This window comes from Convolutriloba macropyga, chromosome 14 (assembly GCF_964194025.1).
Source record: "Convolutriloba macropyga chromosome 14, txConMacr16.3, whole genome shotgun sequence".
Classification (NCBI taxonomy): domain Eukaryota; kingdom Metazoa; phylum Xenacoelomorpha; order Acoela; family Convolutidae; genus Convolutriloba; species Convolutriloba macropyga.
In genome coordinates, this window is record NC_134481.1 from 2,771,484 (window position 1) to 2,843,572 (window position 72,089).

General features: G+C 38.6%; 1 protein-coding gene across 1 annotated transcript; it reads left to right on the forward strand.

Annotated features, from left to right (window-relative positions):
* Positions 1-11,294: 11,294 nt before the first annotated feature.
* LOC142353377 (uncharacterized) lies at positions 11,295-56,409 on the forward strand. Its single transcript, XM_075405609.1, has 7 exons — positions 11,295-11,666; positions 31,915-32,161; positions 50,282-50,329; positions 54,151-54,207; positions 55,691-55,762; positions 56,012-56,083; positions 56,339-56,409. The coding sequence occupies exons 1-7, from the start codon at positions 11,541-11,543 to the stop codon at positions 56,407-56,409; spliced, it is 693 nt and encodes a 230-aa protein (XP_075261724.1). The 5' UTR covers positions 11,295-11,540.
* The last annotated feature ends 15,680 nt before the right edge of the window (positions 56,410-72,089 follow it).

A 72,089-nucleotide genomic window follows, 5' to 3' on the forward strand; every position in this document is an offset into this window, starting at 1 on the left:
GTTCTTATGTTGTTTTTGGCGTTTCTGGAATTCGGTTTGAGTGAAAGACCCGGAATGGCCGTCACGGACGGGAGTAACGGGTTACGGGAGTTTTGCTGTTTTTAGGCTTTAATGCATGGAAAAGCGAACTTGCCTCCAGAATATGCACCATTGTTTTTTCCAATCCCAGTCTGATGGGGCCCAGTCCACTGATGGGGCGCAGTCCACGCCCCATCAGTTAAGCTAATGCTAGCCTTCCTCAACCGTAGTTAGGTACTGAGAAAGGCAGCCATTCGCCAGTCGAAACAGACTTGTCAAACATCGAAAGAAGACAGAAAAGTGCAACACAGTGGATTCTAAACAACACAATTCCCTATAAAGAAAGACCCAAAGTACTCAACTTATTGCCACTCTCAATGTACTTCGAACTCCACAGTCTCCAACTGTTCTGCGCCATCACTGACCACAAGTATGACATAAAAACATCAGACTACATATCACGTAATACCAAAGAACGAACGAGACAAGGCTCCAATCCCAAAACCAGACTCAAAAGGACAGACGATAACTTCTGGACACGAAACGGAACACCACAACATTCTGAGTAAACATATCGACTTAACAACGAAAGAAAACAGAAAAGCACGAATAACACAGCAATTTTTGAAATTCGAAAAGTTCAACGAAGCCAATCTATGTACCTGGAGGATACTCTGCCAATGCACGAACTGTAACCAACGATCCAAACTTACTCACTAATGACAAAGGGTGAAAACGCATGGTATATCCCTAAAGACTCCGCTACTACTACTACTACTACTACTACTACTAGTCGTTTGAGAGCAATTGGCCCGGCGTTAATAATCGATTGTTTGTTTCTTTTGCCAAAATGATCTGCCGTGGTTCCAAACCGTGGTTCTAAACGGCCGACTGATATTGATAGTTCTTGCAGTGCCATAGTGCAGGAGTCGAGACTAGATTCACAACAAATTAGCTTATAAGGAAATTCAATTCTTTTGACGCAGCTCTAAAAGAGTTATAGTGCCTTGTCTTGAAAATTATATACGATGCAGTGATATTTATGTTTAGATTTCTCATGGCGCAGCTCTAAGCTCTAAAAGAGCTCTAGTGCCTTGTCTTTAAAATTATACACGATGCAGTGATGTCTCATAGTGGGGGATCACTACTCATCCATTGGATTGTCCTACGCGGCTTAAAAGCAAACCCCCTTTATATCGATTTTTAAATGATCTACCCGAGCGAAGTGAGAACACTGTTGTATCACAGCGCTAGAGAGGTTGACAACAGCCTCAAATAGTTGAGAACTTTTCTTTGTCTTATAGGTGTTTGCTTTTTTTAGATATTAGTTGATTTAGTTCAATTAGAGCAATATTTAAGTAGCTGCGCAATGCGGTTTTAACGGATAATAATAACTCTGGCCTGATTTGAACGGTTTCGGATGAGCGTTATCCATATTTACCTACTATTGATGTCTAAGTTTATGCAGCAATTAAACTCTAGATAAATCATAGATATCTCATACCTAGTTAAGCTGAATAAAATAATCAATCTCTCAATTATAAACAGCCGCCATCAGCCTCTCAACGGCTATTATTTAGGCGCTCTCCTTTTGATGGTGCAAAGATTTGGATTGTATTGGTGTGCTCTCTTTTTTACAATCCAAGAAATGGATTGTCTTGGTGCTATGTCTTTTTTGTAAGATGTTTTGGATCTTTTCCGTTTGTGCCCCCCCCCCCCCCCAGCTTAGTGGGCACATATTATTTGCACCCCCCAGATGCACGTGCATTTATTTATACATAATGATTTACTATGTAATGGCACGTGCTCTGTAACTGGGGGGCGCATAACGTACTGGGGGGGGGGCACAAACGGAAAAGATCCGATGTTTTTACACATTTTTCCATGACTTTGATCTTTTAAAACGGAATAAAGAATTGACGCCTTGTGAAGACAGTGAGCCCTAAGTTCCAGTAGAGGCCCATAGTTATTTTTAGTAGTCTTTTAAGTGGTGTAGCTGCAGAGAAGGCCTTTATTCAAGTTTTAAAGGTAATTTTAGGAGTTTTTTAAACTTACTTTTTCAAAGTTGACAAAATCCTTTTGCAAGAAATAACTGCTTTTTATAACTACTTTATGAGCTATATAATTTGATGCTACAATTACAAACACAATATAATTTTTTTCAAGATTTTTGAAAATTTTCATCACGTTTTGAGTTTTCCCAGCTCCTCAAGTATTTGATAATAAGTTACTGCAAATATTCCATTGGCAATGGAATACTTTTCAACATTTCAGTATCACTATTTCTAGCAATTTTTTTGATAAAAGTTGATTTTTCAAATTTTCTGAAAATTATCAGATTCCGCGTTTATCGATCTTTAATGAAACTTTTTAGGTCTTGCAGAGGGGTTATTGGTGGACAGATTTGAGGGACAAGCAAAGTGATTTTGAACAGATTAATTTTCCAAAATTTGGAAACTTACAATAATTCTTGCAATTTTCATTTTTAAATTATTTGTCATACTCCTCGTGTTTTTCTATCTTTATTGTGGAATAAACGCGCTTTAAGGCTTGTGCGTCGGTGAATGAGTATGTTTAAGTGGGTTAAATTTCGCCTCCAGGTCAAAAGCTTCAGAGTTTTAGCAATGATTATATTGTTGAATATGTTTGGTTAGTTTGTTAGTCTTTATGCCTGTCATTGTTCAATTGATATGCTGGTCAGATACAGTAGTTCTTAATTTTTTTCAATTCTTTGGATTGTATTTCAGGACTTTTCCTGCTGTTTTAAAGATGTGTTCACGCATTTTTCTGATGACTTTTAGCTTTCGAAACTGGTAAGGCTGGGCGAGCTTTAAATTGCAATTGAGGCGCTCAGCTGACGTTAGAATTTTTAAGGTACTCAATGTACTGAAATTGATGTGAACGTCTAAATTGAAGTTGAAAAGGTCACTTTTGAAGTTTTTTAACCAAAAAATTGTGCTGGTTTTCCTGTTTTTGTCCGTTTTTTGAGACTTCTGTTAAACAGGACTGCAATCGACTTTTGTTAAAGCTCCTAGTAGTCTTGTGCCAGCTAGAAATGCTTTTAACTTATTTTTAGGTATATATTTTAGCAATACAAACTTAATTACAAAAAAGTAGCAATTTTTGCAAATGTTTTCAAAATTGTCATTTTTTGAGTTTTTATCTCTGGTAGCCAATGAATCGTTTTAAGGTGTAAAGAGTGGTTAAATGAATAGTTGCTAGTGACAGCAAAATAGCCTTGTATGATATTGATATAAGCCGTTCTAGCAAACTTCCATTAAATTTTTAGTCAGTCTTTTAAGGGCTTCTAGATGTAGCAGCGGATAGTTTTTAGTGACAACCAAATATTTTTGAAGAAATTATTATCAATTTTATGCAAACAGAGTGTGGGTAGACTCTGTTTGCATAAAATTGGTTTTGAGGACATTGGCTCAAAAACTTGAGGATTTTTTTTTAATTTCAGCAAAATTACAATATAAAAGTTTGTTTTTTAGTCAACTGAATCTCTGGGTGGTTCTCCTGTACTCTGGTGTTCCGTAGATCTATACCTCGTGCCGTATTGGTTCTTTGGAAATATTTATTGATCTCTCCAGCGCGCTTATACCCGGTTTGTACATTTCGTGGTTTGTTTGAGTACATTTACAAACGAATATTGGTACCTGCCTCACCCAGTACTTTCATACTTGACCATTTATGCAAGTTTATCATAGAGAAACTTTAAAAAAGGTAAATCTTCAAGCACTTTGTACATACCACAGGTTTTTACTTGTACGACAATTAACTGGTCATCTGATTGTGGATACGCATAAACAAATTGGGGGTCACTGTCCTTGATGGAAATAAGAATCAAATTTGAGCTTGAAACTAATGAATAAGGAACTGAATGAAATGGTTAAAAAGAATTTTTTGCCATCTAATTAGGTGTTATTGTTGTTGTTGTTGTAGCTGTCACACAGAGCTGCAATGCGCGGGTAGTTTCGTCGGGATATCGGGGCTTAGTGCCGTTTTTAACTGGTTCTTAAGTTGCATTTTAATAATAATAATAATTAAAGATATATTAGTAGTGTGACTGCCTATCCGCAACTTGTTTGTGGTGCAGCGACCTTTCTGCATTTACAACATTGCGGGTAACTTTTCTGCATCTAATTTAGTGTTATTCGTGCGCTTTAGAGGCAAAGTTTATCAAGAGAATACGTGATAGTGTAGGAAATCATGAAAAATCACGAACAGCTTGAAATAGGTTACTGAAAGATCAAAAAGAAGAGCAATCTCTTGATATGGCAATCGAAAACTAGGCGCCAAATTGACATTAAAATTGTAGGTTTAGGCAAATTTTTGTGCAGTTTTTTTCCCGAATCAGGTTTTGATACCATAAGCAGCATTATCACCTGTTGCACTGTTGTTGGCAACGGTTTCACCTTGCAGGTTCACGAAACAATGCTGCTCAGATTTTGAAGAAGAGCAAATGATTTTGTGTCTTATTAGTGTATTTTACATTTCGGGAAAGGTAGTGTTGTTGAATACTCTCATAAGGCACAATGTCATTTGAACTTCTTCAAAATCTGATAAGCCTTGTTTTAGGACCCAGCGTGGTGAAACCGGTGCCAACAACAGTGCAACGGGTGATAATGCTGCTTATGGTATCAAACCTGATTTTTTAATGATAAATGGTACAATCAGTTCGCCCAGTCAAGAGATGCCAGAGAACACTGCGAGACTCGTTAAAGAAAATGCAAATCAAAATACTGAAATTCTACAACGCAAGATCAATGAGCGTGCGCCCTGCAGTTTAAACATCAGCTAGAATTGTTGTCGACGATTGGAGAGAGTGAGAGAGAAAGGCTTAATTCTCGAAAGAGTCCTCCAATTTTAGGGTACTCAAAAATTTCAAATTATTCTTTTGTACAGAAATAGTTATTAACAGATATTTATGAAAGTTCTGCTGGTGTTACATTGTTAACATATATAAAACTAGCAAGAATTATCAGGGGAAAACGATTCAAGCTTATGGATTAGATACCGACGAACGACAGATATGGACGGAGATTTTATAAGTTCTATGAGTCGATTTTGTTACAGGAAATTAGGTGGAATGAGGACACGCTGAAACCAAGTATTATAATCAGTTTTATGGAGTTTTAAAAGGTTGTCTGATGATGAACGAAAGTGAGCCATTTTGTGGGTTTCTTTAATACACTTCCAAACATTAGCATCATAATTTGGGAAGTGTGTAAAACATAGTGTCCAGTAGTTGCAGATGAAAACGTATGGATAAAAAACTGCTCCTCCGATTTAACTCGATATACGAAAATCTGTTGGCAGATATCCATCTAAAACAACGGGCTTGAAATCTGTTGATTTTCTTCATCAATGAAGTATCAGCGTGGCATAATTGACTTTAAAAGTATCAGCGTGGCATAAGATCTTTAAAAAATAGCAACGAAACAAACTATAGTTGACATTGCTGTCAATATTAAACAGAATAGAACTCTGAAGACGATGAATTGTTCGTCTGGAAGACACAGAACAGGTGAACACGAGAGACTTCGTTTTCAGGCTATTCAGTATCATCCAATTATCAAAATTCCAAAGCTGTAGCCGAGCTAGATCGTTATTGAAATTCAAGGACTCCAATAACATTTTCAGATCCTTTCTGAAATGAAACCATGAACGGACTTTCAAAGGTCGATTATAAATAACCGCGTTAACGTTATGATGAACATTTCCTGTTGCCTTCTTCGACTTTAAACGTGATACTTTACCTGATTTTTCTGTACTATGTCTTATTTGACATTCTCTTCTTTAATGAAAGCTTAGGAATGAAGCGCAGCTTTAGTACCGCTCGCCATATATCAATTTGCTTGTAGAATCTAAAATCAAAACTTTGGCCTGAAAGTTTTCACTCCTACCATGGCAACTGAAACAAAAATGATCCCTTTAGTTAGTTGTAGTTCTGCTCAATCAAATATTGTAGCTTTTCTTATACGGCGGGAAATTTTTTGTAGTTCTGCTCATTCAAAAATTGTAGCTTTTCTTATACAGTCGGAAATAATCTTATACAGCGGAATTTTTTAATGAATATTTAAATCAAAAGAGACGGTCAAATATTTTTCACAAGAAGAAATACTTTTTGGCAATTTAGATCGGAAACGCTGAAGTGCCCAATATTTATTGCTGCCGGAAAACTACTGTGAAGCAGTTTTTCTGTTGAATTGTCTTTTATATTTTCTCTTTAAATATTTCTGCTAAACGGCTGTTGTCCTTGGATTCTATAATAGTTTTCTTTTTTGAAGGCCATTCTTTCTTTTCAAAATTCTTCATTCCGAACAACAAATTTTTGAAATTGAAAAAAAAAGTACTTCTGTTCCGTTTGTGTTTTTCTGCATGGGAGGCTCGGGAGCTGCTGCGACACGTACTATAAAGCGACTGGCAACTAAAATATCTGAAATCTCATTCAGTTTTGCAGTCCCTCACGAATGGAATCGACTTCCTTTTCAAATAAAACTTTTACCAAACGAAAACGCCTTCAGAAAGAAGCTTAATACTTTTTTGTTCTAAGAAATCTATTGTACAGCACGTTTGAGTAAATAGTGTTTAAACCAATAACAATAATAATAACAATACTAATAATAATAAATAGAAGACACATACTTGGACGCAATAACTTACATTCGAACGAAGACAAGTTTTGGACTCATACGCAGCGCAGTTATGTGTATCAGAGGCTGCCGTGATGCTAAGCCTGTGAGATTTATAATACCTATAGTGTTGTTCTGCGGGATGGAAGGCTGGACTCCTAGTTAGCTTAGTATTATTTCAACCTTGATTTGCGTACTCGCAGAGTTGGGAGGACCTTATGCCTGCAACAATTTACCCAGTGTTTGAGAGGCGTGTTTTTATTATACTTTTTTCTTATAATCTCCGCACAAAAGGAAGATTACTATGTCTACCTTATGTACTACCCGAGTATTTGGTCGCCTTAACTCTTATATGGAGCTTTCTTTATCCGTAGCTCCAAGATGTTAAGATAGCGTAAAGTTGTTCATGCTTCAATAGGAGTGGTTTAAATAGAAGCAGTCGCTGTTATTTTAGTTCCTGTACTTGGGGTTTTTGTGGTGCACATCCGCTTTGGCCGGAGCCTTAGGTATTTAGTCATCAGACCTTTTGAGGAATGGATTCCAAGCCATGAAGACTAGAGCATCGGCACAGAGACCAGCTGGGGTCCAGCTCTTTTAGGAGTTGGGTCCCGTGAGCCTCAACTCTCCTTTAAACCATCTTTTTTAATTGCTCTCAAACAATTATATTAGTCCTGTCTTGTTTATGCAATTTTCCCTTGAACCATTTGACGTCCTCAAAGAAGGGATAAACAGGTAGCGCTCGGAGGGCATTAAGTTCTCTTACAGCCCTAAGCTTAACTGTACTCTAAGAATGTGATTCGCCAAAATTGTTTTGGAGAGAAAATTTCATGATGTGAAGAGCGTTTCCTAACCCTAAAAGCCCAAGCGGGCTACTACGAAAACCAACCGCTCGGCGGTCGTTTGAGAGCAATTCGAGCGACATTAGTCGGTAATTGTTTTTGTAGTTTTGTGCTTTTTGTAGTATATTTGTTACTTGTTCGTCCTCTAACTTAAATTTGCTTGTAATGGTTCCGTATTGCTTTTAGAAGTAGAACAAGTGAAATGATGCAAGTACAAAGATATCCACGGCATCATTTTACAATCGGTGGTCAAAGCGGAAATCTTCTACTAGAAATATATATGGGGGGCATAAAATCAACTTACATCTTTTTGTGACCGAAATTATTGAATTCTGCTTGAATTTCAACGATGCAGAAATATTTAAATAGGTTGGTAGGTGACGTTTGTACGTAATAATAGGTGATGAAAATATCAAGCAACTTGGTCCCTTCATATCAATGTAAAAATTGATTTTTATCATTTCTCGATTTGTCAGGTGATCTCTAGTGACCTCTTGCGAGAATCTATGTCTCAAAGATTTTGATTCAAATTTCAACTAAAATGTGCCATTAGTTTGTGATTGGTATTTTTCAATTATTAATTGAGCTCTAGTTTTTGTAGTTTGAGCTGCGACACCGAGAAGTAAATATTTTCTCTGTAATGAAGTCACTGAGAAAATCTGGCATTCGCCGAGAACCGCATAGCAAACCATGCTGCAAGTCAGAATTTTCAAGTGACTAGCAGTCGCGTGGCCTTGCGTCAAACACGCACTTGGAGAGTTTTCAAATGTAGAAATATATATACGAAAATCTGACATTCTAGAATCTGGGACTTAAAGCGATTTGACATTTTAAAACCTGCTTGTTATCATATGTTTTTTTTCTTTGTTTTACATCACTTCCCTGTAAACTGAAAGAAACTAGATTTCTATAAAAGTTTATCTCTAAGCAAAGGTTGAACTCTAATACTATGCATTGAAGAAGATAGGGTGTGCTGGGATTCAAAATTTTGATAATATTTGACCCGTGTCTTCACACGTAATACAAAAATCTTTTCAAATTGTTATTGATTGTTTTCAATAGTTGTGATGACGATAATTGAGCCGCATTGTTGTTGGCCTTCTCCTGGTTGCGGTCAAAATCAGTCTTTGTTCCTTAATCGGCTGAATTCCGTATGTGATGTTATTTTTAAACATATTAGAGAGTATTGTGAGCGTCGTGAATATTTTTTTGTCGTACGATACTTATCTCTTTCCGAAAATGAGGTCCTTCCAAGGGACACTGAACTAGTATGAGTTCTCCACGGGACACTATCACCAGCCTTTACCCAGACTCTATTCAAAAGGAGCCGACAAAAAGTTACAGAGCAATCCTCGTCCTCATTATTTTTTCATTCGGTGGAGCAAATGTTCCAGCCTTATAAACGTTTATTAACATAACCTCGAATAAAAAGCGAAAAACGGAAAATATTAATTCAGCATAACATAAGTCATGTAAAGTTGCACTGGTGGGAAACTAGCTTTTGATAGCCAGTATCGATCAATTCGGTTCATATATGACTGAAACTGGTCTTACGTTATCCTGACAATTAAGTACAATTAAGTACGTTTTATTATATCGATTCTATTATATCTAGACGATATTTGCCTAAATGGGGCGAATTTGGCTTATTTCCGCTCTCAAACTTTTTGTTGCTCAAGCTGCATGTATTCGAATACTGATTTTGCTTCGCCAAATTTGTCGTAGTCTGGGGTTCGAACCAGCGACCATGTGCAGGAGTCAAATGCGGTTAAATCTGCGCTATGTGGGCTTGCTTGCACTCTTTTACAATGTAAATTAATTCACGCTTACAATGCTCGCTTAATCTATAGAACACTCTTTGAGGAGTCAAGGTCAATTGAAGATATCTCGCTCTACTGGAGTTTTATTTGAGGATAGTTTCCGGTATATCCATCGAAATCAATTGAAGACAGCATAACTAATATTAGGAAAATCATTTTCTGTATATTTCGTGGTCTCATTGTTTCTTTTTTTAAAAAAAAATAAAGAGAGACTAACCGCCTACTAATTAAGTTTCAACGTTATCCAGAAATGCAGTCTTAAAGCTTGAAGTTTTTAATATGCACGTTATAGTTTTCCGATTAAACTCCAGCTCTCTGGCTATTCTTATTATTTAATCAGCTCTTATAGTGAAATGTATAAAAGAAAAAAATGGCATTTCGGTTGTTTTCTCGTACTGAAGAATGGATGCCAAGATTATTCGTTCAGTTAGATAGGTATAGTTTTTCTTAAAAAGGGTTATTTTGTTCTACCTATTTAGTTTTTTTACAACAATTAGTTTTTTATTGAATTATGAGCAATTGATTGCTAGAATGTGTAAGCGCAGTCTATGTAAATCTTTAGTTGCTCTCGAACAAAGTTTGGAGCAGTTATTGTAATCGTATGTGTTGTTCTAGTGCAAAACTATGGCTTGACTTTTTTAATGAACATCTTTTTGATCGCATAAGCAATATAAGTTTACTTTCTGTCTTCAAAAACGGGATAAACTGAGGAATTTTCGGGAATGACGTACCCGAGCAGTTCTTACGGAGCGTTATTAGGCGCCAAATATACGGTTCACTGAAGTTGCTGATTAAGCTGACCTTCAAGGCTTAAAGTTCAATTTTGCTACCGGCTACCCCCCTCCCCCCCCCCCCCCCCCCCAACACTCAAACTGCGCCTGAGCTTAAATGATGTACAAACGAACAAGCCAAACCCCTGTTTCTCTTTCAAGAGCAATTGCCCCTACGGTTGTCGGTTTCTCAAAGAGAACGTGGCAGATCTATCTATAGTTAGACCATTGGTGAACAGAAATCGTTAAATTATAGAAACAGAAATCGTTAAATTATAGAAGTACCTGAATTTGGTTGCTTTCTAGACGTTGATTTATCAGACTAGATAACTTTTCAGTTATCGGTAATTTACCAGTACTAATTTTATGAGTTTCTGTTTGTCTAAATTCCGTGGAGTTGTAGCGAGGTGCTAATCACATCAGTTGTCTAAGTTAGTGAATTTCATTTTTTTTTGTAGCATTACTTCTTTCAGATGATCAAAAGCTTTTTTGTCACTATTTTTTTGGTTTTATTCTTTCTTATCTGCTGGCGTTGCATGAAACTAATTAACTTCGGAATTTAGCAAAATTTGGATAATTTTCAGGTATATTGATAGCAATGGAATAATTTCCATTCAATTGTTTGAGTAGCGTTTTTCAGTTTAAAACCAAACCTGTAGTTTTTAGTCTGAAATGGTTTATTGTTTTTGATTTTAGCTTTATTAATTGATTGTTAACACTGAATAGAGGAAAAACAAAATGCGCTATGTTGAGATGAGCGCGGTGTCTGGATTCTGAGCTAGTAATAATAATTAAAATTTAAATCGAATTTTGTTGCTTTTTAAATATAGTTGCTTCTAAAGATAGCGAGAACTGATTATTGGTCTTAAAACCACAGTTAACGGTATCAACGATATTACTTGTTGCGATGCATACGGCTGCTACTTCGATATCGGAAACGCCGATCTTGTTTAGTTGCTTAGATGTCATGGGGGCTGTTCAAATTGAAGACGTTTCAATTCTAACTGAATTCGTGAATATCATCATTGATGTTGAAAAATGCTCATTTTGCATTAATATAAAGTGAACTTTAATTTCATTAGTGTTCCCGTATTATAGAATAAAAGGTATAATTATTCGCTCCTATAGTAAATAATTATGGTATCACAAATTAATGTTATCTAAACACGAAAGTGATAATATGACACTTTCGGTCCTAATAAACTAAAATAATTAACTGAAACTACTGATTAAAATTAGCTGTCTTTTTTTATTTATTTGAAACGTCTTATTTGAACACCTTTCGTTGTACGAGTAAATGTATAGAGTAACGGACTTGTATTTCATGATCTATCATCATAAACTTTTCCTTTCCCTCGCGTTTTCCTAATTTAATCAAAATGTTCTATCTATATGAGCTTTCGCTGTTAAGTGTATAATGAAAATGATCTGAAATATGTTGTTAGGTTTATGTGAATGGAGAATGTTCATTTCAGACGCAACTGTTGTGACCTTTTAGTAGAAATGTCAGGACGTGAAAATAGAAAGTTCTTCGGAGTCCCCGGCTCTTATCATATAGAAGTGGACTTTAGAGACTTTCAGGTCCAGTAACGCCCATTCATAAATAGCAAACATAAATATCAAATAAAATGAGATTGTTCCTTTGATGGTTGTTGTTTAGATCGCTTACGGTTTAATCAAATTTTTTCGTCATCTGAGGTTTTTTTAATACTGATTTTTTATTTAGTCACGTATCTCTAGGGTTTGAGACGGGCTGGATATTTGTCCTACACCTGTCTTAGAGCTTTTTTGCCCACATTTTTTGTGCAAAAGAAATTTTGCGTTAAAAGTTAAGTATCAAATTGCTTCGCACTATATAAGTTTTGATTACAATTTTTTGCAAACTAACAGAAATCAGAGTTTCTATTATTTTGGGTTCGGTGTTGAGCTGAATTCAGCGAAGGTTTTTCTTTAATTTAGCCTTTTTAGCCTTTAATTTTCACTTGATTAATTTTTGTTTTTCTTTTTAGCATTCAGAAACAATCTAAATCTTAAAACTAGACATTATATCGGCTGTTTTACGTGGCTTATACCTGTTCTTGGAAAACTTCTGATCATAATCAGTGACGTTGTACCCTCAGTTTATAACTTGTGGTTTAGGAGTTATTTCAGATGTGTATTACGGACGCTGAAAATTAATCGAATGAACGTGCGTCAATGGTGTCAAAGTATTGGTGTCATAAGCATCCAATAAAACAATTTAATAATTAATAATAATTTTGGTTCCTGCGTAATCGCAGCGGAACAGCATTAGGCGACTTCGACCTGTTCTCAGCTGCCCTTTTTATTACTCCCCGCATTTCAGACAGCAAAATTTCAAACAGCATTTTGTGTTTTTATGAGCAGAATTTCTCTTTTTTTGGTGACTATGGCCACTTTTTTGCGTCTGAAACTTTCACGTGGTACCATCATTGCAGCCAACATTGGTCAGGCTATGGTCAACCTGAAGCTATGGTTTAATAAGAGCTCATCCTCACACAGACAGCTTCACGGAGGTAGGGGGTTGAACTCTCAATCATTGGCGTGTAAATCACACAACTTACATCTCGGCTATCACGCCACAATAAAACAATTCTGTTGGGTAATATCAGTGTTCTGTAAGAAAAAAAATTTCTCAAGCTGAATTTAATGATTCCGTCTAACCGATTATCGGAGAGTTATTATTATACTGAGTTATCATTATCTGAAAAACACAAAATGCTGTTTGAAATTTTTCGGCGAACCTTATGTGCTTATCACGTTTTCCGAGCTTCGAAAATTTTGGATATGCCTGAACAAAAGATTTTTTTTTGAATATTTTAGCTTTCAATCATGTTGGTAGAACAGAACATAAATTGACTTGATCGTAGATTAACGTTTTGACTTGTTAGTATTACCGTAATTCAAAGCTCACTCAGCACAGAGAAATGTCAGAAATTATGTTTAGGGACAATATTTGGCTCTATTTATGCAATGAAAAAATTCATTGTTCGGGAAGCCGTATAATTTGTTCTTTTTATAAATTGTTAATTTCGGGTAATTGACTGGTAGTTAAACAGATGTAAAAACCGTATTTGTAATGAAATGACTAGAATCTTCGAATTTATTGCATCTGCGTTCATCAGTTTTTTCAATATGCGGAAGGCTACGATTCATGTTGTTCAAAAACTGTTCAATCGCGTCTTCAAATCCCTCCGTAATATGTCCCTTCTCATTGGGTGAGATTGAATTCAGGACTCCCTTTAATTTGGTGAGTAAAAATGTTAAGCCCCAGTTGCTTGCGACAACTATAATTATGGGGCACGGGCAATTTGCATTGCAGCTGAGCCGCGTTTGGTTACAACTCACCATGATTGAGCCAATTGGTCAGAAGCTAGTGAGCATCCTTGAAGCTGATATCGGCCGTCAGCTAACAGTACTATACCATGTTGCGAACAGTTTTGCCCAGGTAGCCCCATTTTTCGTTCTTCAGATGCTTAATAGCATAACCTGACTTCTAAGCCGCATCATTTATAATGCAAGGGAGAAGTTACGGTTATATCTAGGATTGCTGGACCACCAGATTTCTGTGATGGGAGGTAGATATCCCCAGGTCTATAATTTTTTTTGCTATAAAGTTTCTCTTTTAACTGTAGTTGTGCGGAAAGCCGTAATTTTTTGTTTTTGACAGGAACTGCGATTGTGGTAATTAAACAGCTCTGAGGCCGTATTTGTGAGTTTGAGAGATTGACAGGATTCCGCTGATTAATTCGGTTTTAATGGGTTCTACATGGGGCTAAATTGTTCTACATTGATTGAAGATAATTAACTATATGCACGAATTTCCATTTGAAACGTTTAGGTTGATTTTTTAAAATCAATTTTTTCCCAAACATGTTTTTCTGCCTTCAAATCAAGAATATATATTGAAATAATCAAAATTATACAATAATCTGGTTACTGATTAATGTTACTTATTAAGCTGTTCGTTCCTCTATATATAAAACTATGACCCGAATGATCCTAAATGTCCGCCTATTGGTATGTTTTCTTGCTGACATTGCAACAACTCGGTTAAAGTTTTTCTGCAAAGAATTTTCCCCTTCACTATTACATTAAAAGGTAACTTATTCCACTTTTGTATGCCAATGATCTTTTACTTTGCTTATACTTTTACGTTATTATTATCAGCTGTTTTTTCTGTTTTAACTGTAGGCGGTTTGCACATTTTCTGAAGTTTTCTGATGTTATCCTCTGGTTTAAGTCTGTTCGAAGTTTCAACAGACTAAACTTTGAAATAATCAGCTGGTAGGATATGTGATTTGAGAAGATCACAACACTGATCAAATTTACGTTTATAACACTTTAATGCCCCAGTTAATCAGTCGATTTATACGCTGTATGTTTTCTGCTGACAATGTTTGTAAAAAAAGTTCCACTGAATGACGAGAGAGGAGTAAAGATTTGAAAACATGCAGCCTTACTTCCAAGGGTATATGGTTTCATACTAGATATAGTGAGCGATTGGCAGCCGCCAGTTAACTTTAAACTACATTTAGATGTACTTCAAATGACATGTACTTCCAATGACATTTTGTGTCAAGGTTTACTCCTAAATAACAACTCTCAGCAGATTTTATTAAATATAACTTTAGTTCCACTTCATCCCTAGCAGAAAAATGAAGGTAGCTCTATTGAAATAGTGAGTGAAGTGTTATCTCAATCAGTTTAACTAAGCATAACTGAGAAAATTATCATGTTTTTCCAGGTATGCGGCGACGAATAGGCGGCTGAATTAACCATAGGATTCATTCAAGTTGTTATGACCAATGAAAGAACCAGGAAAGTTTTTCAAAAGAGTTCTCTCAGCTTACTTTTTTTACCAAATTTTTGGTGATATCATTGATATTAGCTTTTGGCGTGTTCTTCAAACAATAGTTTGTCTTTCTGGATATGCTCCGCCCAATTCTCTACTTAAGTTGCATTAATTTTGTTACTACCTCAAGAAATTAGGCATCCAAAAAATTTGAGAGCTTTGATGTTAGCAATTTTGGGACCACTTATTACCAACTGTGGCATCATGCAAACAAACATAAATTACTACAAGCCCCATATTTTTTATCGGCAGAAATCATTTTTATCAATCCAAATCTAATGAAGATTGATTCAGTTGTGTATTTTGTATGCAATCATAAAATGAACCTTTTTTGGTTATAGTGTAGCTTTTTACTACGTTATGCTATAACCCTTATAGCTGCCTGTTTTTTCTAAATAGTCAAAGATTGTTTATTTTTTCGATGCTCAAAAAAACTCGGGTAAGGGATTTTGCATAAAATTTGGTATTTTGTGATATTGAAGATGTTTTTATTACATAGAAAACGCAGTCTCTCACATGTATTAAAATGTGATAATCAATTAAAACGAGATCATTTCAACTTCTGGTGAAATTTTATCCTTAAGTTTATCTTGACTGTGAATATCGTTCCCGTTTAACCTTGCTGCGTCTTGGCTATCACTGTATATTAAAGTAATTTTTGTGATATCTTCATGTCAACATTTGCCAGCCATTTTTGCTGAAGACAATCACATCAGCCTTTTTTGATAAAACGTTCTGAGTTATCGAGCAGTTGGTATTACGGCATTTGAGTTTGAATCTGCAATTTTAAATAAAAGAAATTGAAAGCTTACTTGTCCCTCTAACTATTTCCACTGCAAATTTGCTTCTTATTGAAATGCGTTTATCGCATAATAATGCTTTCATTCCGGATTTTGTACATTGGTAGATCGTTTTCAATTTGAACCCAAACAAAAAAAAATGTCTCACTTCATTGTGTCTCTGGTTTCCTTGTGCATATTTTGTCAATTTTTAAACTGTCTTTTGTGGGCGGGATTTCTCCAAAGAGCGTGTAAATTTTCAAAAGTAAGCGTGCATCTACTTCAAATTCCTTCAATTTTGAGAATTCAATCTTTTTGAGCACAGAGCTCAAAATTTATGCTGAAACTTCATTCCAAAGATATATCTATGACTGTCACTCCGCCGTATGAAGGTTAGATAACAATTGCCGAGTTTTGCGAGAAATTATTTATCTCAACAGTTATTCCAACTTCACGCAAAGAATGCGAGATAATAATAATGCTTTTTGAAAAATATATGCGATATCGAAATAAGTGCATCTCGCATCTCGTTTCACTGTATTTGAGAAGTTTTTTCTCAAATTGTTATTTGAGAAGTTTGTCTGTATATGTCTATCAACCATCGAAAACTGAATTTGAAGTAATGCAATTCTTCAACGTAAATTATCAATTGCTGAAAAACGGACGTATACAATATCAATTTTTATTATTAAGATTTCCTTTGAAAATTTTTGTCTATTTTGGAACAAGTTTTAAACCGTAACGGCTAAGTGAAATTTCTAACCTAAGGTCAAGTGAAAGCGTGGCTATATTGACTCTCAGCAGATTTTATTAAATGTAACTTTAGTTCCACTTCATCCCTAGCAGAAAAATAAAGGTAGCTCTATTGAAATAGTGAGTGAAGTGTTATCTCAATCAGTTTAACTAAGCATAACTGAGAAAATTATCATGTTTTTCCAGGTATGCGGCGACGAATAGGCGGCTGAATTAACCATAGGATTCATTCAAGTTGTTATGACCAATGAAAGAACCAGGAAAGTTTTTCAAAAGAGTTCTCTCAGCTTACTTTTTTTACCAAATTTTTGGTGATATCATTGATATTAGCTTTTGGCGTGTTCTTCAAACAATAGTTTGTCTTTCTGGATATGCTCCGCCCAATTCTCTACTTAAGTTGCATTAATTTTGTTACTACCTCAAGAAATTAGGCATCCAAAAATTTTGAGAGCTTTGATGTTAGCAATTTTGGGACCACTTATTACCAACTGTGGCATCATGCAAACAAACATAAATTACTACAAGCCCCATATTTTTTATCGGCAGAAATCATTTTTATCAATCCAAATCTAATGAAGATTGATTCAGTTGTGTATTTTGTATGCAATCATAAAATGAACCTTTTTTGGTTATAGTGTAGCTTTTTACTACGTTATGCTATAACCCTTATAGCTGCCTGTTTTTTCTAAATAGTCAAAGATTGTTTATTTTTTCGATGCTCAAAAAAACTCGGGTAAATGATTTTGCATAAAATTTGGTTTTTTGTGATATTGAAGATGTTTTTATCACATAGAAAACGCATTCTCTCACATGTATTAAAATGTGATAATCAATTAAAACGAGATCATTTCAACTTCTGGTGAAATATTATCCTTAAGTTTATCTTGACTGTGAATATCGTTCCCTTTTAACCTTGCTACGTCTTGGCTACCACTGTATATTAAAGTAATTTTTGTGATATCTTGATGGCAACATTTGCCAGCCATTTTTGCTGAAGACAATCACGTCAGCCTTTTTTGATAAAACGTTCTGAGTTACCGAGCATTTAGCATTACAGCATTTGAGTTTGCATCTGCAATTTTGAATTAAAGAATTTGAGAGCTTAGGTGTCCTCTCTTATTGTGTCCACTGAAATTTTGCTTTCCGCATAATAATGCCTTTCATTCCGGATTTTGTACATTGGTAGATCGTTTTCAATTTGAACCCAAACAAAAAAAAATCTCTCACTTCATTTTGTCTCTGGTTTCCTTGTGCATATTTTGTCATTTTTTAATCTGTCTTTGGTCGGCGGAATTTCTCCAAAGAGCGTGTAAATTTTCAAAAGTAAGCGTGCATCTACTTCAAATTCCTTCAATTTTGAGAAATCAATCTTTTTGAGCCCAGAGCTCAAAATTTATGCTGAAACTTCATTCCAAAAATATATCTATGACTGTCACTCCGCCGTATGAAGGATAGATAACAATTGCCGAGTTTTGCGAGAAATTATTTATCTCAACAGTTATTCCAACTTCACGCAAAGAATGCGAGATAATATTATTGCTTTTTGAAAAGTATATGCGATATCGAAAAAAGTGCATCTCGCTTCACTGTATTTGAGAATTTGTCTATAAACCATCGAAAACTGAATTTGAAGTAATGCAATTCGTCAACGTAAATTATCAATTGCTGGAAAACTGACGTATAAAATATCAAATTTTATTATTAAGATTTCCTTTGAAAAATTTTGTCTTTTGGAACAAGTTTTAAACCGTAACGGCTAAGTGAAATTTCTAACCTAATGTCAAGTGAAAGCGTGGCTATATTCTTTTCTACTATACATCTATGGTGATTATGCCCTTGCCTCCCATGGAAAAGTTGATGAGGCAATCGGTAGAAATGACAGAAATCACGATATAAATGAGCAAATGGGTTCTGTAAATTTTTTGAGGCTGTTAATTTAACAAACTGGATGCCAGTGAAAAATGTGCAAATTTTTTTGCTCCATCACAAAATAAAGGTAATCATGTTTATTCAATTTGGAATTGACCGCTACTTCTCCGCTGCAGCCGAACAAGTTCGGTTTTGCATTCGTTTTACGCGTATTGTTCTCGATGCAGCAGTGGTAAAAATTGTCTTCACGAATTCAGTTTTTCTGAAGGAAGGGTAATTTTTGTTCATATTGCAGTCAGAGATATTGGAGGCGTTGACTAACTCTCAAGAAAACTCTGAAGAGGATGGCTGTCACTGTCGACAACTGATGCTTTCTGTCCCTATTATTGTCTACCGCTTTAAACAAATTTGGTCAATCAATATCTGCTGAAGCGGTCCAGGGAGCAGTTGCGCTGCTTCGAGCTAGATTTTTTGGGAGTTTTCTACGTCACTTTACCCAACCTGTGAGGAGTTTTTTTTCACACGCAGCGAGTGGAAATATTTTATTTACCGTACTCAATAAAAGTCTTGCCAATTGATAGACGAGTAGCGAAATTTAGTTAGCTCTCGATGCGATAACAAGAGTTATGACTTATCGGAGAAATGGCATGTTAACGCCCAATTAACATTACGAAATCTGCTTTTTCATTGGACTACGAGTTCGTAACTTTTGTCACCACTGTTACTATATAAACAGCGGCGGTAAAAGTTAGCGATAAACTTGTAGTTTAATCACGGCAACAGTGTAATAAAGTTATGCAACTCTTTTAATCGGTACGAGAATTGATAAAAAGTTTACTACTCGTTTTTTTTGTCAACTCGAAGTTATCCAACAACGGCTTCGCCTCGAACATCGATAAATTATCAATGGCTATTATTGTGTGGTAATGTTCAAGGGTGGCTCGATTGTCCTGGTCAATAACTTTCTCCTCAAATCTTTCCTTGCAGCAATGAAAACCTCCAGTTCACGGATTAGGTTTCCAAAGACTGACCAAATTTTTGTCATGTTTTGTTGTTGACTCAATTAAAATTTTAAGTCATCATAATAATGGAATGTTTTATCGACCGGAGAACTATAAGCGAAAGCTGCCTCAAATTTGCATGAAGTGATGTAACAATTTTTGAAAAGCCAATTACTAGCGCATGATCAACCAAGATTTCGTTATGTCTTGTAGTTGATGATATTATTATTATTGTAACGGCTGCTCTCCTTGTGTTTCACAAAGAAAGTTTTACACCGCCCAGTTCGTTCTGAGTGGTTGCAAAATCTGTCCGGATACTTCGTTTATGCAGTTCGCTTTTGTGACTGTATATCCGCTCTGCTGTACTTACCATTGCATTAACTATTCAGTTCGTACTTGTTGGCTAATCTTAGTTTTTTCAACTATCAATTTGAACTGGATTGCTACAGATCACACAATACGGGATCTCTTTATGTATACCAGTTCAATCCGATAGAAAAAACAAATCGATGACAAAGATATATGTCTAAGACCTGTTTGTGCAAAAATATTTAAATTTAAACCTAAGTTGGTTTTTGCTGTTTGTACTCACAAGTTGAGAATACCAGAAGTTGGGGTTGTAACAGTTGATTTTCAGCTCCAATAATTCGTTGATGCAAGACACAGTAACAGAATTTACTGCTCAAGAGTAATATTTTGAATACAAGACACAGTAACAATTTACTTCTCAGGAATATTTTTAGTTCAAGACACAGTAACACGTTATTTACTGCTCAAGACAATTTGTTTTTTGCAATATTTTGCTGAGCTATACTTCAAGCCGTTTTCTGCGGCTGCTACGTTGAGTTCTGTGTGCTGTTTTTGTTATTTCCCCCTTTTCTCTTTTTTCTCACGTGACAAACTGTAACTAGAACTAGAACTATAACAATAACTATTAAATGACTAGGACAACAGAAAGTGTTTTGTTTCTATTTTCCCTCCTATGCAATTTTGTTATTCCTTAAGCTCAGCTCCAACATAGCCGGCCCTGTTTTCCTTCGTGAAAACATCATCGTCACTTGGTAGTACTGGAGCGAGCTTCACTACGGGCCTCTTGTAGTATCCATCCTTTGTTCGGATTTTCGCTGATCGAATCACTCCGTCGAACCCTTCAAAGGTTTCGGTTATTCGACCCAGATTGTAATATCCACGTTTGTCACTGTCTTCCACTAACCACACAAGATCACCCTGCTGAAGACTTCTGTCCGTTGTGGTCTGCCATTTCTTACGACTATTCAACATTGGCAAGTACTCTTTACGGAATCTGTCCCAGATGAGGTCTGCGTAAGCTTGCGTTTGTCGGAAGAGCTTTCTATGATCAACAAATTGCTCTGAACCTGATAGATACGGTAAACAAAGGTTCTTGTTGCCAAGTAGGAAATGGTTTGGAGTAATAGCTTCTAAATCGGTAGCATCAGAACTGACCTGTGTCAGCGGTCTAGCATTCAGCGTCTGTTCAAGACACATCGTGGTTGACAGAACATCTTCCGTGACTGATCGATTGCCCAGCACGGCATACATTGCCTTCTTACAACTCCTAACCAGTCTTTCCCACACTCCTCCGAAGTGTGGTGCTGCAGGTGGGTTGAACTTCCATCTGATTCCTTGTTGAATCAGATGTTCAATTTGCCTCTTGTTCCATGCTGCTATATACTCTGCCAGTTCTTTTTCAGCTCCAACGAAGTTTGTCCCGTTATCGCTAATCATTTTGACCGGTTTGCCTCTTCGAGCAATGAATCGCATAGTTGCGTTCAGACAACAATCAGTGTCTAGTTTTGGTACAATCTCTATATGTACCGCTCGTACAGTAAGGCATGTGAATAGACAGCACCAACGCTTTTCTTTTCTTCGACCAATCTTTACTGTGAATGGTCCGAAATAGTCAACGCCCACATTCGAGAACACTCACATTGTTGATGCGACTAATCTTTCTTCAGGTAGATCTGCCATTACTGGTGCCTTTGTTTGGGCTCTTCCCTTTCGACATCTAATGCATTTGTTTTTGATCGATCTCAAAGCATTTCGTATGCCTAGGATCCAGAATTTCTGCTGAACTATGTTTCTGACATGTTCAGTACCTTCGTGATGACTATTTTTATGTTAATTTTGCAAGAATAATTCAATTACATGGTGCTTCCAATGTGACAGTATTGGATGCTTGGTTTCGAAGTTCAGATGACTTTTACATATTCTGCCTTGAGCACGAATAAGTCCTTGCTGGTCTATGAATGGTGAAAACTGGAGGATTTTGCTGTTTTTAGGAAATCTCTTTTCTGCCCTGAGAGATTTCATCTCTTCAGCAAACTGTTCTTGCTGCAGTAGTGTGAAGATGCTTGCTTGTGCATCCTCTCTTTCTTCAACACTAAGTGTTTTTGTTGCCGGTTTGTGTTTTTTGAATACACGCTGTATGTATGCCATTGTATTTACTAGTCGATTGTGATTGCTGAATCGTTCCCACTGAATCATCGGCTTCTTCTCTTCAACCTTTGCTGAGAAGACAATTTCGTCGTTTTGTTCATCTGAAGCAAATGTTAAATTCAACTGTTCAGGCCATTCGTTCTCTCGTTGCTTCAACCAGGCCGGCCCAGTGAGCCATTCACTTCTCTTGAGTTCGTCAACATTGATCGCTCGTGTGCCGATGTCAGCTGGATTGTCAATACCACTCACATGATTCCACTGTGAAACATTAGTTATATCCAAAATCTCAGCCACCCTGTTTGCAACAAACACTTGTTGCTTCCGGTGGGAGCTGTGAATCCATTGCAGAACAGTAGTGGAGTCGGTCCAAAAGTTAGAACTGTGAATCTTCGATTCGTGTTCCTTCACTATCTGCTCTTTAAGTCTCACCGCCATCACTGCTGCTTGTAGTTCCAAGCGTGGTATAGAAAGGTGTCGCATTGGTGCAACTCTGCACTTTCCGATTACAAATGCTAAGTCTGCTGAGTATTCTTTGGGCTTTGAACGTAGGTAAGCCACTGCGCACATTGTGTCCTCAGATGCGTCTGCAAACACATGAAGTTCCCATTTGTCCTTGGATGTGCTGAAGTATCTTCTATCAATGCTTGTTTCTGCCACTTCTGGAAGTTGCGCTTTCCACTTCAGAAACTCTTCTTCGTTAGGTTCTACTGAGTTGTCCCAATGTTGTCCATTTTTGGTCCAGATGCTCTTCAGGAGTCGTCTCATATGGACACTGAATGGTGCAAACAGTCCAAGAGGATCAAACACTGAAGAAACTAGAGATAAGATCTTCCTTTGGGTGATTGGGGTCTCAACTTCTTTGCTTGTTCCTCTACAAACCTGTAGACTATCATCGGTAATCGTCCACTGAAGCCCAAGCACTGATGACCCTTCCTGGCTGGGTTCTACTTCAACCTGCTTTGTTTTGCTGATTGATCTTAAGTCCTCTGGGATTGCGTTGGTTACCACGTCGCTGTTGGTTATCCACTTCTTCAGTTCAAATCCATGTTTTGAGAGAAGAGGTTGCAGTTGTTTGAAAACCTTGATTGCTTCTTCAGGTGTTTCGACTGACTTGATGAAATCGTCCATGTAGAAGTTGTTTTGGATGGTTTTTGCTGCAATTGGGAACTCGTCCTCGTTATCGATGGCTACTCGCATCAGAGCGTAGTTGGCACATGTTGGTGAACTCTTTGCTCCAAAAACATGACGTTGATACTCATAAATTTGCACAGTTTCGTTCATTGTTGGTCGCCACAAGAATCTCAAGCAGCTTTTATCCCGTTCAGGAACTTGCACTTGCAGAAACATTGATTCAATATCTGCGGTTAGGGCAATTGGTCCTTCTCGAAATCTGAATATTGTTCCGATCAATCTGTGTAGTAGATCGGGTCCGGCTAACAACTTATCATTTAGGCAGATATCCTTGTGTTTTGCTGCAGCGTTGCAAACACGGCGAACTTTACCCGGTTTGTTGGGGTTTAGTACTGGATGGTGTGGCAAATACCATTCCTTTCCGAAAGTGCCTTTGACTTCCGATTTACCAAGGATCTTCACAAATCCCTTTTCAACATCTGTATCAATTGACCGTTGATACAATTCTTTTAAATTTGGGTCTCGTTGGAATCTTCGTTCCAGTGAGTAGAGCTGACCAAGGGCCGAGCCGTAGTTGTTTGGAAGATTGGGTTCTGGTTCACTCCAGAGCATGCCCACTACGTACCGCTCGCCCGTAAACTTTGTTGTGCTCTCTAAAAACTTCTGAGCTTGCTGCTCTTTCTTTGATTGACTTACAACATTAATTTGGAAGCATAAGTTTCTATGTCCCACCATGATTGTATATTTTCGGCCACTTTCACATCTTCTGTGGAGGCGAAATGACAAACATTTTGACTTTTCTTGCCTGTCATGGGACCACTGACTACCCATCCTAATTCTGTTAAGACGGCGAAAGGCTAACTTCGTGTTCCAGTCTTATAGTCAAATGGACGTTGAATTTCGTAGGCATCTTGTCTAAGTATGATGCCTACTTCCATCAGGTTGAATCTTCTGTTAGTGAGAACATTCAGGTGTCTGAAGTTGTTCTTCAGTTCCCTGTAATCGTATATTGTGTTTCCCAACAAGATTGATGGGTGTGCAAACACTTCAACTGAATGCACCGTTGAATTTAGTCCCTTTATTGTGATAGGAACCTTCTCTGTCCTCAAATCTTGCGTCCCATGTATGCCAGCTATGTTCAAGGTAACGTCCGTGCCTTTGGCTTGTAGTTGATCCTTGACACTTTGATCGATGAATGATACTGTTGACCCACTATCGAGGAAAGCGTAGGTAAACAACCTGTTACTACCACTCTGAACCGATACAGGAACTATTTGAAGAAAACTAGTAACTTGGTTACTTTGGTAGATTGTTGCTGAGCTTACGTTAACTGCGTGACTACCCTCGTCCAGTTGGATTTCTGAGTGTAGCAGTCTGTTGTGCTTTTTGGTACATTCATTTATACCGCACGGGTGGACTTTACAATCTTTGATTGCATGCCCTTTCCCCAGACATCCATAACATAAACGTTCTTTTCTCACTGCTGCATAGCGATCGGTGACATTCATATTCTTAAATATTGGACAGTTCCATATTTTATGAGTGCCATCCGCTAGTGGGCAGTTGCTGTTTTGCATTTGCTTCGTTTCGTTCGCATTCGAACTCGCAGTAACGTTTGACGATTTTGAGAATCGTTTTTCCTTGTTAGCTTTTGGTCGATCATCTTCCTTCCGTTCGCTCTTGGTTGATGGCATTCCTTCATGGACAAAAGCCATTCAAGCTAACCATTTTTCAAGGAGAGTGAGATCGGGCCTATCTTCTTGACACTCGTCAACGAAAAAGAACCACTTTTCTTTCAAGTTTGGGGGTAGTTTTTCAATTGCCACTTGCAGTGTTGAACTTGATTGCAGGTCGCCCTCATAGTTGTATTGCTTCAGTACATTAACTAGGTTGCTGATTGTTATTGAGTAATTAATTATAGCCGTTGAGTCGTGCATTCGAATTGGTTGTTGTTTGCGCAACATGTTAAGCTGAGCGTCGACAATAAGGTAAGGTCGCCCAAACTTCCGTCCCAGGAGTTCCCACGCTTGAGCGTAGAATTCTCCCGAATAGCCCATTCCTGATATAGCTGACTTTGCTTTACCTGTCAACAAAGTTTTCAAGTGGCTCATTTTCTCTGAGTCGGGTATATCGCGATGGTGAACCGTCGCTTTGAACATATTCGACCACTCCGGCCACTCTAGGGGGTTTCCGTCGAAAGAACTCAACTTCAACTTAGGTAACTGACTACTACTGCTTGGTTTACTGCGCTTAAACTTGTCTTGTTCCCGGGCTGTGCTGGCAGGCTCTCCACTTGGTGACCGTGACTTAAGTACACCTTCGCGATTGAAGCTTACCCTGGGATAATTGTTATCGATCCTGGTTTTCGCACGCTCGAAACTATAATCATGAAAGTTGGAGAATTTATCCGAGTTATCGAGCCAACCGGAAACATCTTTATTCTTCGGGGTTTTCCAGTTGAATGGTGATCTTCTTCGGATACTAGGGGCTGTGCTATCATCAGAATCTGATGCTCTTGCGTCAAGAGCTTCTTTCTCGTATTCCAGTTTAAGTGCACCTTCTTCAAAAAGTTGCATCTCCATTTCAAGCTCTTTCCTTTTCAATTCGAATTCAGTTTTCTTTAACCTCATTTTTGATGTAAAGTCTTTCTCTAGAGCCGCAAGCTTTTCTGCCTTTTTAGCTCGTTTATCAGAGGAGGCCTTTGAATTGTTGTCTTTGTTTGGGTTTCCATTTTCAACAGTTCTTTGAGAAACTCCTACAACAGTCTGTGAATTCTTAGCGGCAGTTGGTTCTGCGTCGCTTGTCAATTGATCAGTTTGCATCGGCTGATCCGTCATGTTTGTTTCACCGTGAATGTATGGTAACCAGTCTGCGTTTAATGTTTGTAAGAAATTTATTCGCTGTTCTTCGTAATGTTCAAACAATTCGGGATCACAAAGAATATTTGCTCGCTTTCGGTAAAGAATGTAAAGAGAGTCGTCAAGTTTCAGCACCTGTTTATAGATAGTCTTGAGTTTGCTTGATCTATCGTTGTTACTGATTAGCTCCTGGCCCTCCTGAATTTTTGCTTCGATTTGTTTTTAGGAGTTGCTAATCTGTCTTTGCAAAATGTCTTGACTCTGTGACGGAGTCACTGCGTTTGTACTTTGGGACTGCAGCTTGAATCTCTACAGTACCTTGTGTTTATTTGCTTTAATTAAGCCTTGCTATTTATTTTCTAATGCACTTTGCCTAATTGGCATTTGCGTCTTTTAATTGCCTGTTGAGTTTTGTTCTCGTTCGTCGATGACTTCTTCACTTCGACTGTTGGTTTGGACAGCAGTTTATTCCACTGTCCGGGTCGGCGGACCAAATGTAACGGCTGCTCTCCTTGTGTTTCACAAAGAAAGTTTTACAGCGCCCAGTTCGTTCTGAGTGGGTACAAAATCTGTCCGGATAATTCGTTTATGCAGTTCGCTTTTGTAACTGTATATCCGCTCTGCTGTACTTACCGTTGCATTAACTATTCAGTTCGTACTTGTTGGCTAATCGTAGTTTTTTCAACTATCAATTTGAACTGGATTGCTACAGATGACACAATACGGGATCTCTTTATGTATACCAGTTCAATCCGATAGAAAAAACAAATCGAAGACAAAGATATATGTCTAAGACCTGTTTGTGCAAAAATATTTAAATTTAAACCTAAGTTGGTTTTTGCTGTTTGTACTCACAAGTTGAGAATACCAGATGTTGGGGTTGTAATAGTTGATTTTCAGCTCCAATAATTCGTTGATGCAAGACACAGTAACAGAATTTACTGCTCAAGAGTAATATTTTGAATACAAGACACAGTAACAATTTACTGCTCAGGAATATTTCTAGTTCAAGACACAGTAACACGTTATTTACTGCTCAAGACAATTTGTTTTTTGCAATATTTTGCTGAGTTATACTTCAAGCCGTTTTCTGCGGCTGCTACGTTGAGTTCTGTGTGCTGCTTTTGTTATTTCCCCCTTCTCTCTTTTTTCTCACGTGACAAACTGTAACTAGAACTATAACAATAACTATTAAATGACTAGGACAACAGAAAGTGTTTTGTTTCTATTTTTCTCCTACGCAATTTTGTTATTCCTTAAGCTCAGCTCCAACAATTATTGATAATGTTTAATAGCAGCCTCAGCTTCTCAGCCGGCTATTATAGCGCTCCTATTTTTACTTCGTCGAACAAAAATTTTTTTGCTTGACTTTAGTTCACAGCTTGTTCAACATTTTGCGTAAAATCTTTTTGACTAGGCTAGTTTCAATCTTCTCGCCTTCTGCTAAAAGTGTTTTTAGACAGCAGTTGCTCAGCAAAGCAGTTCAAAATGAACAGAGTCAGTATCAAAAAACGAAATCAGAAATAGAAACGGGATAAACCCATAAAGACCAATTTTAGATGTCCGTTACTCGAACTTTGTTCTTAGTTACCATCTTTAACGCTTATTGGTATTGATACTAGCCCCTGTGCCGTCTCACTAGGAAACAGGAGTATGTTCAGCTCCAAAATGACATCAAAATAATTGGCAATTTTTTTAACAAAAATCTTTTTTTTTCATTAGTTTTTTCTCTTCTTTCAATCCCAATCTTGGTTATGGGAAGCAACCGCGGCTATTTTCCTGCAATCTGCGGGGTATGTTTATTATTGAAAATGTCATAATGGAAGACATAAAATGTTTTGAGGTAACATATTAAATTAAATGAGAAGAGACCTGTGGAAAATTTGTTCATTATCCAATTTTGCCGGTCTTGAGGTTTTCCTGAAAATCGTTCATGGCAGCACTCTAAGCAAGAGTTGATTCCAATTTGGGTAATGTAACTGTTGTTCCAATATCAATCATTGGACTTGAATTCATGCAAATGATTAACCAAGATTTCTTTCTATTTTGCCAATCGCGATTTGTTCTAATTAACTAATTTAATTTTTTCCTCTTAAACGTTTTGCTAAAGACTCTGCTCAAACTCGAGCAATTAAGGTTTGGTACCTGGCGGCGGTTGGGTGCTTCGCCTCTCGGCAGGTGGTCAAACTTTGTAGGTGTTTGCCGCTCACAGTAGCTCGCGCGGCTGATTTGTCGCTGGCTGGTCCAAATTTACATCTGCTAATATGCTTTTTTGACAAACGGTGAAGATAATGAGAAAATGAAATTCGTTTTGTCATGTCATCAGCATTCACTTGGCTGTGCAGTTCCTGCTCGGATACAACTTTAAGGGAGTCGCACTATTGTGTCCTGTTTAACGCGATGACTGTCTTACCAGGGACAAGCCCCCAACGCCAGTCCCAATTTTGCTCTATATTGACAAAGTGAGTCAATAATTAAAAGTTCAAACGAAACTTAAAATTTTGAAAATCTAACCATAAAATAACTTTAAGCCCGATTTTTTAAAATTCTGGCGTCAAAATCACCTTAGAATTTTCCGGTTTTTTCGGACTTCCGGTTTTTGCGCAAATTTCAAAATTTTTTAATGTTTCATTTTTTTCGTGGTTTTGATTAGACTCGGGCAGTATTAACTACTTGGATGAACGACTGGACTTTACAGAACATCAATTGTTGAATCAGGTTAGCGGTAAATTATTTAGGGGGCCTTGTGCCCCCAACCGTCAAAAAAATTGGTCGATACCATTTTTTGGCGTGCTCCTACTTTGAAGCTTAAATTCGGGGCCCCCTAATTTTTTGAGATACATTTTTATGGGCAACTTCACTTTAGTCAAAAGTCAACTGTTTTGGAGAAAAATTCAGCAATCACAAGATCTGAAAAAGCATGGCTTTTCGAATCAATTTGAAGCGCGTAAAAGTTTTTGCAGCCTAGGTCGTTAGTTAAGAGAATCCTATCAGATAAGACACGTAACTGGCCATGTAATTGTGCTTGTTTAAGTAAACGCGACCACCGAGTGACTGGTACAAGAACCAAATAAACATGTGATTTTGTAGCTTCTGAGACGAATTCAGCCATAATTTTTCCTTATTTTTGCTTATATAGGTGCACTGTCATCATCCAGCGGTTTTTTAATAGGCGACGCTCTTTTGCGGCTCTGCTTGCACACTTTTGATTATCAACCCTGAGAAAAAGTAATTCGATTTACTTTGTGCTCAATTTTTGCAAACATTTTCTAGCGAGGAAGCAATTTGTTATTATCCTTCATTGGCCGTAAAATGATCAAGTATGGTACCAAAAATCCTTTATAGGGCTAAACTTTATTTACAAAAACCACGAAAAAGAGTGTCATAAAACAAGGGAAGTATATCTTGAGAGTTGAAGTTCGTTAATCTGTGTTTTATAGAAGTTTTTGTATGAGGCTTTAGTTGTATGTTCACGTAAACTATTAATTGATTCTAGCGCGTGTTTATTTGCTCTTTTCAATCAGGAAAGCAACGCTTTTCTATAGAAGTGATTTTGTCCATTGGTCAGCCATACTGAAACACCTCTGTCACAAAGCTTCTTCAGCGTGATAATCGATCATGAGCACCACGTAAAATCGATCCACTTTGTGAATACACTCAAATTTATTTCTGTCTTCTCGAAGCTTATCAACCCCCCCCCCTAATAGTAGCATCCTTATTAGGCCCCAGCTGGCTGCAACCGATGCCAATAAACAGCTCGCTGGTCGTTAGCAATTCGCCCAACGTTAATCGGTTATGTTTATTCCCTTGAGCTGTTCTTTCGCATTTGTTACTGTGATATGGTCGCTGTTCTGAGTAATTTTGATCCAAGTCAATGCGTTACGATGACGTCAATGTGCATGAATCCTGCACAAATTGATCAAATTTAACAATCAGCTGGCTACCGAATCTAACCGACAACTCCCGGTCGTTTAAGAGCACTTCGCCCGACGTTTGTTGGTTTTTTTCGCATTCGTTTCTGATATTGTTTTTCTTTATGTAAGTTGGATCTGCGTTCTTTTTTTTACGAAAATGTCAACTTAAATGAATCCTGTGGAAAATCCAGTGCTAAGAGGCATTTTTTTCGATTTTGATCACATTTAACTGTTGACTTACTTGAGCTCTATTTTATTGAAGCTGTCGTTAAAAATAATCAGGTTCTTGATTCAAAACTCGTTTAAAAAAATCATCTTAATCTGGCGTGTTTGCGCGCTGGTTGCATGTTTGGGAGTTTTATTTGTCCCTACACCAACAATCGAACCACTCTGAAAGCAGAGCACGAAGAGCCAAACTTTTGAGCTCTCTCCAATCCTATGGAGACAGGCTCGTTGATATCCTTTCACCGACGCTGTGGCTTATTTCAACTGCGGTAGAAATCCACACTTTGAGGTAGAAAGTTAGGCAGATGAGAAAATGAGAAAGTACGGAGATACATGTCAATGTTATACTTTTCTTTCCTTCAATATATGTTTGGAAGGCATGACAGTCAAGAAAAGCAAAAACTCTGCTGAACTAAGCCATTTCGTTATCCAAAAATTGACAGAAGTCATTAGGCGCGATAGTTAGCCAGTTTAAATCGGGGTATGTATTGGATTCTTTCAACGCATCTGATCTCTTTTAGGGGCAGTGGAAGCAATTGGAGGTATATCGATTTCCAAGATTGCTTTTTTTTCATAGGTAACAAAAAACTAATCCATTTGTAGCCACCGATTGTTTTGTGCGGCAACGTTTTTCTAAAGAAAAGTGATTTTTGTTGCCCATCGGCCAGTAATACTGAAGTTCTTCTGCCACGAAGCTACTTCAGCAAGATAATCGATCATGAGCACCACTTAAAATCCATCCCCTTTGTGAATACATTCGAATTTATTCCTGTCTTCTCGAAGACTTTCCGTAATGCTTCCCACCTACTGCTAGCATCCCTATGCCCCAGTTGGCTACTACCAATGCCAACCATCCGCTCGTTTGAAAATAACTTATCTGAATTTTGCCAAGATTGTTCCGAATTCATCTTGCATATCTGTTTACATAACTTAAATCTATACAAATTATCTTTTTTGCATAGACATTCGTTAAGGAGATTAATTTAACTTGTTTGTGCTCTGATTGCATGTTTGTGAGTCTTGTGTGGCCCTACACCAAAAAATATTACCGCTCTGAAAACAGAGCACAAAGAGCCGAATTTTTTATCTCTCTCCATTCCGGTGGAGACAGGCTAGTTCGAAATCCTTTCACCGACGCTGAGGCCTAATTCCCCTGCGGCAGAAATCCATAATTTGATGTAGAAAGATGTGCAGATGAGAAAAGGCGAAAGTACGGAGACATGTCAACGAAGTACTTTTCTTTCCCGTAAGCTTTGTTTTGAAGGCAAGAACATCAAGAAAGCAAAAACTTTCTGCTTAACTAAACCATTCCGTTATCCATCGAACAGCAGAAGCTATTTGGCGCAAAACTAAATCAGGTTAAAACGTGGCATGTGTTGGCTTCTTACGCAGCATCTGATTTCTGTATTAGGGGAAACAGATGGAAATGGAGGTCAATCAATGATGACTCTGGTCTGATGTGATTGGGCTAGAATTCAATCGTGTAACTAGGTTAATTTTTTAAATAAATTAGAATTTTAAACAATCAGAAGTAAGTGGAAAATCAGTTGTGTATGTTAACTCTATTAGGATCGATTTCAAGTATGTCAACTTTGAATTTTTTTTGTATTCAAGCATCTCGATGCCCTGTAAAATAAGAGTTATCACAGTTCTGATTATTTCAGTTCAGTTCCAGCGATGTTGAAATTATCAATTGCTAGTAAAAAATAAAGTTTTTTTGTTGAAGAATAAATGCTACTCTTTGTCAATTATTTTTTTTAGCACACTGCTTACTTTTTTAAAATAGTCCAACTATCTAAGGGTCTTTCGATCTCTTTGAAATGATTTATAATTAACAAAAAATTTGACATCATTTTTACTCTGCCTTTTCTGCTGTAATAAATAATTTTTTAAAAATGTTAAGTTAAAATAAAAGGGAGAATTGATAAACTAATGGGCGTTACTGACACAAATTTACCCTTGTCAAAAGGTCACCAAAGGTCCAAAGCCTCGACCATCAGCTGAAGAAATTTGTAAGAATCGTCCAATTTGTATCACATTTGTGCCTCGGCCGAAGCCTGTAGTGAAAAAGAGTGTAGCCACATCAGTACAGAGACCTCAGAAGGTAATGCAAAAGACACTGGGAACTAAGAGAACTCGTGAGAATATGGAAAAGGGAAGAGAGAGGGAAGTGCTCGCAGATGTCGGGAATGAAGCTGACTCAGAAAGCACCTCTGGTAAATTCTCATTTTCATTTTGGAATGTCTTTTTTTAAAAAAAAAACTCTTAGTAAAGGTGACCTGAGTTCTTGCTATTCTATCCTCCCGGGTCACCCATCATACGAGTTCCATACAAAGTCATACTAGATCAAAATACTCGGACTTCTCAATATTTTGATATGAATTATTATGTAATCCAGTGCCGTTCCGATCCCACTGGTTGTTTAATATCTGTTGGAAAACGGAATTCAAGTAGTGTTTCATTTTCACTTCATTTTTTATTAATAGAAAAAATAACTTTTTTCTCGTAGTTCACTGAAATGGCTGCTGGTATCTTTTCAGTATTATTTGATTTGATTAGATGAGTTACAGTATTTTTAGTTGAAGTTAATAATTCCTAACTTAATAATAGTTTTCTGTAATATCTTTCTGTTAAAAGAAAGTGCGAAGCATTATTATGGATAATAATATCACTAAATAAAACTGCACAAAAGATATAACAGAAAGTAACTTCTATTCTGTAAAAGATGAGTATACTAATTATGATTAAATGTTGATTCTAACATGGTTCATTTCTAAAGTAAAAATGGTACGACTCTGAGATATTGTGTCTAAGACTTAAGCGTATAATTTAGACATAAAATACCAACACCAAAAACATTTGAAACTATTAAGTTGAAATTATAGAAAAATGGTTTAATTTTGTATTGTATTCTTTTGCCCTGGTATTTTTATTTTTAGTTTTCAAAACAAATCGATAAGCTTTTAGCAGTTGTCAAGCTTTTACTTGTTTCTAGACGAATTATAATTTAAATATGCGACAAGTTAAAATAGGCTTGTTTAGAAAAAAACCATTATTATAAACCAAGAAAGGTTCTATTTTGTCGAAGAATAAATTGTTTGACGACCGAAGTTTGGTGATATCCACAGAGTTGATTGAAATTGTAAACGGATGTGCAACTATGCATTTATAAACATTTATTACATGCATATCAGGGTTTGTATATGTAATAGCCTTTTAAAAAATTAGTTGATTTGGTCACCACATTGATTTTTTGGTTTTGAGCCGAGACGTTTAATTGCTCTCGTAGAGAAGCAACTATTGTAAACGTCTTTTTATGCAAAATTTTCGCTTGACCGTTTTGTCTTTTCGAGTTACTTCTACACCCTTGAATTTTTACTTTTCGCGTAATCTAAAATTCTCTCTCAATCACTATTACAAGCAGCTGAACTCAATTGGTGGTAATTTAATACTAAAAGTCAAATGAAAAGTCCGCCGAAACCGGTGCTATTTTTCACTTTAAATCTTAATAGTGGTATATGTTAACCTCTAATGTGGTTATTTGAAGCCCACTATTCAACTTCTTAGTTCCATTTACGCCCCCCCCCCCTCCTCCCCTTCTCCCCCGACTGAAGCAGGCTGCAATTGATTAGAGCTCCCACTAGTCGTTCGAGAGCAATTCTTCCGACGTTTAGTGGGTTCTGTTTTTAATTTCTCTCAAACGAAGTGTTTAGCAATTATATTAGTCCTGTTGGTCTTTTTATGCGATTTTGCGCTTGACCGATTTTTCGTCTGATGCATTTGATTTTTGTGTCCTCAAAAACGGAGAACAGGTAGCGCCCAGCTGGAATGAAGTGCTCTTAGAGCCTTTCAGCTCACTGGTATCCAAGTATGCTATTCATAGAAACTGTTTTGGAGACTTATACTTATGGAGTGAAGGGCAGTTCTTAGAGGTTGAAGACTTCTTAGAAGATGAAATTATGTGGAATATGTAAATAAGTGTTTATACATAATAAGTGTAATTATTTGGTTACAATCCGAAAAGTTTGCCTCATAGAATGCTAATGGTACCTTGATGGATTTCAGTATCTAATGGAATATGATTATCTGCGTGTCATAGATTTTTTGTTGAGAAAAAATAAGGTGGTCGATCAGCTGTTCAATGCTTTGCATTTAATATTTATTTTTATGTCAGGCTTCATTTTGACTTTTTGACGCTCATATCTTTTTTCACAGTAGATAACTCGGCTGATTAAGAGTTCACTCGAATATATATCTAATTTAACTATTTATTTTAGTTATTTGATAGTTTTTATTGATTAGTTTTTTTTTGTTCAGTTATTTACTGATCAAATAATTGATTATTTATTTATTGATAAATACAAGTTATTTGCTGATTAATTCTAGTAGTTATTGTTATGTTCTTTCTAAGAGGTGTAAAGGTAAGCGCCTTCATTTATGTTGAGCTGGAGTTAACTTCTCAATTATTTATTTTTTCATGTGATTTTTTACCTACCTTGTCTGGTACAGAGGTGAGGGTACTTCCGGAAAATCTTCAAATAATTTTGTTCTCAACGGTAATGTCTGATATGTGGTGCACTGTGTTACCTTCCAGTTTGCTAGTGGGGAGTGTTATTCCAACCCTTTGCAGTATGTCATTTCTCATAATATTGTTGCTGTTGTTGTCTACCATTGGTACCATGCTGTTCAATGCATGACATAAGCTGGATGGTAAATCCGTGTAGTACCGTATTTCGTTATTTTTAATATTGAAGATCGTCTATCTGGTATTTTGGTGAATTGTGGTGTAACAGCACGGGAAGTTGGTAGGAAAATTCTTCCGCGGAGCATTTCGATATATTAGATTCAGTGGGGAGATCCAGTGTCGACCAGCCGTTTGTTTTGAAATGCAGTTTGTGCTCCGAATTCACCCATGAAGTCTATATTTATCTTGAATTTATTTTGTTTTGAGAATTTTGATGGCTTAATATCTTTTCTTACTTAACTTTCTGAGAATTTTTTTATTTTTATTGCTGCTTCGGTGTTAACTGTTATCGTGCTTCGTCTTGTTGATTTTTGTCTTCCTTGACTCTCCTAACTTGATTGACAGGCTGTTTTTTGGTTCACAGGCCGTTGATTGTGGGAAGAGCTGAATGTGTCTTTCTGTCATTTGTGCTTTGCACAGCCACGTAAATTGTCTCGTTTTTTTGAAAAGCTCCATAGTGAATTTTTGGATGGGAAATTTTAAGTGTGATTGGCGATAAATGGATGGCCAACTTTCCGAGGATTTATTTTGCTCGATGGCCTTGGCAGGATTGGTTGATTATTTCGCCTGTTATTTCATATATAGAACACTTATGTGCGGTTGGAGTGAGAATGTTTTCATGATTTCTTGTTTGTTTGCTTGACCTCTCTCCCTGTTGATTGCGAACTTGATTGTGTTCTTAATTCAGATGGGAGTTCCATTTGGATGGTTGTGTTATGAATGTTGGAGATGGGTAGACCTCATACTAGATCTTCGTCAGATTTATCGAATCTACAAGTAATCCAACTTCTGAGACTAGACCACTCTTAAAACTCAATTGACTGTTGCAATGCTCTGAACATTTGAAATCTCAAATTTCGTATTTTTTGTCTAGTGAGAAATGCTTAGTTCATGGTTAAGTTCGTAACTTGTGCAGTGTGACCATGGGTCCGTTGATTTCAACCGATCCTTTTTCAAAGTCAACTCGCCTTTTTTCACTGCGTTGCCCTCGATTGCAGACCTCATCGTCTTTCGCGAGTATTATAAAATATATCTGCAATCAGCGGCTTCAGTTTCGAGCTTATCAACCGTAATTGTGTTCAGGGCCATTATAGCCATTCTAAGTGTAGTGAACCTTGTTCTCCATTTTATGAAAGGTTTTACTCAAGATTCCCAAGATAAATTTACTCCTAATGGAGATTTCGTGGACTGTGCCATATGATCCTGAACTGTAACGCGATTCGAAGGGAGTGTGCTGAGGATTCTCGTCAGTTGCGAGTTTTGATGTTAATTTTTGGATCTTCCTTCACATAATTTTTTCCTGTCGCATTTAGGCTTGACGCGGTTGCATGTCTTTGCCGTTCTTCGAGAGTATGGGACGTTAGTTGCTATTATTTGTTTTGCTAATATTCCACGCCATCCGCCCGCCCGGCCTTAAACGGTAAAGCTATTGTCTGCGCGCTGGTTATTTTTGGCTGTCTAAGATGCAACGGAGATGCAAGATACTCGGAGAATCCGCTGTACATAGACGATAATAGTTACCAAAAATTTCTGAAGGTGTTTTTTAAGACACTTGTTTGGTTTAAGTGGTAACCAGTTTGCATTAAGACGTATGTTATTCTCCAATTGATTTGCTTTGAAGAATTGAAATACCAAACACATTGAGTTTTATAGTTTTATTTAGTTACCCAGTACTGTTAGCTGCCGGTCAATTGCCCAGATAAATAAACAATTTGATTGAATGCTGTGCCAAAAGACCACCCGAAATCCCGGCTCTTTGAAAGCATTAAGTTGTGATAAGTTTTTGTTTCTGTAACATGCCAGGAATGCAAATACGTATGGTTTTAAGCTTTTTCCTAATACTGTTGCCGTATGAATGTGCCGATAGTTAGTCGAACCGAGTTAGACTTCGGTCAACTCCAGCCCAGTTCACTGCAGCATAAACAGGTCCTGTCTGTTGTTCGAAATTATTTTTTCTAACGTAGTTGCTTTCAACTATTGCCGATATTTCGCTCTGCCCTCTGGGGTTCTGATCATTTTTGATGGATGGTAAATCCGTATGTAGTATGGTATGTGGTTGTTTTTAGTATTGAAGAACGTCTATCTGGTTTTTTGGTGAATTGTCGTGTAACAGTACGGGAAGTTGGTTGGCAATTTTTCCCGCGGAGCATTTCGATCTATTAGATCGGAGAGATCCAGTGTCTGCCGGCCGTCTGTTTTGAGATAGTTTGTGCTCCGAATTCACCCATGAAGTCTTTATTTATCTTGAATTCTTTTTGTTTTGGGAATTTTGATTGCTGTATAACTTTACCAGCTTAATTTTCTTAAAGACTTTATAATGCTGCTTTGGTATTAACTGTTATCGTGGTTCGTATTGTTGATTTTTGTCTTCCTTGACTCTCCTGAATTGATTGACAGGCTGTTTTGTAGGTTTACAGGCTGTTGATTGTGGGCAAGAGCTTAATGTGTACGTCTTTCTGTCATGTGTGCTTTGAACAGCCACGTAATTTGTCTCGTGTTTTTGCAGGGCTCCATAGTGAATTTTTGGATGTAAATTTTAATGTGATTGGCGATCAATGGATGGCCGACTTTCCAAGTCTTTGCTCGATGGTGTTGGCCGGGTTGGTTGATTATTTCGCCTGTTGTTTTATATGTAGGACACTTATGCGCAGTTGGAGTGAGAATTGGTTTTCATGATTTCTTGTTTGTTTGTTTTGACCTCTCTCCCTGTTGATTGCAAGCTTGTTTTCGTGCGTAATTCAGACAGGAGTTCCATCTGGAGGTTGGTGTTGTGAATGTTGGAGATGGGTAGACCCCGTACTATAATTTCATCAGGTTTCTCGAATTGACAATGTAATCCAGTGCCTGAGACTACTCTAAAACTCAATTGACGGTTGCATAGCACTGGAAAATTGAAATCTCAAATTTCGTGTTTTTTTTGTCTAGTGAAAGATGCTTAGCCTGACGCGGTTTCATGTCTTTGCCGTTCTTGGAGAGTATTTGACGTTAGTTGCTCTTATTTGTTGATCTGATTTTTCCCTCCATCCGCCTGTACGACCTTAAACGGTAAAGCTATTGTCGGTGCGCTGGTAATTTTTTTTGGCTATCTTAGACGCAACGGAGATGCAAGATACTCGGAGAGTCCGGAGTACATAGATAATAATAGCTACGAAAAATTTCTGAAGGTGTTTTTTAGTACACTTGTTGGTATAGTTGGTGACAAGTTTGCAATAAGACGTATGTTATTCTCCAATTGATTTGCTTTGAAGAATTTAAATACCAAACATATTGAATTTTTTTTAGCTACCCAGTACTCTTAGCTGCACGGTCAATTGCCCCGATAAATAAACAATTTGATTGAATGGTGAGCCAAAAGACCACCCGAAATCCCAGCTCTTTAAAAACGTTAAGTTGCGATAAGTTTTTGTTTCTGTAAGATGTCAGGAACGCAAATACGTATAGTGTTAAACTTTTTCCTAATACTGTTGCCGTATGAATGTGCCGATAGTTAGTCGAACCTAGTTAGACTCCGGTTAACTCCAGTCCAGTTCACTGCAACATAAACAGGTGCTGTCTGTTGTTCGAAAAAAAGTTTTTTAACGTTAGTGCTTTTAATTATTGTTGCTATTTCGCTCTGCCCTCTGGGGTTGATCAATTTTGAACGGTGAAACCATTTTCTGCACATGACCTTTTACTTTTGGCTATATGACATGCCGCCGACATGAAATAAAATTGTTATCAAAATTTAGGGAACGTTTTTTTGATACAGTCGTTGGCATAACTGATGACAAGTTTATGAGAAGGCAAGACGTGTGTTAACCAATCCGTGATTGGTCTTCCGTGATGTATTGCTTTAAAAATTTAATTGACTTCGGTTACTGTGACTAGATGGTTTTTATCGGATAAACATTGCGCCGCACCTTGGGTCAGAAAGCTGATTAAGCATTTCTCGGTTTTCCCTTTTTAAACAAGTAAGAGTTTTCCTAAAGAATTTTTACGTAACTCATTATCCTCTTTCACATCAGCTTAACAATTGTGAAATCGAAAAGCGGTGGCGTACATCGACCAGCCACGCTACTCGTTAGGAGATTACACCAACCCTTACTTCTTCACCTCGCATTTTTTGGTTAACTGGTTTTATATATAAAAAGGACCGTGTACACCATCCGGCAACGATGGATGTAGGTCTGAACATAAGGGATGATGAGTAGCACTTAGCCGGATGCTGCACTCCAAGCTGTTCCCCTCCAGACAGTGTAAAGACGGCCCAGTCACAAAAATAACTAACAAGTGGAGAGGAAAGCACCAATATATATAAATAGCACACAAAAGGAACTGGTAAGGCAGGATTAAAATAAAAATAAGATATCAAGGAATGACCAAAGGAATAAAGTTAAGCAGCCATGCACTCAGTGGAGCCTTCCCTCCTCCACGATGGCGCTAATTGAAGTCTCACTGAGAACACGAGGCTTGAGGGAGCGACATCCCCTCAAGCAGAGAACACAGCTCCCCAGAAGTGCGAAGCTGATTTTCGTTCGGATGTAGCTTATAGTGTCGGCGTACGGCTCAGCTTTTTTCGCTGATCTTAGTTGCGAGTTGTTTCATAATGCGCGATGCTGATGGCCCAGCACTGCCCGAGCAAGCAAAAACCAGTGCGTTGAAAATGCTGTGTACGGTTTCGCGGATTTGCTCTTCGTACTTATTTCGCTTGATGCTCTCGTGATATTTGTATGTATCTTTTATGGTCTTAGGGCAGCTCTTCGCGTGAGGGTTGAAAATCTTCACATCGAAGAAAGTGAGATTAAAGCGAGAGCCCCACAGACCGTTTGCCTTGATCTCCAGTCGAGCGTCATCATCAGTAGTGGTGGAATTACTCGAGAAAATTTCTCCATCGAGCGACTGAAGTTTTGGCTCTATCTGGACATCGTGGCAAACGTCATCCATCAGGTTTGCAAACACGTCTTTGATTTCGTTGTCTCGTAGGTGCGTATACCCGCTTTTGGCGCAATGAAGGGCATGGGTGATGCTAAATTCTTTCCCGCCTGGGCAAATAGCTGGCGTATTCTTCGCTTCCCAGGTGTAGCGAAGTGCTATTCCATCACGGAACTCAGTCTTCGTGAGGTCGAAACCATGTTTTGATAACGGAAGCGCGTTAAGCCAGCTAGATGCTCCTTTCTCAGAGGCCAGCTGGATGGTATGCTTCATTTCTGGCAGATTGTTTTCGACTCTGGATTTTTTCGAGATGAGTTCGCGTTGGATGTCTGCTTTCTGTCTGAGACTGATCTTGTTTTGTTCTAATTCACATTGTTGAATTTCGAATGAATCATTATTAAATGACGCCAACGGAGTTGAGAGTTCAATTGATTTCTCAAGATTTTTATGAAGATCTTGTGGGAGGGCGATGTTAAGCCAACCCATTCTGAGAGGGAAAGAAAAAAGTTCTTTCCTCTTGGATTATTTCTTTGCCGACGATGTTCGGTATGACTCGGCCAAGCCGCTCCTCTACCTTGTCCAGAACTCTGTCCTTGGAGGATGTAGTACGCGAGAGGAAGCTCAACTTCTGTTGAACCCCCTTCGTCAAACATGCATAGGCATCATGGGGGGGAGGTGAGAGCAAATTGACCAAGTCTGTCCAAACTCTTTGTGTGCAAATTGACCAAGTCTGTCCAAACCCTTCGTTTCATGCCTTGACATCATCCCTGACAGGCTAAAATAAATTCCTAGATAAACAAATCCTTTCAGGCAACTTTTCAGCTAAATTAGAAGTCATTTAACATTTTAATTCAATTTTTATCAATATGATTTATCACCAAGAAACGATTTTTTGACGGCAAATTACACGCTCCGGAGTCATAAAGCCTACACTCCAGTGTGCCCTACCTTTATTGCCAACCCGTAACTCATTAGACAACTTTCAGAAGACTTCAAAAATATGCTAGCTCTTTTATTCGTTGCCATCAGGTGTTACTCAAGTTATTTGAATGCCATTAACTGAAAAAGACAACTAGGAGTCTACAGGTCTGACGGGAGGGCAGCAATATGGATACTTGCAAACAGCTTTCAAAACAACATGATCAAGTTCAAATCTGAAAAGATAACTGTAGGCTCTTGACTTTGTTTTCAATTGGAATGTTTTGAAGCTGAAATTTATTTGCGTTGCGGTAATTTGTGTTCATGGTTTCAATACGATTCCTGACTTCAATACGTTATAAAGGTAGATCTGATTCTCTAAACTCGGACTGTTTAAGCTAGATATTTCGGTGTCATCGGTGAAAAGATAACCATTAACTAGACTGCCCAAATCTGGCCAGTCTTTATTGTAAGCAAAAAATAAGTGGTCCAACGATACATAACTAGGGTATGCCACAGTAGCCATTTCGACGGCAAACCTGCTTTCGTTAATTTTTGCAATGTTTCATATGAAATTATTATGAATAACCTTTAGGTGCAATTTTCTCAGAGCAATGGTGGCCTGATGTGTCGATGCGCCCTCTTGGTTTAAGAAAAAAATTTATAATTACTATTTTTTTCGGTTAAGTCTCCATCAATTGGTGAATGCTTGTTCCGAAATCCAAATTGCTTTAATTATTGCAGAAGCAAACTCTTCATGTAGTGCATATATAACTACTTATATGTTCTTGTGGACCCTGTTTTCATTTTTTTCGCTCCAAACCATTAATAGAGAGATTGGTATATAAGTGTTTAATTCAACCTTGAGCTTTTAAGAGAAGTAACAAAAGTGTTTTCAATCTTTCGGGAAAGCAAACCTCATTGAAAAATTGATTTATTAGTGATGTAGGAAAGCGAGTGATCACAGATCTTACTGCTTTTGCCACGTTATTTATATGATATTCAGCCGACATTTTTTCTCAGAAAGGAAATTGATGATTCCTCCTGTTTCACTTTCCTAAGTTAGATCAACATCTCAGCGTCGTCCGGATAGAATAAGCTTAGCTGGAATACTTTGCTGAATGTTTTCGCTGACATTTGCAAAATGCTCATTAGTTTTTTAGCAACCTGAAAGCTGAATGCATTGAAGGTCAGATTCAATGCCCGAAGTTTACAAAATTTTTGAACAGTAGTTTTGATAAGATTCTTCCGGAGACTTAATTTAGAAGATTGAATCTTTTTCGAGCAGTACGCGGATTCCACTCGTATGCGTCAAATTTCAATTAAGGTTGTTATCAAATTCTTTTTACCTGGAATAATATGCTTATGGGTGCAGATGGCTCAGTAATCGACAGTAATCAAATTTTTTTGAAAGCACTTTTTTCACAGTAGGGGTTGTGTTGAATGGTTATTTTTGTTTGTGATTCAAAAGGATAGTTCTGATCAAGTTCTAATTCTACCCTATCTTGCTTATCAAGAAATAATGTACCTCTTATAGTCTTAGTTTTCTTCTTTATTAGAACATTCCGTTTTAGCTGATCAGGATAGTAATCAGATTTTTGATTTTCAACAATATTACTTTCGGAGAACAGTTTCTGACACATAAAATGATTACGGCAAGATGCCGAACCGTCGGTGACATGGTTTGGTTCGCTCGGTAGATGTTGAAAACAGCTGGAATGGAATCTTTTTTGTAATTTTGTATTGGTGAATTATCCTTTAAGGTATAAACACTCAAATCACTATAGATCACCGTCGAGAAAATTAAGAACTAATGTTGCTCATTGTTTCATCCAGCTAATCATTGAACTCCAATTGGTTTACCACTTTTTATTGTACCTTACCACTGACAGGAACATTTAACTTTCTTTGTGATCACACCTAACTATGTTCGATTATGCATTCTTATGTTGTTTGTAACGAACATTTAAATTTGTATGAGCACGTCGCCTTCTTTTGAATCACAAACTTGATAAAACTTGATACCCCTTTACTAAAAGACTTTGAATTGGAATTTTTTGAGAGCCAACTTTCGGTTGAAGCAAGAATGTCTGTTGGTTTGTCGACTGAAGGCTAAATACAATTGCTCCCATTCTTCTAGTGGTTATTCACGTGAGCGAATGATATGACTTAAAAGGGAAAAACAAGGATTTATAAGTGTTTAATTTAGTTGAATTCAGTGCACGAAGAAGATGGGAAATGTTGCTGCGAAAAGTAATTAATGAACTCAACAAATTCTTAAGGTTCTTTGGCGAATCATTTCTGTCCACACAAAACTGTTTGGCTTTTTTTCAAGTTGACTCAACTCCCAGGTCTTTTTCCATACAAATGATCATTGCCTGTTCTGGCGAAGTCTTCAAAAACTGTGACTTTTGAGGATAATTTCTTATTACTTTTCTCTCTCGTAGTTTTTCTGTTTTCATGACTTCTTGCGAAACATGCAATTATGGGATGCTCTCAAGTTTTATCACCAGGAGGTTTATAAGCAGTTGAAGTGTCTCTGTCGTCACAAGTTACGCCCACAGATGATGCAACTTTGATAACCTTAACTGTTTTCGAATCCTGTTCAGACACCATAATCCCTTCATTGTTTTGTCTCATCTGTAGTGCCTGTGGCATTTTTGGGCTTTCACCGTGGCTTCAGCGGTGCATCCTTCTTCTAGGAGAAAAGATTACTATCCATTTGTCTCAATTTTTCTGCCTTCAGAGAGAGAGAGAGAGAGAGAGAGAGAGAGAGAGAGAGATTTAATTTATCCCGGCCCATAAATCAAATGTACAAAGAAGGATAATCAAAACCCGACATAAATCACAAACATCGAAAAATAAAAGCATTTAAATATCCAACAATCAAATTAAAATTTATTCAAGATTACTTTAGGCTGGGAAAGACGCACAACGAGGTCCTTAGACCTTCTTTCCAGCGTGCCCCGTAATATAAACGTAAGAGTGGATAAACTTAATTTTTTTTTCAATTTAATATTTTGCCATTTTGTAAATGATTTCTTTTTTAGCAACCTTTTAACTGCTCGAACTTATTGCTCCACCAGAACCCGGAGATAAGTACTTTAACTACATCGAATTGAAACTTGTTTACATCAGAGAGAAAGGTTGCAAGTTAAAAATTGTCGTGTTTTGTCAAATGTTCCTATGAAGGAGGAAAAAGTGACAAAGTCTTTAGAAATTGAAAAATGTGATTTTTGACCGCAGAAATTTTGCGTATAATTTTCAATATTTTTCAAAGAATTTCCAGGAGTTGCAGGGATGTGACAAATTATCAAAAAAAACACATTTCGAACGAGATCATAATTCCCTTGTATTATTAAAATGTAATTGTAAAAAAAATTGTAAATAACAAAGCAACAGGTATATAGTGATCGCTTAATTTTATAGTTGGAAAATAATCTTTTTCAGCTCTGTATTGCCAAGAATATAATCGTCTTTTATTCTATGAACAAGGTTGTTGAATATATCTTTATTCATCATGCATAGATGCGGTACGACATTATTTTGGCGAAGTATATTGAATAGCTTTGCTCCACGATATTTAAGCGAAACACTTCGAAACTTATTTTTAGCTGCCGGCATAGCCATAACTCCAGTTGAAGATCTCCTGGTTAAATACGCATCTTGATTTTTAAAAGTGAAGATATTATTGAGATACGATTCTGAATGAAGTGATAGCACTGATCGAAGTACAAACTTTAAGAGCTCATAAACGTACAGCTCATGCACGGTCAGTACACCGTGTTTCAACAAAAGAGGAGATATGCTATCCTTAAACCGTTTGACGAGAATTAGTCGGAAAATTTTCCTTTGTAATTTTTTGATATCGCAGACTTGAAAAACTTGTGCAGCCATATATCAAGACTCCATGCTGAATAAGTGGCTTTACATTAGCCTCATAATAACGTACTAAAGTACTTCACGGTACATAATGTCTCAATTTTGAAATGATACCACTCTGCTTTGTTAGTTTAACCACCACTGTATTAATATGATCTCAGAACTGCAGCTTATAATCAATATATAATCCTAGATAGCGACAACAATGATCAATTTTAATAGTAAAATCATTTATGGATATACCAATGTTTGAGATAGAACTAGAACTAAAGGCACCTGTAATCGAGAAATTTACTTGTGATGTTTTTTTAAGGTTTAGTGTCAGCTTATTAACGCGTAACCAGCGAGATAACGGTTCTAAGTCATCTTTCAATTCAGAAATTGAACATTCAAGGGCGCTTACGTTCGTATCGTCGGCAAATTGGTAAACGTCTGCTTTTTTACAAGCTTCCGAGAGGTCGTTCACGTATATGAGAAACAGGAGCGGTCCTAATACTGAACCTTGCGGGACGCCATAATTTAATTCACGCCAATCCCATGAAAAACCATTACAAACGGTACGTTGCGAGCGACCGGTGACAAAACTAAGAATCCAATTTCTAGCATTGCCACATATTCCGTAACGAGTCAATTTCTTCCCTAAGATGCCATGATCAATAGTGTCGAAAGCTTTCTTTAGGTCCAGAAAAACTGTACTAGTAACTGTTCTTGATTTATAATTTTCTCGCAACCGCTCAGTGAGTTCTGCAATCGCATCAATCGTTGAATGCTTTTTCCTAAATCCAAATTGTTTTGAATTGAGAAGCTGGAAATGTTCTACGTACCGATAGATGCGATTGTACATTATCCTTTCAAAATTTTTGCTAAATACAATGAGCAATGATATGGGTCGATAATTATTAAGATCTGCTTTACTATCACCGTTATACAGCGGAAATACTTTGGCTCGTTTTAGATCTTCCGGAAAAATACCCGTCTTAAAAGAGTTATTTATAAGTTCAGTTAGAATTGGCGCTAAACTCTCGCTGCAGCTTTTCACAACTAGGTTGCATATATCATCTAAACCCGAAGAATTTTTATTATCGATGTTGTCAATCGCCTCTCTGACTTCTAATGGCTTTGTTGGAAACAGCCATAAACAAAAAGACTGTTCATTCGCTTCCGAGCGATCGCCTATATCTGAATTTGTGCTATCGTCCTCCGAGCTAGTGGTGGTGTGATTCCTATTCAATTCTACAGCAATATTGCTGAAGTAATCATTCAAAATATTAGCAATTTCTGATTTAGATTGCACTATCCCTTCAGCACTTAGCTTTATTTGTTCAATTTTAATCTGCTTTCTTTCTGATTTTCCTTGCAATTCAAATAATAATTTATATGTTTGTTTAGGATCATTGTTACAGCGTTCGAATCTTTTACTATAATAATTTCTCTTAAGCTTCTTTAATGCTTTCTCAACTTTTAATCTCGCCCCTTTAAAATTCCTCAAATCTGATGATCGACTAGTTCGTTTTCATTTCCGATGCAAATAATTCCTCTTAGAAATTAGATTTTTCAAATAATTATTTACGTATTTAGGCTTGGAACATTGGTTTGATTTAAATTCTTTGTAGGGAGCAAATTTATCAATCAATTCAATGAAAATTTTATGGAAGGTGTTGAAATCCGATGGAATAGTTTGAAACTTTTTAGCGACTATCGATTGAAGTTCTTGAATTCTATATTTATCATTTAAATAAGATAAATCGCGTGCTCTTGATATCGTGTCATTCATTTTTCTAAAATCATTATGATTTAAAGTTAGTAAAATTGGATAGTGATCGGTAATGTTTTGTTCAGTAAGAATATCGAGAACTAAATAATTGAAGCCCTTTGCTATAGCGTGATCTAAATAAGTATTTGAAATATTCCTAACTCGTGTTGTTTGGCCATGTATAATCTCAAAACCATTTGACTCTATAGCTGATAAATACTTTAATGATGCATTGTTTTTTTTTCAAAGTATCAATATTCATATCACCCATTATTACTGGCATTAAAGATTGAAATGACTCAAGAACTTCATCAAGTCCCTCAATGAATTCCATTTTATTCGATCTTGGTGGGTTGTAAACAACAATAAGCACAAAATATAAGCCTTGGTGAAAAAAGTTAAAGCAATGCTTTCTTCCAGATTAATATCTAGCTCTCCCAGTACATCAAAACCATCTTTACATTGAATCATCACACCACCACCACGTGATTTGCGGTTTCGACTTAGAACGGGTTTGTATCCAGTAAGCTTAAAACAACAGGGTGCGTCAGCGTCCGTTAGCCAAGTCTCTGTTAGTGCGAGAATGCTAGGAGTTTGATTAAAGCTTAATAAAAGGGAGTATGATTAAAGCTTAATAAAATTCAGGTCTTCATCGCCTCTACAACTGGATGAATCAAGCTAGAAATGGCTGCTTGGATTTCTTTCTTGATGATAGGAATAAGATAATATCGTATTTGACCAATTCATGTGGGTATAGGAACGCTGATACGGCTGTCATTTATCTTTTGACAGAAAAAAGTATCCGGACTAGGACTAGAATCAGGTTTAGCCCTCTTCGCATCTCGCTTTGATGTGATGTGTGTGGTTAGCTCAGTGTATTCACTCTCATTTGATGTCTATGAAACCATTCGCTAAGTTTATCACAACAATTAGGCTAATTCGCCGATTGAGTTAAATACGTTCTCCAATTCGATTGGCATATTAATTAACATGCGAAAACATTCAATTGTATACCAGCTTTCTAGCGTAACTAAGTAACGAGTACAACGCAACTCAATTGCATGGCAAACAATTATGAACCAAATAAGTGATTTACGATCGAAACAGATCTATCGACCGATCAAATTTTAATAAGAACACTGTATATGTTTGGGATTTAAATTTCATAGACTTACAGCAGTGTTTTTTTAATAATTGAATAAGGTTAACGATAAGGTATGAACAGAAAATGTTATATCCATTGAAAGTGTTATCCCCTTGTATCGATCATCCCGAAGGTTTTGTAATGATTGTGACTGGACGAGAGCTTCTATAGCACGCATGGGGTTACTGTTGAATCTTGCTAATTGCTGTAGAAAAAGAATGAGAACTGTTAAAGTTTCTATTATAACAGGAGGCGACTGTATCATAGTCTTGTAATTTCTCGTCTGCAGTTATGCAAGACGTCTCAATGTGTAAAAACCGTCCTAATCGCAGTCTAGCAAGTGAGCCTTTCAACCGCGTCCCATATTAATTCTTATGTATGTGCAATGAAAATAATTATGTAACACAAAGGTTTAAACGAGATTAGCATAACACTTTTAGAGTCTTGTTTCTTCAAGTGTCTATACATCACAGAGAGCTTAAAGTTTGCCATGAGACCGCCATACAAAGATTGTTAAGAAAATTTCATTTAAAAATCCTTCAGCTGAGTGGAGAATTAAAGTTTCTGGAACCCAAAAAATCGATTTCAATGTTCAAACTGTTATAGACGATATTGGCTCTGTTTAAAAACGAAATTTCAGAATGGTTGTTTATTACAATTCAAAGAATTTGAATTGTATTGGGGCGCTGTCTTTTTATTACGACTCGAAGAGGAGTATTGGAGAAGTCCTTTTTTAAGCAGTTTTATTGATTGAATTTTGAAGCGGGAAATGAAACGCGTGAAAAAATTCGGAGTGATTTTGGTGCTGAACAAAAGTGAAGAGCGGAGCGAAAAGACAGTGGTTTTTGTTCATACCGCTGTTTTTGAGAGAGCGAGAAATTGATGTGTGAAAAAATTTTCTCTAAGCGAGCGGAATTTTTTTGTTCACGTGCGGCATTTTAAAGCAGTTTTTTTTTCATTTATTTTCGTTAAGATCTTTGGTTATGATTTTGTTTTAATTTTAGGCTGGTTTTGGTAGTGGTTTGAAAGTTTCTGGAAATTCATATGAATTTAATGATAATTCGGAGGTTTTTAATGTATTTTGCTAATTTTCGGGCCAATTTTTGCGTTTTTTTGACGATTATTTTGTTTTACTGGCTCAAATGGGTATTGAAGAAACCCCTACTACTTGAGCAATGATATGGTAACAATTGGTTACAGTTTTGTGGGCAATAATCATTTTTTGTTGAGAAATAAGACAAAAAATGGCATTGGAACTATTTTTCTTAATTTTTTGCAGTTTTTCGTTTTTTTTCTGTTTTTAGCCAAATTCCTTTGCCTATTATGACTTGCCTATTGTTATGCGAGCATCTGGATACCCTATTGGCTGAAGGGAATTTTTCTTTGGATTTATATGTTTTTTGAAATACTAAAAAATTTAGTAACTTTTTCCAATTTTTCAGTGAAAGTTGTTTTTAAGAGCTTTTTTTTCATAATTTAGCCTAAAGTATTTTTTTCAAAATTCACATACGTGGTTTTTGTAAGTACTAGTTGTTTTGATGAAGTTATTTTGGCAGTGATAGTTTTTTCGGGATCTCGATTTATAACAAAATTTGATCAGATTTTTTATCATATTTTAACAGATTTGATTTTATTGTTTTTACTTCTTCGTTTCATGGCTTTGTTTCAAGATAATCTAAAATTAGTGAAGGCACGTTTTGTTTGATGAGTAGTTGGATGGCGTTTAATTGGATTTTCACTTCGAGTCGTTTCCGGAATTCCGGCTATGTTTTTTTTCTTAAGATCTGTTCACACATTTTCATGATTTTTGAAGTCAAATTGGAGTAGTGATTCTGGTCACGCCGAAACAGGAAGTGGAGCGAAAAATCGAGTGGTTTTGCGGCGTGAAATTGTTTTGCTCTAAATTTAAAGTAGAATGAGAAAACGGTGTCGGAACAAAAATTCGCTTTCTCGCTAGTGGTTTCTTGTTCACATGCGGCAATTTTACTCTAATTTTTACTGGTTTTTCAATTTTTTGGATCGGATTTTTTTCTAAATGGTTTTCCCAATCCATTCATAGTCCGTTCTAGGTCTAGTTTTCTGTTTAGTCAATGAAAATTCTTTGAATTGTACGTCAGGACTTGTCCTGCTATGTTTATTTTTTTTGGTTCGACAACACCGTGCATTTTTGTTGACTGAAGCTGTATGTTTGATTAAGCAAAGGCATACAAATTGTAATGAAATCATTTCTGACCGAATAGTTCCAGTTGATGCTTCAAAATCTCTTGGTGTTTATTGTTTGATGTGAGACCAATAGCTGATTTATACTTAAGTTGCTTCCAAATTGTTGTCCTCGCCTGTCGATCGATAGCAATTCGGCCGACGTTACTCGGTTTATGATTCGTTTGTTATAAGTAATGTGTATATGGTACTTGCAGCGGTAAGAGTGGAGAAATAAAAAAAATTACTCATTTCTGATACAATTTTGATATCAATAACAAAAATACGCAACTTTTTGTTTTTGATATCAAAAATGTATCGGAAATGCATATTTTTTTTATTTCTCTCCGCTCTTACCGCTGCAAGTACCATATACACATTACTGTTATAGTAGTAAATTGTAAAATTCTATAATACACTTAGCAGTATACTTGAAAAGCTCACAATTATTATTATTGCGTTCATTTTCATAAAATTTGTTTTCTGCTAAGGAGTTTATTGAATTTTTTTGCTTGATGGCATTCGACAAAGAAGTTTTTATTTACAAAGAATACTTAATCCAGATATGAACGCAGGGTCTGGCGAACCGTTTCCGATTTGGTTTTGACCAAAATGGACTGAATTGAGATTTCGGCTAAATTTCTCGTGTTAACTAAACCTCCTTCGGCCAGAATTACTATCATTTTGGCCTCCCAAATTTAATCCTCACTCGATATATGTCTCGTAATAATTGTACAGGCCCATAGGCCCATTTCAAAAGTAACGAATGCTTGTAATGTTTTCAGAAATTGTGGTTGATTCGTCCGGCTCAGCCGCTGTGCCCCAGAAGTTACGTAAGTATTAAACAACTTTTTATACATTACTTAATTCGACGGATCATTTCAGTAACTGGTTTCTCCTTCGATTACAAAAATATATATCAATTATTTGAAGGACTAATATTGGGGTTAAATTATAGGGGGTTAAACTGAAAGGGGTGAAGTGGGGCACCGTTCAAATTAGCCTTCAGCTCAGCTAAGTTTGTCACTTTGAGTGCTACAACGTACTTGTTGGCGACGGTCATTTATCGTGCGATGTAATGCAGAAATTCCTGCAAATATGGACCATCAGTTGCAACTTCCTTGTAGCTATAAATTGTCTTTCGGCTAACCACCGAAGTCTGAGATTGAATTTACGCAATTGAGTTCAGTATGCTATACGTCTCTCGTGAAAAACTAATACTCTACTCTGATTTGTCAATGCTTCATTCGAGCTTATTTTCATTCAGAAAGACCCCACGTTTGCTAAAGGACGGAAGCATTTGTCAATCGAATTGAACGAGAGATTATTGACCAATTAAATTAGTATTATTTTTCATCAATAGCGGAGAAGATCCAATATAGCCAACCCGAAATAGCCTCCCCTGCGACGCAGTAGGGGGGGAGAACTTAAAATCAAAGTAGGCTAGATGATTTAATGAATAATTTTTCCTGCACCCATGCACTCGTCAGTTAGTAAAGTCTATTTTGATTGTGAAAAGAATTGGATGTTTCGTCCTGGATTGAGCTATTATAAGCGAGTCCTTCACTTGAGTTGTCGAAATTTTGATTAACATTGAGACTGAAGTGTGCAAAATGACGGGACTAATTTAGATAGGCAAAGCCGTAGCGAATTGTGTGGTGGTTATATCAATTAATTAATAATTGAGGTGAAAATGTGCAACGTTGTCGAAATAAAGTGAGCCAGCACAGTCACCCGTATCTTTTCAACCAAATAGTTAAATTTGCTTTAATGTAAATAGTAAGTGGCCATTAAAATTTAAACTTAAGTCTTCAATATAGGATACTTAAGATCTTCTATCTTGAGTATCTTAAGATACAATATCTCACCAAAGGTCTCCTTTCCTGAATTTCATTTTTAAAAACATTGTTTTTCTGCAAAACTATTGATATATAAACTGACTTAGAATCAGATTGTTTTATTCCAGTGGCATTGAACGCTGTATATTGAGTAGTTGAGATTTCTTGCTCTCTTGTCTTTTCTTTTAATAAGAGTTTTTAATATTTTTTTGAGCTCCGTCTCAGCGATAGCTCGTCGTCATTGGCCTAGTTGCTACTACCGCTGTCGATAACTGTCATATTGCGAGAGACCAACTGAAGGTGAATTGTGCGTACGATACGCTTGACGTATCTGCTCACAGAGCTGTAGTTTTTCGTTTTTTAACGTAAACCTCTCTCTTCACCTTCCCCCGAATCCCAATCCCTGAACATCGTTCAGGCCGTAAGGACATGCGTTTATGCAGCAAAAGACTTATCGTGCTCTGTTTTTTAAAGAACTGTTCACACCTTTTTGATGATTTTTGAAGTCAAATGGAAGTGATATTTTTGATCACACCGAAACAGGAAATGGAGCGAAATGGCGAATGATTTTGCGTCAATAAGTTTTTCCTGGAATTTCTTGCAGAGCAAGAAAACGGTGTTTGAACAAAATTGCTCTTTAAAACTGGTGGCTTTTTTCGCATGAGGCAATTTGACTTCGATTCTTGCTGTTTTTTGTTTGTGCTTGATTGGATTCTTTTTCTACCTAGTTTCTGTCAATTCTGTGTCTACTTTTTTGTGTATAGTTGATAAAAAATTCTTGATCGTAAATGACGACTTGTCCTGCTGTTGTTTTAGGATATATTCACACGTTTTGATTATTTTCGCAGTCAAAACCAGTAGTGATTTTGGTCACGCCAAAACAGGACGTGAAGCTAAAAAGAAGTGGTTTTTGGGCGTGAAATTTTTCAATCTAGTGTTGAGTATGAACGAGAAAAGTTTGAAATCGTGATTTTTCTCCTATGCTGCGATTTGACTTCGCTTCTCACTGTTTTTGTCCCTATTGGGGGTTATTCCCTACTGGTTTTTGCCTTTCGTTTAGCTATCTTGAGACTAAACGATAGGACCAAAAGAACAATAAAAACATGCAAGACTAAAATTTTTTGAAAAATCTCAATCATTAAAACGATGTCTATGAATTCAAACAACTAATTGGATTAACTTATTCCTCATCAGCAACCAATGACACCTGTCAACCAAAAAAATCATTTTTGTAAAAAACACGAAAACTGGTTAAGTTTATGATTTTTGAAAACAATAGTGTTTAGTAACAGAAAGCATTAGCAGACAATTGAAACAATTAATTCGCTTAACTAAATCCTCATTAGCAACCAACGAGACCTGCGATTAATGAGAATAGAGCAATAAATACAACAAATACTAGTAACACTAAAAAACTCCTTAAAATAAATCAAAACGATTAATTAAACGAAGAGCGTAAGTCATAAAAAGCAACAGATACGTGCTGAAACGATTAATTAAATTAACCTCAGCATCCTTAGCAACCAATGAGACCTATCATTAGTCATAATAAGAGACGATAACAAAAAACGCACAAACATCAGTAACTCGATCATAGTTGATGAATAAAATTCGGTGAATATTGGCTTCGTGAACTGAAACTATGAAATATCATAATTTAATCGTCATTCACAATTTATGAGTATCGCCCCTAAGAGGAAGCCCTACAAGCCCCAATGCGATCCCATTGGAGGTTGTTGGGCTTCTTCTCAGGGGCGATTCTCATAAATTGTGAATGAGGATTAATTTATTATAATTCATAGTTTCAGTTCGAAGCTAATATTCACTGAATTGTTTTCATCAACTATGATCGAGTTTTTTTTGATGTTTGAGCGTTTTTTGTTGTCTTTTGTAACTCTTTTCTTTGTAACTTTTGTTACTCTTTTGTAACTGTTGTCTTTTTGTTGTCTTTTGTAAAGCTAAAATTTTGGTCCTGCATGTTTTTGTTTTTCTCGTTGTCCTATCGTTTAGTCTCAAAGATAGCTTTTCTTGTTGGCCTGTATGTAGGGCTTAATTTTTTCGAAATATTGGCTCCGACGTTAAAGTTGTGTAACCTTGCTTCTCAACGATTATGACCGCTGAAAAAAATTTTTGGCTTCTTAAGTTTTATTGGATTCCGCATTTAAGGGTTTTGGCTTGTAGTAATGTGTCCATATTACTTTGCAGGCACTGACTTTCATAAACAAGGAAAAGGAAATAATGTGAATGTTTTTTGTTTTTTTTGCATTCTTGAGTCATAGCAGGTGATTAGTTAATTCGTTACTTTGGAATTCAATTCGGGACTTGTCCCACTATTGTTTTTTAAATCCATTTTACCTTTCGATCACGTTTTTTGGTTTAAATAATACACGCATTTGACTCCTCACTTTCCTCGGTTTCTGTTTCAGCGTGATGGGATTTTAATTCTTTTACTCATTGAATTCAGCAGCGTAGTGAATACGGTCAAAGTTAAAAGAGCTAAATCAAACGAAACGGGATAACCCGATAAAGCCCGATCTTTATGGCATAGTGCATTAGGTTAGCAAAGTTTATTGGAACGGTTGCTGGTTGGCATTAGTGTTAAGCTTAATAGCCTTCATTTTAGCAGCTGAATTAAGTTTAATTTTCAGATCTATTTATTAGTACGCTAGCAGTTGCGGGAGGAGCAATGGTTAGCACGCTAGGCTTCAACTAAGAGATGAGATCGTCCGAATACGGTACTGGTCCATTTTCACAGTAGTTGCGCCTGCTAAGACCTAATACTGAAAATTAATTGAGTGCTGAAAAATTGTGTTTAGATCTAAAGCGGAGAATGCGGACTCCTCAGTCTTCGAAGAAAGCTGCCACAGGAACATGTGAGACATTATTTTTACTTCAGTACAATTTTAAATATAGTTTTAACATATACTTTTTTTCACTGAAATACAATCCACAGAATGCAGTAACTATGAGTGTCGAATGCATAAGTCTAAAATGCCCAATTTACAGTTGTTCGTATTTTTCGGATGCGTTATTATAGCTGTCTTACCAACAAAACTGTTTTTACATGTAGATTTAGTCAATTGTCCATTAATATTACCTGTTATAGGACAGCTGACGTATCCGCCATTTTTATTGGACTGGTGACGTAATAGGCAGCAGTCTTTGTGGGGATTTTGACGTAATCTATTTTGTATTTCGGGATAGCTTTCAGTAAATTAACGCTTTTTATATAAAAGAATCATGTATATTGTACATTAATTTTTTTTCTGGCTAGAAGCAGTCGCCTATCGCTGTCATCATTAAATCCTCTCGATTTGAGCTAATTGTAAAAATTGTTTTTTTTGTCGATGATTACATTAGCATATAAAGGGGCTGGAATAATCGAATTTTTTTTTCACAAATCGGCTTCCGATACCTACTGACTATAACCTACCTTGCTCTATACTTCAATTTTATTATTGTAAAATTGTTCACGAAAGACTGCGATTCAGAAAGGCTTATATGACTCTGGACACGATAGCTTCCTGTAGTTGACGGCCCTGCGTCTCTTCGATATTGGGACGAAATCCGGAAGTAATCTGTTGGCGAACTGAACTCTCCTACTCGTGACCTAAAATTGTTCTTATCATGTTCTTTTTCGTCTGATTACCATAGCTTCATAAATTTACTCAGTTTAACGTGGTAAGCATATAAATGGAAACTAAGTTCTTGTCTCTGATTGGTCAGTAAATTGCGAGCCTAATTTCTGTGGAAGCTCGTCCCTTCTGTAAAAGGGAATTGTTGAAAATATCCCATTCTAGTGGGAACAAATGATCATGTTGCCTCAATCTGTCAACTATAAAGAAATGAAACCTCATGTTACAATTTTTTGGGCCTATCGAACTTAATTCGTAAAGAACGAGGTTGACAATGCTTAACATAAATTTTAGGTGTAGATGATGTAAATTCCCTTACATTTCTTCCATATATTTCCTCCCAAAGACATTTTCAACAAATGTTGATGATGAAGTTTGTTTGTTAATGACCAGCCTTGTTAGATTGTATTAATGGCCTAAAACTGACTAATTTAGGCTGATTTAAAACACATTTGGAAGTTTGAAAAAGCTGAAACTGCAATGTCAAAAGTTAAAATTCCACAAGCTTTCACTATTTTAAATCTTGCGTGCCTGTTTTAATCAAGATTATGAGACTCTGCTCGAGTCTTTTCGAAATTCTGCTTGAACGCCTCAAAACCGCCGCCCTTTTCGGTAAAAGCCAGAAGTTCTCAGTTACTTTTTTCAAGCATTCACCCAACCTTTACTTATGAAAGGCTCGATAAATACTCTGAAATTATGTTTGTTTTATATTTATGTTTAGATGGCGCAAAAGACAACATATTGACAACTCCTCAAGCGATGCAAGAACTCACGAAGAACGTGCCCTGTCGAGGTAAAGTGGAATTTCAATTACCCTTCTGGGACTATGATTATTATTCTGAATAGAGGGTAAATAGAAATTCACGATGCTGTCTAGTAGTATTGCTCTGTTTTTTTTCATGGAATTGTTAATGATTGACTTAAAAAATATATACGAGTATTGCTTATATATAATTGCTGGTTAGATATATAAATTTTAATGAATAGTACCGTATCTCATAAGGAGATATAATTCATTATCTATCATTTTTCGTTTTTTTAGACGTGGAGATGATTGATTTAGCGAAGGAGCCACTTACTGGAAAAAGTAACCAGCACAGCCACAGAAATGAAGGTAAACCCTTTTAAGTGCTATTTGAAATACCCATTTTTAGTTACCTCGGGTACGAACCGGATAGCAATTATTTTTTGTCGGTTGGCGAAAAGTATGATCAGTGACAGCAGAATAAAGTTGGATTAATTTTTATGCGGAATTTGAGATGCTTGTTTAAATCCAAACCTAAAGCGACCTTTTACCTAAATCAATAATAAATTTAGTCAAAATTTGGGGAAGTTATGTTTAATGGATTAGTGTTTGTTGACTTTTCAGATGGGGCAGTGACAGTTGAGTCAATAAGTGCAGAGAATTCAAGTGCAGAAGAATCGAGTGCTGGTGAGTGATCTTTTTTAAAGTACAAATCAATCTCAACTTTCTTATGAAAATGCCATCGTTTTTGTTCCGTGATTAATTCATAACAAGTGGACGCCCTAGTCGGGTTCGGATGTTAATCTTGCAAGATCTTGCAAGAATCTTGCAAGATTATGCATAATCTTGCAAGATTTTCTTGCAAGATCTTGCAAGATTAACATCGGTCTTGCAAGATTCTTGCAAGATTAACATCGAAAACTTACAAGATTCTTGCAAGATTAACATCCAAAAACCATCCGAAAGAAGCCAAAAAAATGTCTAAAAAAGCGATAAAAAACGTTAAAAAAACGCTAAATAATAGCCGTTGAGACTCCAAAAAAGCGCAATAGAGCCTAGAAACCTATCCTAAAGAGCCTAGGAACCTATCCTAAAGAGCCTAGAAACCTATCCTATGCAAAACGAAGAACTCTTAAATTTTGAATATACAAAAAAAAAATAAAAGAGCATCACAAGAAGAGCAACAAAAAGGCATCAGAATTATCAATCTAGAGCATCAAAAAAGCTGTTCTTCTTCTTCTTTTTTTTTCTTTTTTTTTCAAAATTTTCTTCAAAACATTTTCGTTTTCTTTCGGTTGACTGGTTTCGTTTCCTTGATCGTTCCCGGTGTCGTTGAAGGGTGTCCTGTCCGTTCCTCATCCTCGGCTGTCGTCAGATCCTGAAGAAAAAAGAAAACTGAGCACAACAACAGAACAGCAGCCAAAAAAAACCATGCACAAAAGTGCATGGTTACCCCCCACACCGAGCCAAAGCACACCAGGGCAAAAGCAAAGCCCAAAAAACCAAAACCTAATGCCTGTGCCGAACACCTAAGGGGGCAGGGGAACAAAAAGGGGCAAGAAAAAGCGGCACAGGCAGAGAGAGCCCTCCCACCCAAAACCTAAGCACCCAAAGCCAAGAGCAAAGCCAAGCAAAGCAACACCTAGGGCCTGCGCCAAAAGCCTAGTGGAGGGGGATAGCGCAAAAAAGCGCTCAAAGACCTAGTCCTAAGATGGCGCAGGCAAACACGTGGGCAAAGCAAAAGCCCAAGCAAAACACCTAAGAAAAAAAGGCGCAAAAAAGGCGCCAAAAAAGACCAACCTCACCGGGTTGAAGACGCCAGGTCACCCTCCAGCCAGCCCCGCCGCTGAGCCGCTCCAGATCCAGGTCGGGTGTCCTCTCCTCGTCCTCGGCTGTCGTCAGATCCTGAAGAAAAAAGAAAACTGAGCACAACAACAGAACAGCAGCGAAAAAAAACCATGCACAAAAGTGCATGGTTACCCCCCACACCGAGCCAAAGCACACCAGGGCAAAAGCAAAGCCCAAAAAACCAAAACCTAATGCCTGTGCCGAACACCTAAGGGGGCAGGGGAACAAAAAGGGGCAAGAAAAACCGGCACAGGCAGAGAGAGCCCTCCCACCCAAAACCTAAGAACCCAAAGCCAAGAGCAAAGCCAAGCAAAGCAACACCTAGGGCCTGCGCCAAAAGCCTAGTGGAGGGGGATAGCGCAAAAAAGCGCTCAAAGACCTAGTCCTAAGAAGGCGCAGCCAAGCACGTGGGCAAAGCAAAAGCCCAAGCAAAACACCTAAGAAAAAAAGGCGCAAAAAAGGCGCCAAAAAAGACCAACCTCACCGGGTTGAAGACGCCAGGTGACCCTCCAGCCAGCCCCGCCACTGAGCCGCTCCAGATCCAGGTCGGGTGTCCTCTCCTCGTCCTCGGCTGTCGTCAGATCCTGAAGAAAAAAGAAAACTGAGCACAACAACAGAACAGCAGCGAAAAAAAACCATGCACAAAAGTGCATGGTTACCCCCCCCCACACCGAGCCAAAGCACACCAGGGCAAAAGCAAAGCCCAAAAAACCAAAACCTAATGCCTGTGCCGAACACCTAAGGGGGCAGGGGAACAAAAAGGGGCAAGAAAAACCGGCACAGGCAGAGAGAGCCCTCCCACCCAAAACCTAAGCACCCAAAGTCAAGAGCAAAGCCAAGCAAAGCAACACCTAGGGCCTGCGCCAAAAGCCTAGTGGAGGGGGATAGCGCAAAAAAGCGCTCAAAGACCTAGTCCTAAGATGGCGCAGGCAAACACGTGGGCAAAGCAAAAGCCCAAGCAAAACACCTAAGAAAAAAAGGCGCCAAAAAAGACCAACCTCACCGGGTTGAAGACGCCAGGTGACCCTCCAGCCAGCCCCGCCACTGAGCCGCTCCAGATCCAGGTCGGGTGTCCTCTCCTCGTCCTCGGCTGTCGTCAGATCCTGAAGAAAAAAGAAAACTGAGCACAACAACAGAACAGCAGCGAAAAAAACCATGCACAAAAGTGCATGGTTACCCCCCCACACACCGAGCCAAAGCACACCAGGGCAAAAGCAAAGCCCAAAAAACTAAAACCTAATGCCTGTGCCGAACACCTAAGGGGCAGGGAAACAAAAAGGGGCAAGAAAAACCGGCACAGGCAGAGAGAGCCCTCCCACCCAAAACCTAAGCACCCAAAGCCAAGAGCAAAGCCAAGCAAAGCAACACCTAGGGCCTGCGCCAAAAGCCTAGTGGAGGGGGATAGCGCAGAAAAGCGCTCAAAGGCCTAGTCCTAAGAAGGCGCAGGCAAACACGTGGGCAAAGCAAAAGCCCAAGCAAAACACCTAAGAAAAAAAGGCGCAAAAAAGGCGCCAAAAAAGACCAACCTCACCGGGTTGAAGACGCCAGGTGACCCTCCAGCCAGCCCCGCCACTGAGCCGCTCCAGATCCAGGTCGGGTGTCCTCTCCTCGTCCTCGGCTGTCGTCAGATCCTGAAGAAAAAAGAAAACTGAGCACAACAACAGAACAGCAGCGAAAAAACCATGCACAAAAGTGCATGGTTACCCCCCCCACACCGAGCCAAAGCACACCAGGGCAAAAGCAAAGCCCAAAAAACCAAAACCTAATGCCTGTGCCGAACACCTAAGGGGGCAGGGGAACAAAAAGGGGCAAGAAAAACCGGCACAGGCAGAGAGAGTCCTCCCACCCAAAACCTAAGCACCCAAAGCCAAGAGCAAAGCCAAGCAAAGCAACACCTAGGGCCTGCGCCAAAAGCCTAGTGGAGGGGGATAGCGCAAAAAAGCGCTCAAAGACCTAGTCCTAAGAAGGCGCAGGCAAACACGTGGGCAAAGCAAAAGCCCAAGCAAGCAAAACACCTAAGAAAAAAAGGCGCAAAAAAGGCGCCAAAAAAGACCAACCTCACCGGGTTGAAGACGCCAGGTGACCCTCCAGCCAGCCCCGCCACTGAGCCGCTCCAGATCCAGGTCGGGTGTCCTCTCCTCGTCCTCGGCTGTCGTCAGATCCTGAAAAGAAAAGAAAACTGAGCACAACAACAGAACAGCAGCGAAAAAAAACCATGCACAAAAATGCATGGTTAACCCCCCACACCGAGCCAGAGCACACCAGGGCAAAAGCAAAGCCCAAAAAACCAAAACCTAATGCCTGTGCCGAACACCTAAGGGGGCAGGGGAACAAAAAGGGGCAAGAAAAACCGGCACAGACAGAGAGAGCCCTCCCACCCAAAACCTAAGCACCCAAAGCCAAGAGCAAAGCCAAGCAAAGCAACACCTAGGGCCTGCGCCAAAAGCCTAGTGGAGGGGGATAGCGCAAAAAAGCGCTCAAAGACCTAGTCCTAAGAAGGCGCAGGCAAGCACGTGGGCAAAGCAAAAGCCCAAGCAAAACACCTAAGAAAAAAAGGCGCAAAAAAGGCGCCAAAAAAGACCAACCTCACCGGGTTGAAGACGCCAGGTGACCCTCCAGCCAGCCCCGCCACTGAGCCGCTCCAGATCCAGGTCGGGTGTCCTCTCCTCGTCCTCGGCTGTCGTCAGATCCTGAAAAGAAAAGAAAACTGAGCACAACAACAGAACAGCAGCGAAAAAAAACCATGCACAAAAATGCATGGTTAACCCCCCACACCGAGCCAGAGCACACCAGGGCAAAAGCAAAGCCCAAAAAACCAAAACCTAATGCCTGTGCCGAACACCTAAGGGGGCAGGGGAACAAAAAGGGGCAAGAAAAACCGGCACAGGCAGAGAGAGCCCTCCCACCCAAAACCTAAGCACCCAAAGCCAAGCAAAGCAACACCTAGGGCCTGCGCCAAAAGCCTAGTGGAGGGGGATAGCGCAAAAAAAGCGCTCAAAGACCTAGTCCTAAGAAGGCGCAGGCAAACACGTGGGCAAAGCAAAAGCCCAAGCAAAACACCTAAGAAAAAAAGGCGCAAAAAAGACCAACCTCAACGGGTTGAAGACGCCAGGTGACCCTCCAGCCAGCCCCGCCACTGAGCCGCTCCAGATCCAGGTCGGGTGTCCTCTCCTCGTCCTCGGCTGTCGTCAGATCCTGAAAAGAAAAGAAAACTGAGCACAACAACAGAACAGCAGCGAAAAAAAACCATGCACAAAAATGCATGGTTAACCCCCCACACCGAGCCAGAGCACACCAGGGCAAAAGCAAAGCCCAAAAAACCAAAACCTAATGCCTGTGCCGAACACCTAAGGGGGCAGGGGAACAAAAAGGGGCAAGAAAAACCGGCACAGACAGAGAGAGCCCTCCCACCCAAAACCTAAGCACCCAAAGCCAAGAGCAAAGCCAAGCAAAGCAACACCTAGGGCCTGCGCCAAAAGCCTAGTGGAGGGGGATAGCGCAAAAAAGCGCTCAAAGACCTAGTCCTAAGAAGGCGCAGGCAAGCACGTGGGCAAAGCAAAAGCCCAAGCAAAACACCTAAGAAAAAAAGGCGCAAAAAAGGCGCCAAAAAAGACCAACCTCACCGGGTTGAAGACGCCAGGTGACCCTCCAGCCAGCCCCGCCACTGAGCCGCTCCAGATCCAGGTCGGGTGTCCTCTCCTCGTCCTCGGCTGTCGTCAGATCCTGAAAAGAAAAGAAAACTGAGCACAACAACAGAACAGCAGCGAAAAAAAACCATGCACAAAAATGCATGGTTAACCCCCCACACCGAGCCAGAGCACACCAGGGCAAAAGCAAAGCCCAAAAAACCAAAACCTAATGCCTGTGCCGAACACCTAAGGGGGCAGGGGAACAAAAAGGGGCAAGAAAAACCGGCACAGGCAGAGAGAGCCCTCCCACCCAAAACCTAAGCACCCAAAGCCAAGAGCAAAGCCAAGCAAAGCAACACCTAGGGCCTGCGCCAAAAGCCTAGTGGAGGGGGATAGCGCAAAAAAGCGCTCAAAGACCTAGTCCTAAGAAGGCGCAGGCAAGCACGTGGGCAAAGCAAAAGCCCAAGCAAAACACCTAAGAAAAAAAGGCGCAAAAAAGGCGCCAAAAAAGACCAACCTCACCGGGTTGAAGACGCCAGGTGACCCTCCAGCCAGCCCCGCCACTGAGCCGCTCCAGATCCAGGTCGGGTGTCCTCTCCTCGTCCTCGGCTGTCGTCAGATCCTGAAAAGAAAAGAAAACTGAGCACAACAACAGAACAGCAGCGAAAAAAAACCATGCACAAAAATGCATGGTTAACCCCCCACACCGAGCCAGAGCACACCAGGGCAAAAGCAAAGCCCAAAAAACCAAAACCTAATGCCTGTGCCGAACACCTAAGGGGGCAGGGGAACAAAAAGGGGCAAGAAAAACCGGCACAGGCAGAGAGAGCCCTCCCACCCAAAACCTAAGCACCCAAAGCCAAGAGCAAAGCCAAGCAAAGCAACACCTAGGGCCTGCGCCAAAAGCCTAGTGGAGGGGGATAGCGCAAAAAAGCGCTCAAAGACCTAGTCCTAAGAAGGCGCAGGCAAACACGTGGGCAAAGCAAAAGCCCAAGCAAGCAAAACACCTAAGAAAAAAAGGCGCAAAAAAGGCGCCAAAAAAGACCAACCTCACCGGGTTGAAGACGCCAGGTGACCCTCCAGCCAGCCCCGCCACTGAGCCGCTCCAGATCCAGGTCGGGTGTCCTCTCCTCGTCCTCGGCTGTCGTCAGATCCTGAAAAGAAAAGAAAACTGAGCACAACAACAGAACAGCAGCGAAAAAAAACCATGCACAAAAATGCATGGTTAACCCCCCACACCGAGCCAAAGCACACCAGTGCAAAAGCAAAGCCCAAAAAACCAAAACCTAATGCCTGTGCCGAACACCTAAGGGGCAGGGAAACAAAAAGGGGCAAGAAAAACCGGCACAGGCAGAGAGAGCCCTCCCACCCAAAACCTAAGCACCCAAAGCCAAGAGCAAAGCCAAGCAAAGCAACACCTAGGGCCTGCGCCAAAAGCCTAGTGGAGGGGGATAGCGCAAAAAGCGCTCAAAGACCTAGTCCTAAGAAGGCGCAGGCAAGCACGTGGGCAAAGCAAAAGCCCAAGCAAAACACCTAAGAAAAAAAGGCGCCAAAAAAGACCAACCTCACCGGGTTGAAGACGCCAGGTGACCCTCCAGCCAGCCCCGCCACTGATCCGCTCCAGATCCAGGTCGGGTGTCCTCTCCTCGTCCTCGGCTGTCGTCAGATCCTGAAAAGAAAAGAAAACTGAGCACAACAACAGAACAGCAGCGAAAAAAACCATGCACAAAAATGCATGGTTAACCCCCCACACCGAGCCAAAGCACACCAGGGCAAAAGCAAAGCCCAAAAAACCAAAACCTAATGCCTGTGCCGAACACCTAAGGGGGCAGGGGAACAAAAAGGGGCAAGAAAAACCGGCACAGGCAGAGAGAGCCCTCCCACCCAAAACCTAAGCACCCAAAGCCAAGAGCAAAGCCAAGCAAAGCAACACCTAGGGCCTGCGCCAAAAGCCTAGTGGAGGGGGATAGCGCAAAAAAGCGCTCAAAGACCTAGTCCTAAGAAGGCGCAGGCAAGCACGTGGGCAAAGCAAAAGCCCAAGCAAAACACCTAAGAAAAAAAGGCGCAAAAAAGGCGCCAAAAAAAACCAACCTCACCGGGTTGAAGACGCCAGGTGACCCTCCAGCCAGCCCCGCCACTGAGCCGCTCCTGATCCAGGTCGGGTGTCCTCTCCGCGTCCTCGGCTGTCGTCAGATCCTGAAAAGAAAAGAAAACTGAGCACAACAACAGAACAGCAGCGAAAAAAAAACCATGCACAAAAGTGCATGGTTACCCCCCCCCCCCACACCGAGCCAAAGCACACCAGGGCAAAAGCAAAGCCCAAAAAACCGAAACCTAATGCCTGTGCCGAACACCTAAGGGGGCAGGGGAACAAAAAGGGGCAAGAAAAACCGGCACAGGCAGAGAGAGCCCTCCCACCCAAAACCTAAGCACCCAAAGCCAAGCAAAGCAACACCTAGGGCCTGCGCCAAAAGCCTAGTGGAGGGGGATAGCGCAAAAAAAGCGCTCAAAGACCTAGTCCTAAGAAGGCGCAGGCAAACACGTGGGCAAAGCAAAAGCCCAAGCAAAACACCTAAGAAAAAAAGGCGCAAAAAAGGCGCCAAAAAAGACCAACCTCAACGGGTTGAAGACGCCAGGTGACCCTCCAGCCAGCCCCGCCACTGAGCCGCTCCAGATCCAGGTCGGGTGTCCTCTCCTCGTCCTCGGCTGTCGTCAGATCCTGAAAAGAAAAGAAAACTGAGCACAACAACAGAACAGCAGCGAAAAAAAACCATGCACAAAAGTGCATGGTTACCCCCCCACACCGAGCCAAAGCACACCAGGGCAAAAGCAAAGCCCAAAAACCAAAACCTAATGCCTGTGCCGAACACCTAAGGGGGCAGGGGAACAAAAAGGGGCAAGAAAAACCGGCACAGGCAGAGAGAGCCCTCCCACCCAAAACCTAAGCACCCAAAGCCAAGAGCAAAGCCAAGCAAAGCAACACCTAGGGCCTGCGCCAAAAGCCTAGTGGAGGGGGATAGCGCAAAAAAGCGCTCGAAGACCTAGTCCTAAGAAGGCGCAGGCAAACACGTGGGCAAAGCAAAAGCCCAAGCAAAACACCTAAAAAAAAGGCGCAAAAAAGGCGCCAAAAAAGACCAACCTCACCGGGTTGAAGACGCCAGGTGACCCTCCAGCCTGCCCCGCCACTGAGCCGCTCCAGATCCAGGTCGGGTGTCCTCTCCTCGTCCTCGGCTGTCGTCAGATCCTGAAAAGAAAAGAAAACTGAGCACAACAACAGAACAGCAGCGAAAAAAACCACGCACAAAAGTGCATGGTTACCCCCCACACCGAGCCAAACCACACCAGGGCAAAAGCAAAGCCCAAAAAACCAAAACCTAATGCCTGTGCCGAACACCTAAGGGGGCAGGGGAACAAAAAGGGGCGAGAAAAACCGGCACAGGCAGAGAGAGCCCTCCCACCCAAAACCTAAGCAACCAAAGCCAAGAGCAAAGCCAAGCAAAGAAACACCTAGGGCCTGCGCCAAAAGCCTAGTGGAGGGGGATAGCGCAAAAAAGCGCTCAAAGACCTAGTCCTAAGAAGGCGCAGGCAAACACGTGGGCAAAGCAAAAGCCCAAGCAAAACGCCTAAGAAAAAAAAGGCGCAAAAAAGGCGCCAAAAAAGACCAACCTCACCGGGTTGAAGACGCCAGCTGACCCTCCAGCCAGCCCCGCCACTGAGCCGCTCCAGATCCAGGTCGGGTGTCCTCTCCTCTTCCTCGGCTGTCGTCAGATCCTGAAAAAAAACTGAGCACAACAACAGAACAGCAGCAAAAAAAACCACGCACAAAAGTGCATGGTTACCCCCCCCCCACACCGAGCCAAAGCACACCAGGGCAAAAGCAAAGCCCAAAAAACCAAAACCTAATGCCTGTGCCGAACACCTAAGGGGGCAGGGGAACAAAAAGGGGCGAGAAAAACCGGCACAGGCAGAGAGAGCCCTCCCACCCAAAACCTAAGCACCCAAAGCCAAGAGCAAAGCCAAGCAAAGAAACACCTAGGGCCTGCGCCAAAAGCCTAGTGGAGGGGATAGCGCAAAAAAGCGCTCAAAGGCCTAGTCCTAAGAAGGCGCAGGCAAACACGTGGGCAAAGCAAAAGCCCAAGCAAAACACCTAAGAAAAAAAGGCGCAAAAAAGGCGCCAAAAAAGACCAACCTCACCGGGTTGAAGACGCCAGCTGACCCTCCAGCCAGACCAATCGCTCGATCCAGTTTGATTCCTCCAATCCTGGAGAAAAAAAAAGCAGCAGCACAAGGAAACTACAAACAAATTATATTCTGTTTGACTGAAGTTGTTCTATACGTCCCTGACAGATCGTATAGAACTTATTTTTTGAGCTGTCAAGCAAGCTGTTTTCGTTTTTTATTTTTGGTTAATTTGTAGTTTTGAACTTTTTTTTGTCTTTTGGTTATTTTGTACTGTTGAATATTTTTTTAGTTTTGAAGTATTTTTCAAATCTTTAAAAGAGATTTCAGAAAATTGAAGCAACATTTTAACGTAACAAGCAAGCAGATGGTAATTCTGTTTTTTTTTGTTTTTTTTTGGTTATTTTGTGGTTTTGAACTTTTTTTTTGTTTTTTGGTTTTGAAGTATTTTTCAAAATTTTTAAAGGGATTTCAGACAATTGAAGCAACATTTTAACGTAACAAGCAAGCAGATGGAAATTCTGTTTTTTTTTTGTTTTCGTTTTTTTTGGTTATTTTGTAGTTTTGAACTTTTTTTGTTTTTTTTTTGGTTTTGAAGTATTTTTCAAAATTTTTAAAAGGATTTCAGACAATTGAAGCAACATTTTAACGTAAAAGCAAGCAGATGGAAATTCTGTTTTTTTTTGTTTTCGTTTTTTTTGGTTATTTTGTAGTTTTGAACTTTTTTGTTTTTTTTTAGTTTTGAAGTATTTTTCAAAAACTTTAAAAGGGATTTCAGACAATTGAAGCAACATTTTAACGTAACAAGCAAGCAGATGGTAATTCTGTTTTTTTTTGTTTTGTTTTTTTTTTGGTTATTTTGTAGTTTTGAACTTTTTGTTTTTTTTTGGTTTTGAACTATTTTTGAAATTTTTAAAGGGATTTCAGACAATTGAAGCAATATTTTAACGTAATAAGCAAGCAGATGGAAATTCTGTTTCGTTTTCTTTTTTTGGTTATTTTGTGGTTTTGAACTTTTTTTTGTTTTTTGGTTTTGAAGTATTTTTCAAAATTTTTAAAGGGATTTCAGACAATTGAAGCAACATTTTAACGAACAAGCAAGCAGATGTAAATTTTTTTTGTTTTTTGGTTATTTTGCAGTTTCCATTTTTTTTGCTTTTGAAATTTTTTTCAAAATATTTAAAGGGAATTCAGACAATTGATAGCAGATGGAAATAGCGTAACAAGCAAGCAGATGGAAATTCTTTTTCTATTTTTGTTTTTTCTTTGAGTTTTGACTTTTTTCTCTTTTTTGGTTCTGAAGTAGTTTAGCCTAACTTAATCCGAAAGCTGGAATTGAAACCTGTCACGCACAATTCTTAGATAGAGTGATAGAACTCTTTTTCGTCCATCATCATTTAGATGTGCCAAGTCATTTGGTCTGTTTGGTGTGAAAAAGTGGTTTTCGTGAACATATCTGGGACCAACGTAGTCATCACCAAGATAACCAGAGAGATGTTGATTAGTCTCTGAAACCAACTTAATATGCACATCAGGCCTTGGAAGCAAGCCAATCACCTTAACATCAACGTTTTTCGATTTGAGTTGTTGAGCAAAGCCTCCTAATCTAGCCGCAGTTTTGAGCGGTGTTTCCGCAACTATCCATGGTTTTGTAGGATGGTTAGAGATATCATTGTTCCCTAGGTTGATGATGCAATGCGTAAACGTAGCGCAGTATATAAGATCCTCTGCATCAATATGCGCTGCACGCAAACCAGGTCTACAATGAAGAGTGATAGGGTACAAAGCCAGTAAAATATCAGCGAACAGTTGATCCTCCAACCTCACCAGATTGCTGTCGCCAATGATTACAATTGACGCACTAAACAAACAGTCCAACTTAGAGATTATATAAATAATTATTTTCAGTACAAACCGGCCCTGTCAGCGCAGTCTGTTATTTTGTCAATTATTTCAATTTTCATACAGTCACAAAAGCAGCCAGGCAATATAAAACAGTTTTTTTGTCTAGTTATGTTCAAAGCCCTCTTTGATAACGCTCACGAGTGTCAAGGAGTCTTCACGAAGAACCACAGTTTTATACTTAATCTCATAAACATTGACCTTTCCCCAAGAGCCAAGTCCAAACAGTTCAAAAAAGAACCCAAAACTTTTATTTGAATGTGTCATATCGACTTCATTGGCATATTTGCTGTATCTACCTACGGCGAAATTCCCTTCTGGGCCAGAGAAATAAGTTCTTACAAAAAAGAAACGGCCGTCCGATAGCTGAAAGATACATTCGCTTAAATTTTGTCCAACTCTGGTGTAAGAAAGTGAGCCAAAACATTGACCACGCCCATTGATGTACCGCGAAAAAAAGAAATCTACATGGAACTCTTGGCAATATTTAATTGTTTCATTATCAACTGACGTCAACCCTTTTAAGCATTTATAAGTGTCTGATCTTTCAACTTTTCCCACGGCCACTTGATGTTTAATAAACTGCTCGACTATAGCTTGAGGCTCTTTAACAGTGCCCTGTACAGCGCTTAATAAATGGTGGTTAGCTGACTCAAAACAAAACGCAGAAAAAAACCAGAGAGGCCCGTTTCGTTTTACTTGTTCACAGAGATGACGCATTGTATGGAAGTTGAAGGACTGTGAATCTTCTCCGTAAAGCTCTAGAAAGTTACTAAAAAAATTCTCAATTAAACATTCTGCCGAATCAATTTCGTTGGTCTTTGGTTCTATCTCTGACAAAAGCCTGATCGCTATTGAAAGAAGGCAAAAACTTATGTAGTACTGTCTGGGGACGCTTATTTTTCTATAGATAAGGGGTCCAACATGAAAAAAAAACACTTTGAAGTCGAATGCCTTCCAAAACTTAATATCAGACAAAGATTTCAACTTATGTTGGATATCAAATGGAATATTAACTGTCTTCAAAAAATTTTCGGCATCTTTTAGCATAACACCTTTGGTCAAAGAAACCATTAACTTAGTAAGAACTTTACCTGTACCGATAAAAACTTGATGCATGGGATCAATAGGACATTCCCAAGGTAAGTTCAAAACACTGTTCAACGGAGTGAAGGACTTGACGCCGCACTTATGTGTTTTATTTTTTTCCGCGATGTAACCGCATGCCTGAAAGTCAGCGTTTTCGCGTAATTTAAAACTCTTATTAACAGAAAACAGCATTCTATGATTTTGAGCAAAGCCTTTAATATAACAATGAGGACAGGATGAGTAACCGTTGAACTGAACCATACAAAGAACACAAGCTTTAGCAGGCATATCAGCTACAATTGACCTAATTCGAAACTTAAGCGCACCTAAATCATTCAAACTCATTTTTGATTCATTCAAAGACTCCAACTCAAATAGAATGAGCGGTAGCATTTTAGAAAAATCAGGTTTACTTTTGCCATGCCAAAGTCCTAACAGCGTCATATTCGCAAATGAGCCCCTCAACTTCGGCGGCAGGTTAAAAATCTGCACCCACACTGGCCACACGGATATCTTAGAGGACTTAAATAGAGGGGCTCCATCAATGTTTAAAACAAGCTGTATCTCAGGAGCCAAATAGAAGTTCCAACTACTGTTCCAAGAACACTCTGAACTCCAGGAATTCTTAATATAAGCCACGTTTTTACTTAATATCAATTCTAATTGGGTCTTTATATCGACAGAACAGAACTTTGAGAAATCAAAACGTTCGGTAGAAATCGTTGGAAGAACCGGAATCGCTAATTTAGAAAACATGTTATTTGGTACCGGCAAGTTTTTAGCAAACAACTTCAGAAAATCATTTCTCGCAACTTTAGACAACCTATGCTTATCTGATAACAACTCAAATTCTTTCATGAAACTTTCGGTAGATGTTGGGCTGCCGTCGAACAATGGCGTTTCTTCATCCTGAAACAAGTGAACAAAGGAAGGCGGCGGTGATTCAATAGTTTCCTGAAATTCGTCTACTTCAAATACATCAAGCCTCAATGGCGTTGAGCATACGACATTTTCTAACTTAACAATTTCATTCAAATTGGAGTTTTCGGTGCTTACTATTGATGAATTCGTCAGTATTGCAGGAGAATTATCTTTAATCGGACTAGGTGTTAATTCTATTTCACCAAAAAAAGAATCGTAACTTAAGTATTCCTCATTTTCCTCGTTAACAATTGGTGTTGATTCGAAATTTGCGTACAGCATACGCCTAGGAGGAAGTTTCTCGATGAATATTTTTCTGATTGGTTTTTCATTCAGACTATCTTGCTCAACGTTAACAGGTGTAGAACTATCTGGAGCAGCTAAATTCTTTTTGCGTTTTTTAAAAGGCTCTGGATCACTTGGGCAAGGATCTCCATGCTCTCTTTTGAACGGACATAGGCAATCTACATTAAACCGGCCGAAAAAATGTCGATTATAGAAAACTGACAGTTCTTCTCCGATAGCTATATTTTTTAATGCAACACAATAAACAACTTTACCTTTTTGACGGTATTCGACATTTGGTCTGCAAGATGCGTTAACAAAAGAGATGGGTCCCAACATCAACCACTGAACATTTCTTAGCTTACTGTACAAAACAGAAACATCATTGAAACCGGCGATAATCTCACTTTCAGCAAGCTCCGCCAACACACCAATTATTCCATTAACAACAGCACCTTTCTCTATTTCCGATTTTGCAAACAAACCTATCTGATCGAAAGAACCACTCGGTAGGTAACTTACTGGTTTGTAGTCAACAGACATCATGCTTTTCCCATACTCACCATCCAGAAACCCTTGAACAAAATTTTTGTCCTCGTTTCCAACCAACATTCCCTCTGCGTCTATCTTGTGTGACGACAAAACAGATGAGTCAACCCATTTTGAAGTAAGTGAAGAATCAATTTTTGCCAGATCTTTCCAATTTAATGTTAAGTTTGACAAAGCCCGCCCAGATGAATGATAGAAATCGACAGATTTTTGAGACATATTTCTAAAAAAAGTTTGAAATTTGAAAAATTTTTAAAATCTTTTTTTATCAAACCAACTTTTTTCAAGAAGAAACTGATAAAGTTAGACTTTTTTTATTGTATTGGCAGTATCTATGATCAAAAGAAGAATTAGGGACAGTGGCAAAAGCATTACAAAGTAAAACAAAATGTATAACTGGGCAAAGATTTGACGTTGCGTCCCTGTCAGATCACAACAATTTTATTTTAATTCAATTTTCTCATTCCGCTCATGAATGCCGACAGAGTTCGCAGCGTTTCTTAACTCTTCGGAGAGCGTACAGGCTGTCTCCGCAGAATCTTCTCACCGCCTCTAAAAAACGCCCATTTTAAACCCCTTCACATTTGCACAGACCCGTTAAATCACTTCTCTTATACCTCTGAAAAATTTTTGCTCCTCTTCGGAGGCGGGTAGACGCCCTTCATGTGTCGCTCGCTGTGCAAACCAACACGTTTTCTTTCTTTCCTCTCTCTCGTTAACATTGTCCTCGCAAGAAATCTACCGAAGCCCGCATAGTCATCACGCGCTCCCTTGAACGCGAGCAAGTTTTTGCCGTGGTACATCAAGCAAGAGCTACTCTCCTTTCGTTTTTTTTCAGTTTCTTTTGCATTCTAAAAACATTTGCGAAGTAACCATTACTGATTAACAAAAACGTTAAGAAGAAATGCTGTCTAAAATCTTTTTTAATAAACCTATTTTAAAGCAAGTCAAAAAAGTTCAAAGATCGGACCTATTAAGTCATTTTTTTAGACATGTCACAAACCTGATTAGGAAATCAGACTTACAATTTTTCTCAAACACCTTGAAATCCGAAGCATTTGATTTCTCGCCTCAACTTGTACAACATTGTGTCTTCTCATAGCTTCTTCAATTGATCTCAAACATTGAATTGTGGTCGCAGTAGGCCGCCAAGGAACTGACCTCGAGCTGGCAAAATTCTTAGATCTTGTTCCCTCCATTTCTATGACAAAAACGACAAAAATTTGCAAAAAAAACTAGACGTTCTGAAAACCTGATAACTCTTACAATACTATCTTCTATAGAAAATGCAAGCAATTACCTTTATTGATAATTTTCCAACTTGCAACCGACCAAGTCTCTGACTCTGAAAATGCACTTCCATATTGACGCACTCATTGTAATAAACACTAAAGGTTTCCCACCAAAGGTATGGGTTTGACTAACAAAAAATCAAATCAGAATTTTTCCAAGAGAAAGAAGGGGAAGACAAAAACAAAGTTGAAAGTTACAAATTTGAAACAATTTTAGCATATCAATATTTAACTTCATAAATCCGAGTATACCCAAAACGAAAAACCATTCGAGGCGTGTAACGTAACTTTGAACAGATGAAACTCAAGAAGTTAGCAACAAACATTTATCAAAAAAGATCTGAGAGTTAGCTTATGTCCCTGCCAGATCACAAGCCTTTTATTGATTTTCGTCTACAGGTGGTATATTCTCTTGTTCTGCTTTTTTCTTCTTTTTCTGTAGATCAACGCCCTGCTGGTTGACATATCTCAAGATATTACGATAGCGCGCCTCCGAAAAATCATTCTTCATGATCGATTGCATAGCTTTTCGCAAGATATCGGTACGTTCCTCGTCAGCAGGCTTTCGGTCACCAGAGAGGATTTTCCTTGGTTCAATACATAAGAGCATTCTTTCTTCTTCGTTCCAGATTTCGTTAGCAATTATGATTGCCCTTTCTCGAAATGTGTTGCCACCCAAAG

Excerpts from the sequence above, each read along its gene's own strand:
- LOC142353377 (XM_075405609.1), top strand. The coding sequence starts at position 11,541 with ATGGAGAATGTTCATTTCAGACGCAACTGTTGTGACCTTTTAGTAGAA. Across the intron at positions 11,667-31,914 it reads TGGACTTTAGAGACTTTCAG|GTCACCAAAGGTCCAAAGCC; the intron begins GTCCAGTAACGC and ends CCTTGTCAAAAG. Across the intron at positions 32,162-50,281 it reads TGACTCAGAAAGCACCTCTG|AAATTGTGGTTGATTCGTCC; the intron begins GTAAATTCTCAT and ends TAATGTTTTCAG.